Source organism: Jatropha curcas, chromosome 3 (genome assembly GCF_041381405.1).
Source record: "Jatropha curcas cultivar XTBG-Jc1 chromosome 3, XTBG_Jcur_1.0, whole genome shotgun sequence".
In the NCBI taxonomy this organism is placed as follows: domain Eukaryota; kingdom Viridiplantae; phylum Streptophyta; class Magnoliopsida; order Malpighiales; family Euphorbiaceae; genus Jatropha; species Jatropha curcas.
Window position 1 is genome coordinate 6513864 of NC_143153.1, and position 52465 is coordinate 6566328.

General features: G+C 31.2%; 7 protein-coding genes across 8 annotated transcripts; 3 read left to right on the forward strand and 4 right to left on the reverse strand.

Annotated features, from left to right (window-relative positions):
- Nucleotides 1-3890: 3890 nt before the first annotated feature.
- Nucleotides 3891-4963, reverse strand: LOC105640892 (uncharacterized). Its single transcript, XM_012225297.4, has 4 exons — nucleotides 4822-4963; nucleotides 4610-4726; nucleotides 4321-4437; nucleotides 3891-4248 (listed from the first exon to the last, which is right to left on the reverse strand). Exons 1-4 carry the CDS (start codon nucleotides 4925-4927, stop codon nucleotides 4133-4135), a joined length of 456 nt encoding a protein of 151 aa, XP_012080687.1. The 5' UTR covers nucleotides 4928-4963; the 3' UTR covers nucleotides 3891-4132.
- A 3607-nt stretch (nucleotides 4964-8570) lies between these two features.
- LOC105640891 (uncharacterized) lies at nucleotides 8571-9300 on the reverse strand. The gene has a single exon (XM_012225296.4). It carries the CDS (start codon nucleotides 9116-9118, stop codon nucleotides 8696-8698), a length of 423 nt encoding a protein of 140 aa, XP_012080686.1. The 5' UTR covers nucleotides 9119-9300; the 3' UTR covers nucleotides 8571-8695.
- Nucleotides 9301-11613: 2313 nt separating this feature from the next.
- Nucleotides 11614-12206, forward strand: LOC105640890 (uncharacterized). Its single transcript, XM_012225295.4, has one exon. It carries the CDS (start codon nucleotides 11697-11699, stop codon nucleotides 12111-12113), a length of 417 nt encoding a protein of 138 aa, XP_012080685.1. The 5' UTR covers nucleotides 11614-11696; the 3' UTR covers nucleotides 12114-12206.
- Nucleotides 12207-15300: 3094 nt separating this feature from the next.
- On the forward strand, nucleotides 15301-16030 carry LOC105640888 (uncharacterized). The gene has a single exon (XM_012225292.4). It carries the CDS (start codon nucleotides 15420-15422, stop codon nucleotides 15834-15836), a length of 417 nt encoding a protein of 138 aa, XP_012080682.1. The 5' UTR covers nucleotides 15301-15419; the 3' UTR covers nucleotides 15837-16030.
- TAFII59 (TATA BOX ASSOCIATED FACTOR II 59) lies at nucleotides 16008-23095 on the reverse strand. Its single transcript, XM_012225294.4, has 12 exons — nucleotides 22771-23095; nucleotides 22592-22678; nucleotides 21785-21886; nucleotides 21600-21708; nucleotides 20829-20929; nucleotides 20601-20738; nucleotides 20415-20510; nucleotides 19343-19467; nucleotides 18763-18895; nucleotides 17505-17630; nucleotides 17300-17405; nucleotides 16008-16495 (listed from the first exon to the last, which is right to left on the reverse strand). Exons 1-12 carry the CDS (start codon nucleotides 22894-22896, stop codon nucleotides 16122-16124), a joined length of 1623 nt encoding a protein of 540 aa, XP_012080684.1. The 5' UTR covers nucleotides 22897-23095; the 3' UTR covers nucleotides 16008-16121.
- A 24677-nt stretch (nucleotides 23096-47772) lies between these two features.
- IQD33 (IQ-domain 33) lies at nucleotides 47773-49921 on the forward strand. The gene is made up of 6 exons (XM_012225290.4): nucleotides 47773-48221; nucleotides 48317-48589; nucleotides 48730-48942; nucleotides 49034-49147; nucleotides 49236-49598; nucleotides 49701-49921. Exons 1-6 carry the CDS (start codon nucleotides 48132-48134, stop codon nucleotides 49713-49715), a joined length of 1068 nt encoding a protein of 355 aa, XP_012080680.1. The 5' UTR covers nucleotides 47773-48131; the 3' UTR covers nucleotides 49716-49921.
- A 678-nt stretch (nucleotides 49922-50599) lies between these two features.
- On the reverse strand, nucleotides 50600-52057 carry LOC105640885 (eukaryotic translation initiation factor 1A). 2 transcript variants are annotated; one of them, XM_012225288.4, is made up of 2 exons: nucleotides 51904-52057; nucleotides 50600-51239 (listed from the first exon to the last, which is right to left on the reverse strand). In XM_012225288.4, the coding sequence occupies exon 2, from the start codon at nucleotides 51226-51228 to the stop codon at nucleotides 50791-50793; it is 438 nt and encodes a 145-aa protein (XP_012080678.1). In that variant the 5' UTR covers nucleotides 51229-51239; nucleotides 51904-52057; the 3' UTR covers nucleotides 50600-50790. The 2 variants fall into 2 exon arrangements, with proteins under 2 accessions (XP_012080678.1, XP_089575495.1); XM_089719369.1 differs by lacking the exon at nucleotides 51904-52057 and adding an exon at nucleotides 51796-51818.
- Between the last annotated feature and the right edge of the window lie 408 nt (nucleotides 52058-52465).

The window sequence follows — 52465 nt, forward strand, 5'->3', positions numbered from 1 at the left end:
CCTCTAATAATTCTTTTAGTATCAAGGTAAAAATTTGCCTTCATATGTTTTGGTGTACAACAAGTATATAATCAATATCCCATATTATGTTTTGCCATTTCTAATGGTAAGATTTATTTAATTACTTGTGGTTACTACGATTATAAATATCAGTAATTCAATAATGATATTGTTAACATTCTCAATGACAAAATATTATTGTCATTATTTACATTTGCACCCAATATTATATGTGATTGAATTCACTCTGGGGAATGAAATAATTCCAAATGAATGGGTTTCATTTCATGACATCTTCTATATCATGATTATAAATAATTCTTTTTTTCTTTTTTTTTTTTTTTTTTGCCCAGTATTGTGACATACTATTTCATTCACTTCAGGGAATGAAAATCAATTTTATTATGTGAATTAAGAGCTTAATTTTTAATGACAAAATAATAATGGAAAGAAAATAAATTTATTTTTCGTTGTTTAGAAATGACAAAATTTTAGAGGAAAAATTGTTAATATTGATATCTTACAATTTTAACCTTACTTATTCATTTTGTGAAAAGCACAAAGTTAAATTTATGTATTGAACCGTCTAAAAAATATATAAAATTGGGCTTGAGATTTACGCAACTATTTTAGAGAGAGAGAGAGAGAGAGAGAGAGAGAGAGAGAAAAGAATGGAGAGCCGTCAACAAGGATGTGTTACTTTGGCCATGGCGTGCCGTTCTAGCCAGAGTCGTTTAGTGAGAGGTTGGAGGTGAGCATGTGTCGTTTGGTATGGCATGCCAATATGGTGTATCAAGCACGTCCTGTCGTTTGGTATGGCACGCCAATACGGTTTATCAAGCACGTCCTGCTAATCCGTCGATGTCATTCGGGCTCCGAACCGCAACGTAGCAAACTTGGTTTTTCAGCTTTTTCTACATTTTTCTTGCTCCAAATCATTTATAATTCATCCTAAACTTACTATTTTGCATTGACACGTGTTTTAATTAAATAAAAATTTAAAATTTTTATTTAAACAATTGAAAAATGGGAATTTTCAATTATTAGAGCTCTTTTAATTTTTATGACTTTAATTGAGATCTCTATTTATGGAATAAAATTATGAAGGCTTTCTTATGAACAGTTTATGGTATATATAAATTAATTTCCAATAGAATATCTAAATTCGTAGAAATTAGACTTTTTGGAGGAGGTTTTCTTCGGACCTTCAATTTTTAATACATTGGATTCATTATAAAGTCTAGTTTATTTTGGTAAAATGTAAGAAAATTATCACTTGTGGTTTAATTAAAGGATCAAAAACGGTAAAAAGGTCTAAACTTAGAGTGATCGTTTAAAAAAATAATTGAAACCAAATCAAACCAAACCTTTAACAGCGATTTGAAAGAGTACAAATAAGGCCACAGATGATTTTAAATAATTATTCAAAGTTTTTATATTCAATAAGACCTAATTCGTCAATTTATTGATATAGAATTTAAATATTGATATATTTCAATATTTATTATTAGAAAATACTATAATTTCATCTATGTATAATTTGAAATAATATATTTTTCATGAATATTTAATATTTAAACTTTGCATAGAATAATTATATAATTTATCTAACTAATATAAAATTATAGTATTATTACTACCTAATATAAACCAAACAATGCAAAGAATTTGCATTCAAAAATTGAAATGAATTATTTACTATTTAAAAGTTTAAACACACACAGATAAATGTGTCACTGTGTCAGTTCAATTTCATTCTTTTTTTTATTTTTTTTATTTTTTGCTTTCTGTTGTTTTATGGCTGAATTGTGAAAAATCCAATATACATTGATGTAATTCTATTTTTGTATGTTATATTGCGATACTGTATTTCGAAGTGATCTTTGCTAAATGGTGGGTTGTTAAGATTGATTTTGGTGTTTTGGGCACTACTTTGTAGTGCATTTCGTATTGCATTCTAAGTGTTTGATTAAACACCTCTTAAAATACTTACATGTATTTACTCAGCAATAGCTTCAAGCCCTTAGTTTTTCCTATTTCTTGACACCAGGAAAGATATATTTTCAGTTTTAATTTAAATTGTTATTGTTGGTGCTCCTAAAGAAACAGCCATGGAGGATTGATAAGACGAGAAGAGTGAAAGAGAAGTAGTGGTTGGGTTGGGGGGGAGGGGGGTTTGACACGTGTCTTTAAATTATTAAAAAAAAAAGGGAAGAAGATGGAGATTGGTAATTTGGTATTAATACGCAATATTTGTTTATAACCTGTATTATTTTTTTATTATATATAGATACAGTTATGTTTTCAAGGTGATTTGATTATAGCGTGCCGTATTAGATTTTGTAACAACTATTCATTAGTTTGACAACGAAAGGAGTTTTCTTTCTTTCTTTCTTCTTATGTTTTCTGTCAATCACTCTGTGAAATTTAAAATGGAAAATGTTATGTTAACCCATTCTCAACGTTTAACCAAAATCCAAGAGCTAATTTCCAGCGGTGGTTGGTCATTATAGATTAGTGTTAATTTGATGAATGATTAGTCTCCCACGATTAATAAATTAACTAATGTGTATTTATAAATTATTATTTTTCACCTTTGTAGTTGAATAACGAAGGAAAAATAATAAAAGAAAGAAAACAAAATTATTTTCCTGACTAAATTTTAGAGGAAAAATTTGTTAATATTGATATCTTATCATTTTAATTTTATTTATTTTTTTAGAAGACTTTGATAATCATATCATTTTAGTATTTTTCAATATTTACTTAAAAATAGTTTGAATATTGTTGTAATTACGTACAAATTAGAGAAATTTCAACATTACTTTGTTATTTTCTCTCTCAAACCAAAAGATGCTATCAAAAATAAATTAAATTCTCTTTCATTATTTTCCCTTCTTTTCTAAATAAAGTAAAATTACTTTACAAAACTATTTTGATTCTTTCAAAAAAAATACCTCCATTCAAACAGTGTGTTATTTTTAATTTTTTATTTGACCAAAAAAGTAATTTTTTAATTTTTTAAAACAATTTAAACATTAAGGACAAAAGGACAAACATAAACAAGTGAATTAATTGCATTTGACCGGCACTGGCCTGCAAGAACTAAGATGAACTGAGCCCTTTGTTCGATACTAATAGCCTAATAACAGACTGAATTAATTGTCGGAAAATTAATTATTTGGTCAGCGAAATTTGACAAAATTATTTAAATAGTCTTTGCATTTAAGACGAATATTTAGTTTCTGTGATTTGATTTCGCAATTCTAAATATTCAATTCGTCTAATTTTTATATTTTTTCCGTTAAACCAGTTTAAAAAATAAGAGAAATGTGAGAGGAGTTTTTTCAAATGACAGAAGTTACCCTTGGCAACTCTATTTCTCCTGCCTTCTTCTCTACCTCTTTCGTTTCTTTCTTTCTTCTTCCTTTAATTTTTTCTCTCTGTTTTCTTGTTTTAATACTCTATATTTTTCTTGCCTTCTCTTCTTCTTCCTTTCTTTCTTTCTTTTTTTTTTTTTTTTTTTTTTAATTTTCTATTTTTGATGATTGGGTACTCACAACCTAGAAAAAAAATTGGAAAGTAGTTACATATGGATCGACTATATCCTTACAGAATTCTCATCCCAATACTCAAATTATTCTTTTTACTACTAACATGTTTATGGCTTCTGACACAAAAAATAAATAATATTTTATCACAAATACTTACCCTTATAGAGATAAATAAATTTAAAATTCTGTAATATTGAACTAAATTACTATTTTGTTCTAATCGTTTGAAAAAATTACTGTGAAATTCCTGACTTTAATCGTTCCAATGAAGAGTACTATTTTGTTGTTAAATAAAATATTTGAATATTTGACAAATCAATCCCCAAAATGATAATATAATTATTAATTAATTAAACAGTATTATTCAATCAAACTTTACGAGTACATAAAGCTTGAAGGAGCAGTTAAGGTAAACTCTAGGGGATATAACCCTAGACCCTTTTACGTGCTCACAGTAGGACCAGACCAGACCCATGCATGCCTTTTATTCCTTACTTTTTACTAATACATGCTGGGATTATTTATTTATGCACTCCCTCTTTATTCTCTTAAGTCTGATCTCTTATATTGATATCAATTTATTTTTTGCCTCCATGGACACCATGTACACCTCCATGTCCATCTCCATGACCGCCATGTCCGACCCCATAGCCACCACGATTCTCCTCATTCACTGGGTTTGGATAATTTTCGTCTGCATAAGCAAATTGAGGAAAATAAAAATAAACATCAAATTCTAAGTTAGATTGTGTTGTCGGGTACTTACCATTTTCAGACGCGAAGCTAGCCTCTTCAGCACTTCTACAGCACCTTATGCAATGCCGCCCCCTCCATTGGCAGCAACCGTAGCGGCAACGCCGCCTTAATTCTTCTGCTTGATCCGCTGCAGATATAATTTATATATATATAACAAAACAAACGTGGGAATTGAAAATCAAAATTAATGAATATGGTAATGGCTGGAGTTCTAACACTCGTGCTTATCTTGATAAGCAAATTGAGGAAAATAAAATAAACAACAAATTCTAAGTTAGATTGTGTTGTCGGGTACTTACCATTTTCAGACGGGAAGCTAGCCTCTTCAGCACTTCTACAGCACCTTATGCAATGCCGCCCCCTCCATTTGCAGCAACCGTGGGGGCAACGCCGCCTTAATTCTTCTGCTTGATCCGCTGCAGATATAATTTATAAATATATATATAAAACAAAACAAACGTGGGAATTAAAAATCAAAATTATTGAATATGGTAATGGCTGGAGTACTAACACTCGTGCTTATCTTGGGAAGTCTCAACTTCTAAGGCGAAAGAGGAGAGAAAGAAGACTGCAAAGGAAAGAAATAGTAAGAGAACGAAAGTTTTCGACGACTTCATATTTTTTTTTAATGCCTAACAAAACTCACAATGTGTGAATCCATGTAGATAGTCTCAACCCATTTTATAGTGGTGGAAGCAAGCAGTAATTAGGTAACATCGTCTTTAATTGGTTCATGGAAATAACATTATGCTTAAAATTATTGCATTTATTTAAAATTATTTAAAGAAAGATTTTTTACCTTCCCAACAATGGTGTAATCTCTCTGAGAGCTACAGATTATAAATTTAGAAAAAAGGATGAAACAATAATAAAGTTTGAATTTCACTGAACACGTTACAAACATAAAAAATAATTACTAGAAAATGAAGAAAACTTAACCACATATATCGGTTTATAGACATTCTCATCTATCAAATCAATCAAAATTAATTATTTAATTAGTTGAAACTAAGATATTTATGACCATTTATTGAAAAAAAAATCAACAATTCGAAAAATTAGCTTCATTAATTGCTTTCGCATATGCTCATACACATGGGATGTAAGCAAACCTATCTCTAAGGAAAGGTCTTTTGAGAGTAATTATTTATAAATTAGCCTCCAGGTGAATATGAGATACATAAGAAAAAAAAGAAAAAAAAAAAAGAGAAATGCTAGAATTTGCAGTCTTTTCAAACTATTGATCTAATCCACAATTGTTCTATTATCACAATCAACCGTTACCATCTTTCAATCATTAGAGCCAATTTTAATCTATTACATTTATTACACTTACAGTGTAACAATTCTTATTGCGCTGTTTTTTTACAGTCCTAATTATGAATAACAGTGATTTTAATAAATTAACAAAATAATAGTTAATTAGTGTATAAATGCCTCTGTTCCAATTTCACAAGGTTTATGAACAGATTTTAATTAATCCAATTTCATTGAGATGTTGCCTGACATGAAAATTTGACTAAGAAAGTGTTGCTCTAAGCTTCCCTCTTGAGAGTCTTATATCGTCTCTCGAAGTGAAGCATAAAGCGAGACACATGGAGATTTGACTAAGCATACTTTTGCCCGGGGGTGGCCACGGTTTCAGTATCTCCGGTTTCAATTTTGGAACTGAACCGAAAATTGATGGTTCCGGTTACAGTTTGGAACTGAACGGTTACGATTTTGGTTCCGACTCTGGTTCCTTAACGGTTCCAAAATTAATGGTTCCGGCCGGTTCTCTGACCGATTTTCCAACGAATCACATAATTATAAAATAAAAAAGTAGAGAACATTTTTTCTTCAAAATTTAAAATTTAAAAATTTGTGAACTAATTTCTAAAAAAAATACCCTTGAAAAAATTATATTGATCGGGAATGAAATCGAAGATGTCGTTTGTAGGGATAGATGAATATGATGTTTCTCCATTCTTTCCCTTGCCCTTAGCGGAACTTGAGTTTCCTCTACTTGCTATTATAGGAAAATAATATGTAACTTGAAAATTGAATAAAAAAAATTAAAAGCTGCTGAAACCGGCTGGAACCACCGGTTCTAGCTGTTTAACATAAAATTCAAAATCTGCTTGAAACCATTGGTTCAAACAAAACCGTCAGTTCCGTATGATTTCGGCCGATTCTTGGAACCGCTGGTTCATGGTTCCAAAAATGGTAGAGCCAGAACTGAACTGTAGGCCACCAGTTCCAGTTCTAGTTCAGACTGATTTCGGTTCCCATCGGTTCGGAACCGACGGTTCCGATTCCAAAAACCGTAATATGGCCGGGTCTACTTGTGCCGAGTAAGTAGTAAATATCTTCTACTTAACCCTGTTGACTTTGTTATGTTATCAAATTATCCCCACTGTGTTTTTTAAGTCAATATCAGATTTAGCCGTTCACTTTATTATGTGTTTTTCAACTCAAACTCTAAAGCACTCTTCCACAACACCTTTCAAGCTAATTTTTAGTATTTTGACCAAACTCTATTTTTATTAATTATAGCGTTGAGGAAGCTTTTTATAAAATTTTAAAGATTCTAATGTTTAACTTTTAGCTTTTAATTATTATTTTTTTTAATAATCATATCGATTATATTTTTATCATTTTAAGTTAAACTGCTAATTAAGCTAATTAAACAAATTTTTTTTATCTAATACTTCTAATTTAAACCGTTATATAAATTACTATCAGTTAAAAACTATTATTGACGAACAGATTCTAAACATTAGTATAAGCATTATGTCATCAAATACTATAAATAATAGATATAGTTTTTTTTTTTTCTAGTACCGCTAACACCGAACAAGTCCTTACATTGAAATAGTATTCAAATAAAATTCTCTCAAAAATGGTAGCTCTGTGGCTTCGCCGGTCTATTGCTTCAACTAAATATTGATCTTTTAATAATTATTTTGTTAATAAAAACAAATTATATACATTGTTACCAAATTAAAATCTACTATGATAAAGTCAACAGTTTTTATCTTCTCTGCGACTTTTGCCAATTTTAATTTCAAACTTTGAAACTTTGAAGCAACCTCCATCTAAGCGCGGATGATTAATGTTCTCTTTACGTTTTAACATTTCCCCCTTTTTTTATTTTTGATTAAAAAATGTTGAAAATAAAGAAATGGAGTAAAAAAACAAAAGGAAATACTACATTTCTTTAATTTATTTTTTGTATGCTTTACATCTTTGATTATTAATTAATCATAAATCACTTTTTAATATTAGAATTGACGAATGTATTAATTACTTGTGAATCAACTACATATTTTACGCCTATTAGTAAGATTCTTTAATAATTTTTTCATTTTCATTTTCAACTTTCTTTCATTTCCCCAAAATTCAATTAGTAAGATTGTAACGTATATTAATTAATTTTGTTTTTCCATTTCGTACTACCTTGGTCTTTAGTGTTTTTTATTCTCGAGGGTGATTATGTCATTTTTCCATTTTTATTAAGCTTTAGACTTGTTCGATAAAATTAGCTGTTTTGGTAACTGTTAGTTGTTTGAGTAAAAGCTAAACGTTACAGGGTTTAACCTTTTATAAAATGTTACTTTAACCTCTAAAAGTTAGTTTAAATATTATATTATCAAACACTGTAGCGTTTAGTGTTTTGACTAAATACTACTTAAAAAGATGTTGCTGAATACAAATTTCATCTTAGAATTTATAAATAGAGTTTTCATATACAGTGAAAAAAATAAGTGAATATTATAATAGGTAGGTTTTACTCTAATTGAAACGAAAATCAAAAATTAAAATATCATTTTTTTTAAATCAAACTACAGTAACTAAGTTGAAATCGTCAAAACCATTCAATTTAGATTTCAATTGGAGTTTTAGGTAAAATTAATTTATTTTTTATAATGAGCCACGAGGATTCTCGAATTCTTTGAGTATGAGATTATTATCATTTTGACATTTGTGACTATATTTTTTTATAACTTTTATTTACAAATAAAAACTCTATCCTTATAAAGATCATCCATAGCTAATTAAAAATTTTTAGTGTTATATTTTGTAATTTTATAATTTTTAAACCAACATGTTCTTATTTATACTTGTAAAGTATATTATCTTCAAAATTTTATCGGACAGGATTTATGGTTTTTAAAAATTTATGTTTTATTTTTTATTAACCATATAATTTATTTTCATAGATGAAAATTTGTTCTTCTATCTAAAAAATAATTTAAAAAAAGTTCTATGAAATTTCAATTGTACCAAATAAATTCTAGATTTTTAAGGCAGTAATCAATCCAAAACTCTAAGGAAACAAGCAATTAGAAATAGAAACCTTAATCACACTAATTAAGCTTAATGATTCAAAACCAGCCAAAATTTTAATTAAGCAGCGAAAATAGAAGCAGACTCTCTCTCTCCACAGCTTTCTTCAAGAGACTATCTTCTTCGAGAACCATTTGAATAGGCAAAAAACCCATTCCATTAGCCATAGCCAACATAATCTCCTTTGTCTCTGCCTTAAACTCTTCCAAATCAACAGCTCCATTCAAATCATGATCGAACTGCAAAAACAGAGCATTATAAACGCGAGAAAGCTCTTCAGGCTCTGTTTTCACATCTATTCCAAAATGAGTCTCGAAAACCCTAAGACTCTGCAATTCCTTCAACATTTCTCCATAAGAAAGTAAACCGTCTTGGTCTTTGTCAAGATTAGCAAAACGGTCGCGTACTGAGACTGTGAAGGCTTCTTCGTCCTGGACGAAGTTGACAATGGTGGCGCTGTCTAGAACTTCAACGCTCATTTTCTCTGATAGCGAAAGGTTTAAAGAAGAAGTGATTTTGATTCTTGAAAGGTGAATGAGAAGTTGGGTTTTGTGTTTATATATATATATGTAGTAGAAAGCAGCTACTGGTTTGGATTTTGTTTTCGAAAGAGAAACTACAACTTGTTTCTCTACATTTCCTCCTGTAAAAGGAAAACCACCCAATGTGATGTTTCTTGGAAGTGAGATCCTCTACCCACTAATTAAAGTTTAATTAATTAATTGTACACCACAGAATTTCGAATTTTTGATTAATTGTCAACCAGAGATATAAAGTAATTTAGCTAAAGCTTTAATATGAATAATTGCTTTAGTTGACAAAATGGATTAGCTTTAGCTAACAATATAGATTCACTTATTAATGCAAAGATTGAAAAAGAAAAATATTAATAGTTTTATTTGAAACAAATGTTTTTATTTAAATTAGAATATTTCTTATCTTATACTAAAAAAATATATATATATATATATTAATTTACAAATTATTTATTTATTTATTTAGTCCCACACATTGGGTGTAGACAGACTAATTATACTCGTCAGTGCAGATCAACAACATTTTATGTTATGATTTAACCATTTATCCTCTTTAATTTTTCAATTATTCATTTAGCCCTTAATTTATATTTTTTATTTCCTTGAACCTTCTGAACAAGGAGGAAGGTATGTAGAAAAATATTTTTCATTTCATTCAAACCAAGCAGGAGCAAATACAATAGTAAAAATAAATAAGGATAATATTTTATTTTTCTCTATAAATTTACTTTTTCCACTATTGCAAACAATGTGATAGTGGGTAAAACAAAATAAGGAAGTTGAAAATTTGACCAGTTAATGGGTAGATCTGAGAAAATGGGACACTTTGTTCTTCAACTAAAGACGCTGTCGAAAACAATGAGAACCGAAAGTGCGGTAAAGAAAGTAGACAGTGTGGGTCTCATTGTTTTTGAATTGAAATTTAGTTGCTCTACACTGCAAGAGTCAACCTGTTTTGATTTTTAAATTTCAAGACACGCTGGGCTTTAGCCCATTGAAAGCTTAATTAGGGGATTCATAGGCCCGCTGAATTCACGCGCCCTTACAAGTTTACACCTGTTCAAGTGAAATTCAATGTAAACTATGTTTGACTTGAGTTTGAACATTCTCCCACTAAATAAACATTGATTATTTAGAGAAATTCAAAAAAAGCATTATTTATTTAGGGTTCATTTTATCTCATAGCTGTTACCACTTGCTCGTTGTGAATAAATAGTGGCCGGTAGCGATTAATTGATGCATATCGGTGTTTTGTAAAATTTGGTAGTAGATGATCGGTTACTCTTAAAATACAAAATGACTATTAAAGATAAAGTTGTTTTTATATATTATAATGTTTTAATATATATATATATATATATAATGAAATAATATTTAATAAAAGTTATTATTTTAAAATAATTATAAAAAGAGATCACAAAAATATTAATTTAAAAAATAATTTTATTAATAATTATTTTTTAAGAGGTTATTAAAATCCAAATCAAATATAAATACAGATCAGCAGCCAGTTGACACGAAAACATAGTTTGCTGAAATTAACAGGTAATTGAGACTGATAATTAAAAAATTTATCAAACACTTACAACCTAATTGTTCGATAAGAATCAAATATCCGTTATATGAATCAGTTAAAACCAAATGTCCTGATAATCAATTACTTTTTTCATTCCATAAAAATAAGCTCACTTTCTTTTCTTTTATAAATGTTCTTAATTTTAATCCTATTTTCTTTTTATACAAAAAAAAAAAAAAATCTTTATAAGTTTTTATTCTACCCATATTTGTTGTACATTTTTTTCAATAAATCTCCTTCCTCTATCCCCTAAACATAGGCTTTCTTAATTTTCATGTTAGGACTCAAATTTAAAAATATTTTACTCCTCGTATAAGCGAAAAGACAATCAGACGATGATCTTTAACTATATTTAATTTTATATACAATTAAATAAAAACTATTTTTACATAACAGAGTTACGGAGGGTATACAACTATTTGTTTTTCATAGAATTAAGATTGTTTAATGATTTTTTAATCCTTATAATTTAAAATTGTGCCACTTTTAAAGGGATGGAAGGAGTAAATAATTATACCACCTCACGTGTTAAAAGCTAAAAACGCTTTCTTCTAGAAATGTCACCCGCTGCTGGTGATGAGGCCAAGGATTTGACTGGTTTGTTTCAAATTGAATTAAATCAATACAAATTAAATGAATAGAATTTTTATAATTGAAAAAAAGCTAAATCTTGATAAAATTAAAATGATTTGATTTGATTATAATTGGTTCAATTTTAAAATTCAAAACCAAGTAATTTTAAAATCAAACTAAATTGATCAGTTTGGTTTTCGGTTTGAATCAAATTATATCCATCCCTACTAGCGATTCAACCCGTTTTTATGTCTCCGCTGGCAAGGGTGTGCACATATATATAAAGATATAACGCAGACCTAACTTGCAGTTCGCCACCAAAATCAAATCTTCAATTTTTCTTTTGAAATCGTTTCTATCAAAGTTCAGAAAATGAGCGTAGAAGTTTTAGACAGCGCCACCATTGTCAACTTCGTCGAGGACGAAGAAGCCTTCACACTCTCAATACGGAACCATTTTGCCAATCTCGACACAGACAAGGACGGATTACTTTCCTATGGAGAAATGTTGAAAGAATTGCAGAGTCTTAGGGTTTTCGAAACTCATTTTGGAATAGACATCAAAACAGAGCCTGAGGAGCTTTCTCGCGTCTACAATACTCTGTTTTTGCAATTCGACCATGATTTGAACGGAACAGTTGATTTGGAAGAGTTTAAGGCAGAGACTAAAGAGATGATGTTGGCTATGGCTAATGGAATGGGTGTTTTGCCTATTCAAATGGTTCTTGAAGAAGACAGTCTCTTGAAGAAAGCTGTGGAGAGAGAGTCTGCTGCTATTTTCTCTGCTTAAAATTTAAATCTATTATAATTATTTTCTCTGAGTTTGTAACTTCTTTTTATTTTTATTTTTATTTTAATAATAACATTTTGCATTTAAAGCAAACTTTTATGAGTGCATTCCTAATTAGTTCAATGATAACCTAAGTGCAGTCCACTCAACTGAGAAGAGAAATGTGAAAAAAAAAGTTTATTGTTAGAATTTTCTTGCAAGAGAGAGGAGAATGTTTGTTACAGAAAAAGAAAATAATGAAATGTGCAATCATTAGTAATCCACCGCTCAAGAGTTTGTTTTGTATTTCTATGGATTGAAAAAAATATATATTATTATGAAATTTAATTTTATTATTCAAAAATAAAAATAATTTAATTTTAATTTATCATATTAATTTTCTAATTAAATTTAAATTTTACTGGATAAAATAAAAAATTATGTTATATACTACATAATGTTTATATTAAATATGAAAGAATATAATATCTTAAAGAATTTTAATTTTTTTGATTGAAAAAATAAAAGATAATTTAATTTTAATTAGTTATACTGCACGTACTGTTGTAAGGTATATATTACATATAGTAAAAACATAATGTACTTAATTGTTGTTATTAATAAATAAGGTATATATGAAATAAGACAATTCATTAAATTTAAATTGTTATAAGAAAATTTAAATTGGTTGAAAAGTAATTTTATTTTTATGAAAATTTAGTTATCTATTTATAATAATATTTACTATAAATATATCATTTTCCTAACAACTTATTTAATTATTAAAATTTTATTTTATTATTTCATAAAATGATATTTTTTCTATTTTATAAATGCTCTTAGACTTTTAGTAAATATAAACTTTTAAAATTATAATTTATAATAAAAATATATATAAAAATTATATATAAATTAAATTACATTTACTTGTAATGAGTTAGATAAAATCAATAAGTACATAAAATCTAATTTATATTATATAAATAAGAAATTATATTGTATAATATATAAGGAATATATTAAATATAAGAATATAATATTTTTAAAGATTTTAATATTATTTATTAAAAAAATAAAAATAAATTAATTTTAATTAATTAAATTAATTTTTTATTTAAATCTAAATTAATTAAATTTAAATTATTAAAAAATAAATTGATTGATAAGTTATTTTATTTTCAAAAAATTTTATTTGACAAATTAAATAATATTTATGAAGATGTTCTTTCATTAACAAGTTATTTAATTATTAAATCTTTTATTTTATTATTTCATAAAATATTTTTTTTATTTTGTGAATGCTCTTTAGTTTTTTAATAATTTAAATTATTTGCAATATTATAATTTATAACGAAACTAAAAGTTGTTAAAACAGTTAGAGCTCCTTTTATTAATATATAGCTTGTTAATGATTTTATTATTTCATAAAAAAATAACTTATGAAATAAAAATAAAATAAATTATAGAAAATATTTATTTATTTTATTATTTCATAAAATTATTTAAGAACATGTTATATAATTTTTTTAAAACAATTATAGAAAAAATTTATCTTATTTTATATATTTTTATTTTGCAATTGTTCTTAGATTTTTAATAATATTAAATATTTTATAATATTAAAATTTATAATAAAAAAAATTATTATATAAATTAAATTATATTTACTTGCAAAGTGTCAAAATCAATGAATATAAGTAACGTGCCATGCACGATCAGGAAATTAGTATATAGTATAAAATTAAAAATGGGAGAGGAACATTGAGATTATCAAAAAGCATATTTACTTGGTTTATCTATTGATAAAAATATCAGTAAAAAATTTTAATTTAATTGATTGAAAATTTTAATTTAATTTAATTGATTGAAAATTTTAATTTAATTTAATTTTAATTGGTCATATTAATTTTTTATTTAAGTTTAAATTCTATTGGGTAAAACAAGAAATTATATTATATATTATATAAGGTATATATTAAATGTGATAAAAATATAATGTCCTTAAGTATTTTAATTTTATTAGTTGAGAAAATAAAGATAATTTAATTTATATTAATATATTATTATTTTATTTAAATCTAAATTTTATTAGATAAGAAATTATATTATATACTAAATAAGGAAAAAATATAATATTTTTAAGGATTTCAATTTTATTGGTAAAAAAATTAGAAAAAATTAATTTTGATCGTTAAATTATACTATATAAGATACATATATTAAAGATTATTATTATTCATAATAAATTTTTAATTTAGTTGGTTATAATTATTTGCCAAAAAGTAACTTATTCTACAAAAAAAGAAAAAGAAAAATAACCTATATATATATATATATATATATATATATATATATATATATTATAAAATTTATTATTTGATATAAAAATGAAAATAAAAATCACTAGAAATATATATAAAATTATGATAAAACATATTATATTAGCAAACCATACAATCACCCCATAATGAAATAAGGCTGTAACTACCACATTTCCAACGGAACAACTTCTGATAATTACAATCTAAACCCACAATCATGTTTTTTTTTTTTTTTTTTTTTTTTTAAGTTGAATCGGGAGTGGTCAAAATGAAAATTTTTTTGTCAAAATATTTTTACCCAAAGAGCAAAAAATAATAATAATAAAATTTAAGAAAAAAACTACAGCCTTTAATTAAGGTCGCTGCAAATTGATCTCACAAGGAACAAACAAACAAACGGTCAACGGCTGTCTCCGTCTCTGTGGGCCGGTCTCATTGTATTTGATTGAAAGAAATAGAAATATGCTTTTCGCAGATTTTGACCTCCAAGTCTACACTTTTACAGTTATAGGTCAACATCTTTTGATATTTGCATATTTAGCCCATCGAAAGTGTAAGAAACAAAGCAAGAAACAAAGGCCCACCCTCGCCGACTTTAAACCCTTAAGCTTAAACTTAATTATGCTAGCCATTAGATCACGACTGACAGTTCCATGGTTAATTGCAATAATAATAACTTCAATGGTGGTATTTCATTTATAGTATAAAATAGTGAAAAGATGGGCAGAATATACACCAACAACGAAAGCATTTTTTTTTTTTTTTTTTTAATTAGAACCCGTGTACATCACAATACACGTTCTGTAACGCTAATGCATCGTGATTCAACGCGTTCGTGTCCGCGCACCGCCCCCCACGCACATATCTATATATATATACACACACAATCCAACTTCTCATTCACCATTCAAAATCAAAATCAAATCTTCTTTAAACCTTTCATTTTCTTCTACATTTTCTAATAAATAGCTTCCTTAGTTAATTTATTCACCAACAGCATCGGAAAATGAGTGTAGAAGTTTTAGACAGCGCTACCATTGTCAACTTCGTCGAGGACGAAGAAGCCTTCACACTCTCAATACAGGACCGTTTTGCTAACCTTGATGCTGACCAAGATGGTTTACTTTCTTATGGAGAAATGTTGAAGGAATTGCAGAGTCTCAGGGTGTTCGAGACTCATTTTGGAATAGATGTGAAAACAGAGCCCGAAGAGCTTTCTCGTGTCTATAATGCTCTGTTTCTGCAATTCGATCATGATCTGAATGGAACAATTGATTTGGAAGAGTTTAAGGCAGAGACTAAGCGGATGATGTTGGCTATGGCTAATGGAATGGGTTTTCTGCCTATTCAAATGGTTCTTGAAGAAGATAGTCTCTTGAAGAAAGCTGTTGAGAAAGAGTCTGCTTCCATTTTTGCCGCTTAAGTCTCTTCTTCCCTATTCAAATGAATGAAAGTTTCTTTATTGTTGTCTATGTTCTTGTCCTTTCTTGGTTCTTCTAATTTTGCCATTGTCTGTTAAGTTCATATGTATTTTACCAAATTATCTAAGCTTCTAGATGTTGCTAAATCTAATCATAGTTCAATAAATAAAATCTCCTTCGGAACTGTTTTCTAGTATATTTCATTGAATTGATTTAGAATTGGTCTTCTTAATATACATGATTCCACCTAGATTTATATCTTCTGCATAACAATTTTTTACAATTAATCATATAAATAATGACATCTCAGGAGCTGGAATGAAGGACAGAATGCCTTCGCCAAACAGCTCAAACAGTGATGCCACTAATTGTCCAGATTTCAAGTCATCCTTCCATACCTGATTAAGGATGGCCAACATCTTTATAGCTCGATGATCTCCCTTGCCTCTTTCGATTTTACGGTCCAATTCATTGGAGTTCGGTATCTGTTCAGAACATGTTGATGGGCCCACAACAGAATCATTTGAAGGATCTGCTAGAGTGCTTGCTTCCCCTTGTGTGGGAGATAGTGGCAAGTCTGTTGGTCCATCAGTTGATATTTTCTTCGGTGGTGGCTGTTCCAAGTGCTCCATGCCTCCTTTGCGTTTATCTTGGTGATTTTCTAAAGTTAGAAAAAGGACATTAGGAAATAATTGTATTTGGTTTCCCAGGAAATACCAAGTCAAAGAGCAATTAGATTTCTCTTTACCACCTTAACTTCCTCAATTCAAAGTTCGTATAATAACCGACTAGAAAGGGAGTATCAGTAAGTTTGGCTTCTTGGGTAGAATGAGATCAAATTAGCTAACATAATCTATGTAGAGAAAACAATTCTATTTTTCAACATAGATCCTAGGAAGTGCTGGATAAATGAAAAAACAATAGTGCATTTTTGAAGAAAAAGTATTTGAGCCAAATACTCGAACAAAAAAAAGGCAATTCCCTAGTAACTAAATTCACAAAAAATGCCACTTCTCGATAATTAATTTCACTGTAAAATGTAAATAGTCATATGTGAACCAAACAAGATGTGATGTTTGCCCCAAGTAAAATTACAATTTGTGAACAAATGTTCCTGAAGGGTCCATATTAGAAATATCCACTACAAGGTAATGGAAATTATTCAAGGTATAATAACTCATATGGTGTCCATCTCCATTGTTGAATGGGCACCACCGATGCATTTTGGTCACTAGCAAGTAACAACATCATTTCACATAAGTGTATTGAGGATGCTCCTCCCACTAAAAGCTCAGACTACCAGGAAGGTCAATTCCTTGCTTTAAATCACTTTCATCACAAACATAAAATTGCAATTATAGGAATTCGAATTTCATTCAAAATGTTAAAAATATTAGTTTGAACCACTAAAATGTAGTATTCGAATGGCATAATTCAAGCAAAATGCAAAGATACTAAGACTTACTTGAATATGCAATTTTTCTATTGGTCTTCCACATGGCATGTGCTGGAGGTGATGGCAAAGGTGGGAAAATCTTGAGAGAATCATATATGCATTGACCCGCTGCATGCTAAAAATGAAAATGCTTGTTGGGTTACACCCTTTATAGGCCACCTTAATACTTCTTCCACTGGACAAGCATCATGTCCCCATATAAGAAACTACTTACCAACAATGCTCCATAAACACGCCAAGCTTCATGCCTCTTCATCTCATTCTTTTGCTTCTCCAGAAGCATCTCTGGTTCAAGAACCTGGAGATAGGGCTCGAGGTTTGGCAGTAAAAGAAGGCGAACCTGCTTGCAAAGTAATAATCATTAACAACAGTATTAATTATCTAGTTCAATTTGCGGTAATCCAGAAAGGAAAACAAATAGCAAGGGGTTCAAGAATGAAGAGATTCAATTTTCCAAATCATATCTGTTAAACAATTAAAAAAAAAAAAAACTGCATAGAAGTGAAAAATATTCACAAGAAAAGAAAATGCATCAAAGCACACTTCCTTGACCCAGAAAGCTATTTTGCAAAAGTAGTAGGGGTGTTCACCCCCCAACTTGTGTGGAGGAAAGCAATTGGAGTTTAGAAAACAGACCACATTAGGAGAAAAGACATTTATATGTTTATTACAAATAATTGCTTGAGGCCAGTCCATAAACCAAAATTTTCCTCAAGGTTGCACAGATGAAAACTGAAAGCTCTGATTCATTATTTTACACATGAAAAATTAGATGGCATATAATCTCTAACAAGATCTACCACAAAATATCAACTGCAAAGAAATTTTCGAAGGATAAACTGAATTCAAAATGTCAGTGCCCCACATAAATAAAACCTAAGAAAGCCACAAGTCTAATGGTGCTTTTTTAAGGTTAAACCTCAGGTATTTGTTTTGTTTTGGTTTTTTTTTTTTTTTTTTTTGGGGGGGGGGGGGGGGGGGGGGGGGGGGAGAGGGGGTCTTGCCCCAATTTTGTCTTCTCTGTACGGCCATTTATCTGTACATGCATTTGTTGGGGCTGTGATATCATAGTAAGTTGTATTCACATGGGTACTTAGGTTTGATTTGAACAGACTTACAAACAAGCTGCTAACATGCAAGTGGTATATGAATATTTCCAATACCAACTGTGCCTCTATTAAATATAATTTTTGCAGTCGTCCCATTAAAATCGACGATTATCATTGGAATGTATTCTTCACTTTTACCAAAAGCAACAGGAGGCTGACCACTCATCAACATTAATCAGGACTTTGATACCGAATTGGTATTGTCAATTCTTTCTTTATACATTATTTGTTCCATCACTTTACAATACGTATTTGTCAAACATTTAAGGTGTATATTGAAAAATCGATGGACATAAATTTACAAGTAGTACTTTACGGCACATAAACATTTTTAACTGATAGAAACATTAAAGTAGGAAATACCACATTGGGTCCTAGGGCTGCCAACCCTTGAATTGCACCATAGTGCTGAGTCAGTGAACGTTTCGGGTCCAAAAGCGCATTGAGCAAAGTTTTGGTCAAACGTGTCTGAAGACTGCTATAGACATGCCCAAACCTGCAACAGAATTTAAAACTTGAATTCCAAATGTGAGATAGAAAGCAGACTAGTTTAAGGAATTTTAAAAACCAGATTGCTAGGGAGGCAGAATAATTAAATTGGTGGACTAATCTAGATATCTTATTTTCCAAACACTATTTAGAAGATCAGACAGGAATTTTGATTCGGACATTGGATTTGATCCAGCAACTACCACTGTCAACAAATTTTTCTTATAGGATCACATTCCATCAATAGTGCTGGGCTACATTTGTTACTTTAAAAAAAAAAAAATGCTACAGATGACTTTATATGATGTCTAGGGGCTTCGCAGATAATAAGCTGGGAGCTTGATCCTCAGTTAGAAATTATGCAAGGATACATAAATGATGGATTGGCAATCGATAACACTACCAAATTTTTTTAGTTGCCTGCAAAACAGACAATGAAATCAATAATTCTTACCTTTTGCATATTGAGGCAACGAGGTTAGCAGTGAAGTCTCTAAGTTCCCAGTGGTTGTCAGCAAATCTATTCCCTAACCGTTTCGCGACAAGGCAAGTGACCACTGATGGCATCAATTGATGTAGCTGAGAAGAAATCCAACTCTCTCAATTTCAAGGACTGCACACTACTCTTGCAAACTACTGATTATATCTATTTGTTGAATAGTTACAAGAAAAAGGTGATCAAAGCTTGTGTTGAAATGGAAAAGATGTGCTTAAATGCCTCAGGCAGTGATGTTTAAAACAAAAATAGCAAAAGAGCAACAGAAAGTCCCAAAAAATGCAGGCATCACTGATGAGAAAAGCCACAATTACCTAGTGAATTAGTAATCAATAGAGGCCAACAGAAGATGGAGCTAAAGAGCCAAGAAAGGTATAGACAAGAGGGTAACAATTTCACTTCCACAAAGACCATTTTCTTATTGCAACATCAAAACTGCCTTTATTCACTGAGATTACATGCGCTGTTTGTGCAGAATGCAATTAATAAATCAATTGCAGATATAAAGGATAACCAGCTTTTAGAGTGGCAAAATGAGAACATAGATATGTAATAGTGGATACAAGTTAAAAATTAAGATGAATCCAACACAACAGCCCCTCCCCACCACCCCCCCACCCCCCGGCCCGTGGTGGAAACAAGAGAGAGAGAGAGAGAGAGAGAGATCCTTCAGTAAATAAATGTCTTCACATCCACATTTTCTCTTTTTAGACCAAGAAATCGTTCAGATAAATTTCCAAGCCATTTTTTACCACATCTCACAACAAAGAACATTTGGAAACAAAATCTGGCATACTGATCAGGATAAAGTGGGAAAGGCAGCTAGTGCCATCCCAAGCAAGGTGACGGAAATAAACGATCTCTTATGGAGGACAATTTACATGGTCAACCTCATTGATGTGTCAACATTGACATATTGTTAGAGAGACATAACTATTTAAGAAGCAAAATCAAACAGAAGGTTCAACTGTCAAGACCAAGCTAGAGATTATTTCACCTCAAAAAGGCTTATGTATGGTGCATAACTTACATAAGGTTCAATTTGTATGTGTGGATTCTGGAGAAGACTTCGGACAACACGCATCAAAGCAAAGAGAAGGGAATAATCATTTAAACCACGAGAAACCTGTACCATTAGAAAACAAAAATTAAGAATGAAGGTACCCAACTTTTTTCAAATCTGTTGATATGAGATGCACAATCGGGAAATTATTACCTCATCAGCTATGAAGCATGTGAAATAAGGAACCAACGGATGAAGTCCTGAGTCAGTGGCTAAACTCACCAAAGCTTCTTTAAAGAGGGATGAATCAGACTTGCTCAATGTAAGCTCTGTGATTTTATCAAAGTATAGCTGCAAAGGCCAGGAGAAAGATATTAGACAATAAAAAAGTAAACTGTCTCAAGGATAACAAATGAAAAATAGTGATAACACATCGTATACCTGCAGCTCCCTAGATAAAACATGCTTAACTGGCAGTTTAATATCAACTGGAAGTCTATCTTTTTGCTCATTGTTTTTGGAATCAGGAGGAGGTGCAATAACTATATATAAAGCAAGATGTATTAGCTCCAAAACTCTAGTCAACATTGAGGGGGGTAACTGAAAAATACATTCACAATCAGCTCCATATCATCATATTGAGAGTATTTTCTGGAAGGGATTCTAAGATTTTCAGAAGAGAAGCCTCAATCTATTATATGTGTGCATAAGTTTAACACAATGCAAAAGCAAATTTATAAGAACAATATACTTAAGGTCAAGTACATACTAAATTTGAATGATACTGTTTATCCCATTAACCCTTTGAAGACCACAGTATAATATAATACAATTTTAAAACTCAAAAGGTATTAAAGTACTCCCTAATACCCCACCCCTTTCGAGTAATACTATTGCCGTTCTCTAGTTAGTATGCTAGAGGGGATTCATTAGCACTGTTCAATTCCAGATTTGATAGTAGGGATCGATTGTCTTGTCTGAGGAATTACAAGTGGACGATTATAAACTTAGCACATTCTTGATGTCCACTATAGGCATATAAGCTAGCTTGAAAAATGTATTAAGAGTCCCAGAATATGTCCACTACACATGCATATTCTAGTTTGCTAAAGTATAAATGGTCATGGAGTGTGTTGACCACAAAATAGCAGGAGTTTATCAATAGGGATTATACAAACAGAAACTAAATGGTGTCTGCAGAAGAGATTTGACCTTCCAAAGGTGCATTTTCTGGGATAGCAGGTTGTACACCGTCAATAGCTAGCCAGTGACAAACAATTGAAGTATCAAGTGGTGCTTTTGGCAATGGAGCTTCAATCACCTAAAGATGATATCAAAATATCACATAAAAAATGTGATTGAATAATTTATAGTTGACATGATCAATAATCCCTTACATCTTTAAAATCCACATCCTTATCGTCAATGTAAAACAGATCCCTATGACCGATGGCTCTTTTGAACTGCAAAGGACCCCTGGATGCAAAACCGTACATCGGCTGATGCAAGAAAGTTAAACAGAGTGAGATTAATCAAGAGAAAACTGTTTCAAGCACTCGTCCTAATAAATTTGAAAATCAACACATATCAACATCCAATTCCTTCATAGGCATTGAGTTAAAGCAATTATTTACTGAAAACCACATTAAAAAACATATGATAAGCTATCCATATTCTCTTGTTTTAAACTATAAAGTTACACAAGAAATCACACAACCCCATTGGGAACTGTGATCTTTGAAACACGGTTATATTACCCAACATATCTCGGAGATCAGCTTTTGGTAGGTGGATTATAAGTGTTCTCTAGTTATAAATCTTTATGTTATAACAATTTTGCACCAGATAGTAACTATTGTTTAGTTCTATCCAAAAATGTTTCACTTTGCAATGTCATCTCAATAAGAGTTGAGTATCTCTTCCTCTTTTTTCCTTTTCTTTTTTTTTTTTTTTCTGATTTTCTGAAGAAATTGAAACTGCAACTTATTCATCAAACTTATCTCAACTTGTTTAGTTCTACAACTTATATAAAGCACCTAGCATCAACTCCATGCTCATTAAGCCACAAACAATGCAAAACCCTAAACTAATTTTACCAAAGGGATAAAACTTTTATATAATCAGAAGAGATTGCAAATCCCCACTAAGTCCTTAGAATTAATTTCACTCTACAGCCAATAAGCTAATTACAAATCCAAAATTACCTCTACATTTCTGAGATGAAGGGCACCGTCAACATCATCAGTAGTCAAGGTATTTCTCTTGGAATGACGCATACATTTGATTGCCTCCTGCAGAGACATCAGAGACATAAAACAAAGAAAAACAAAGGAAACGTTACTGTAATTGTTCAATAAAAAGGGAAGAAGAAAGAAAGAGCAACCTGCATGATCTCACGCATGCGATATTCGACATCAGGAGCAAGAGCAAGGGCAACATCGTCATTCAAATTGTTTATACCAATGCTTTGAGCTATCACTTGTATTGTCTCCTTCGGGACTATACTCATTATTTCACTTGGTTTTAAATTTTCAAGCCAAAGCAAAGCAAACTCATCTATTTGTGTAGCAGCAAATCTAAAAACGACGATTCCAAAAGCTTCAATTACTGATGGTTGCCATGGTCGAAGAAAATAGAAGAAGAGGAGGAACAAAGCGAAGCTGGAAACGGGGCAGTTTGTTGGACGACTCGGATACCGAATACATTAACTGGATCGAAGGATCAAATTATTATTTTTTTTTTAAAAATAAAGTGTTTATGTGTATACTAACAATAAAATTTGCCAACGAACGGGGGCAAATTTGGTTAACCAAATTAAATTGAATTAATAATTCAATTTCAGTCTATTTGAATATATTTTTATAGTAACCGAATTTAGAATTAAATAGTATAATAATCAATTCATACAGAATTAAATTAATTTAATTTCATCTCTCGATTATTTCAAATCAAATTAGTTATTTTAGCTTAAAATTAAATTCTCTTGAGTTATACACAGTAATTGAACTATAAACTAAAAATTAAACTATTTTATGTATCCAAACTAATTAATAACCGATTTTTAAAACCACTATCTGAATCCGATGAAATGGATCGGTTTAATTTATTTCTCTTTTAAAAACCAAGAATTGGCAACCTCTGTCCATCACGCTTTTAGCCCAATAAACTAAGGTGCTTGTAATTGAAAGGTCATGGATTCATATCCTTACTCTACTGCCATAATTTATAATTGTTAATTCTCTTGAAAGCAAATGTTAGTTTAAAATTGAAATATGAAATGAAAATATAAAATTATTTCTTTACCGATACAAAGTATGAAAAAATATCCTTAATTCAGAGTAGAATAAAATTAATTTTGTTTTTAAATAAAAAAAAGGAACTACTAGATATGTTAGTCACTGCCTCGTTGGCTTTGCCTACCAGTCAGGTGTTGACGTCCCGATTTAAGACATCCCATAGGATGCACTGAATTCGAGCATTGATGGGAAACCCTAGCCCTTCATATAAGATCATAGCGTTGCGGTCCTCAGCCTACGACAATAAAACCTGCCCTAAGACAGAAAAAATTAATTCTTATTCATGTATTAATTTCTCCCATATCAAATGAGCCATTTCAAATAAATTTATTCTTTGGGCTTAAGATACTATTAATCTCGCATGAGCTACATGAGCTCCTAATAATTTGATCAGATAGATTGATTTGATAGTCTTTGAATAGAAATATAGGAATTTATCATGAATATGTCAATCTAAACAAGAAACGGTATAATTTGAAGTTATTGATTATTTTTTTAATTTAAAGGATAATCATCTTAATTGAAAATATAAATAGGATCTTAAAAAGAAATCAAGTTCTATTTCAGTATAATTTTTGTTAAATACCATCTTAAAATGTATTTCTTTAAATTGGGAAACAAAATTTTTGTTTATTTCATATTCTTTTCTTTTCCCTTTGCGTTTGTCAGAGATAGAATCTAATACCCACTGCCCAGTCTCGAGAGACCCGACGACGGATGCCACATTCGGTGCCGGAGAAACTGTCCTAACTTAACATATAAATCATAAAATTAGATTATGAATTAGAAGTAATTGAGTATTCACAAGTTTAGCGAATAAATTTTTTTTTTTATAATCATAGATATCTCACATAAATCCATAAATCCTCCATGACTTGTAAATACTTCTATTACTTCTAATTCATAATCTAAATTTATGATTTATATGTTAAGTTAGGAAGGTGTCTCCGCACCGAATGTGGCATCCGTCGTCGGGTCTCTTGGGACTAGGCGGTGGGTGTTACATTTAGTGGTATCAGAGCATAGGTTTAAGCAGTTCTAGGTTTATATCCTAACTAAGAATTATATGTAATTAAGTGAAGGTATATGCCATATAGGTTTTATAAGGGATACGACTCTGAAATGAGATATACAACATTGATGGATATCTTGGATTATGATTTGGAAACAACCAGCCATTGGAGAATGGTGTCGTGGTAAACAGAGTATATGTTGAGGTTATTACTGATAGTGAATGGTTATATCCTTCTGGACCATTTGAATGAATTATTCTTAGAGGAAATTCTTAGAGAATAAGGGATAGGGATTTGATGTGGTGGTTATTGGAAATGAGATATTATTGAGGCGTTATGGATTTGTGTTCTTTTTCTTGAGTTGATATGATTTTTAAGTGTTATAAGTATATTTGAGATTTGACTTTTGAAAATATGAATTTTAATTTCGAAATTGATTTGAATCCATAATATTGATAGCATGATTGACTTGTAGAAAGGTTTATTTATTTTGAATCCATAAGAAGCATACTTTTTCTTTTAGGTTGCTTATGGATAAATGATTTTGCTATGAGGATTTTTCCTTCTTTTGAAAACTTTGGATATAAAAAATAAATAAATTAAGTTTTCAAATGTGGTTTTATAAAGTTTTGATAAACGAAAAGATTGTTTTATAAATGAAATGAATTCACTTGTATAGATTCATGAACTGTGAAGTATATTGGTTTACGAATTAAACATGAAAATGACATTTATATATAGTTTAAGTATGTAAGATGAAGTATGAACTTGTATGGTTGTGTGCGCAAGAAGATATATTAAGTTATGCATGATTAAGATTACAAATGTTAAGTTGAAGTTAAATGATGAAAGCATGCTATTTTTTATTTAATACTTATTGAATGCGAAATGCATACATAAAATGCATGAATGTGTGTATATGTGCCTATGGAAGGAGTATGTTGAGAATGAGTGGCTAGTATTGTCTAATAAGAAAACTAAATGATTCGGATTCAAGGACATTAGAACCTATTTAATTAGAGCATTGATTTTAGTATATGTATTTGATGAAGTTTACATGATTTTGGGTAATGGAATTTATTATGACTATTGAGATAAGCATTTTTCTGGATAGAATATATATATTAATTGGTGTATTTACATAAATGATATTTATAAGATTTAAATGATGTATGATTTGATGTGATTGGCTATAATAATGGGTGATGAGTATTTTTCATAAGAAATAATGTTGGTGAATGAAACATTATTTAAAACCATTATGAGAAGTGATTTTTTATTTATGAGAAATAATTACTATTTGGTGGAGTAAAGTATATTGTGGTATTCATCAGCTATTTTTCAAATGTATGAATATCGGGAATAATATGAATTACTATGGTTATAAGAAAAGTGGAATTGCTATGACTTAGTGAGTTCTATTTGGATGGAACTACCAAATCATTATGGATAAATGGTTAGGTTGAGATAGTCTATATGGCACATTGCATGATTTGCATAACTTTGTGATTGTGTATGACTATATGTACATATGCATGAAAGTGTTTGAGATTAAGAATCATGTTGGAATTAAGTTGTTAACACTCTTATGAGAATAAGCTATATGATTTCAGGATATGTTCATATAATCTTATCATGCTTTATGAGAATTTACTTCATGCAAATCTTTGAATGTGATATTTAAATTAAATTAATATCATCTTACTATATTTTATGTGTATAGACCTTTGTTATTGAATTTAAGTGTATGATACTCCATGAACTTGAACTTTATAAATTGTATATGCCTTGATATGTATCTTATATGATGATATGTTTGGTATGTGAGTCATATAGGTCTTTGGATTGAGTGCTAGATAGAATAAGAGACGTTTATGGATTTTTCTTGTAAGGGAATTAAAGAGGATATTAAGGATCTAATCGGTTTGTATCACAATAAGTTTATGTTATAATTATAAGATTAAAAATTCTTAATTATTGATTGGTTAAGTTTGCTATTATGAATGTTCATTTGGGAGAATCACGTATAGAATATAAGGATAGTAAGTGCTAGCCGATTAAGGAAGAATCAAATTGAGTCAGAAAATATTATGAGATTTGTAATTGTTTAATTCAGGTGAATTTCGAGGATGAAATTCTTTAAGGGGGGAGAACTGTAACGCCCTAATTTTTCTGTGTCTGAAATAGTAGTTTTATTGGTCTGTGAATAGTACCACCGGTCCAAAGGTTGGTATTATTTTGGTCCGAAAAAATTATGATATATGTTTTATATTTTCTTTAATATTTTTGAAGCATGTATGCATGCTTTTACGGGTAGAAAGTAAGTAATGAATATTTTTGGAGAATTTAGATAATTAGTGAATAATGAATTATAGTGTTATATTAATTAAGGAAATTTGAGAAATTATTTTACGGAGTAAATTTGAGAATTTTGTGGAGAAAAATAATATTTTGAAGGAATTTAATTGGAGAATATTCTTAGCCATTAGATGAGATTACTATTGACTTAATCTTAGCCACTCAATTTTGAAAAAAAAAAAGACCAAAACACCCTTAGTTGCTTTATAAAAGTCAACTCCATTATTTGAGCAACCACTTTCTCTTTTTCTTCTTCTCTTCAACACCAAATTCCTCTCCTTCTTCTCTTCAACACCAAATTCCTCTCCTTCTTGTCTTTGTTTTTCTTCAACTTCTACTTGCTAAATCCACCAAATTCACCCCATCCAATTTGATTTAAGTAATTAATATTAGAGAGCTAGAGAAGTGATTTTTGTTGACTAATTTCAAGAAATTTGGAGATTTTCCTACTTGGGTCAAAGGGTGAAGAACCTTTTACCAAAGAGAAGGGCAAAGCTAAGGCTTAAAGAGTTTTATTTAAGCTTGTTAGAGCTTGTGTTTAAGGTTAGTGTTTATAAACACACTTACCTTATTTCAATTTTTGATTTTGTCCATTTATGCTATTATGTGTATATTTGGGGATTTTGTATGAAATGATTGAATTGTTGAACTTTGGTTGTATAAACATGCTCTTGGGTGATGTTTGATGAGTATTTAGTATGTGGTAGAAATCTCTACCTTGTATCTTTGTCTTTCATGTTCTTTTTCATGATTAAAGTAAGCTGAAATTGGAAAAATGTGTTACTGGGTGTGATTAAGGACCATTTTTCGAGGCTTTTTAATTTTTCATCTGTGTCTGAGCCCTTCACAAAAATTATAGTTCTACTTCTTAGCTTTCCAACTCATCCTCTTGTGTCTAATTTGGATACATATAGCTCAATTTATGACTGAAACACCCAAACTGACTCTGTTATGCCAGGCCACATGCATCTCTGAATTGATTGCCCATTTTGACCACTATATGGCAAGATTATGTTCTGAGTTCTTCATGTTTACTATCTTACAGATTTAACTGGGCTATGGTTCCTTTATAACATTTGTAGCATTTCGTCTTAAATTTCTAATGAATTTAATTTCACTCAATTTTGAGACATATAATTCAAGTTATGTCTTAAAAACACAGCAAACGTCAATATTATTTTAATGCTGAAAATTTTCTATGCCTTGAATTATAGGTTTATTTGGATAAATGTATGTATGAATCATGTGTGATAAAGTTCTCTTGATTATTTGTATGTTTTAGGATTTATTTGACTAAAATAAGACATAAGTTTGAAAAGTGTTGTTATGGATATGTTTAAATGGATACTAAAGTTATATTATACATATGTTATGTTTACTAATTCTTCCCACGAATAAATTGTTGGAAATTTTGGGGAAAAGTGTGGAATTGGTTTAGATAATGCATGATGATGATTTAAATGGATACTTGGATGCATAAGAGTTATGTTAACATGCTTAATTGAAGGAGGAAATTCCTCCCCTTAGTTTTCATTAAGAGGCCGAACCACCCTAGGGTGGTAAGGCTTACTTAATTTCTTTTTATGATATACTATATATATGACATAAGTATGATTATTTTGACAACCTTCATATGTTTAGAGTTTATGAAAAATGGGTACTCAAAATGTATGTGCTTTGAATTTTAAATAAGAAAAATATGATTTTATATGGTAAGAAATTACTTATGATAAATTTCATTATGACTTTAAGAAAGCTTTAAAATAAAATAAATTTATGAGAAATTTCATATGATAAGTAATTTATGATAAATTACTTAATTCATAATGGCCATAGGTTGCCATCTTATTCATAATGGCCTTAGATCGCCATCTTATTCATAATAGCCTTAAGTCGCCATCATCTTACATAATAAATCAAATTATGCATCAAATTCACACCAAGTATATTAGAGCCCAAAATCCTTGTTTTAATTCTTAATTCATAACACTTCTCATAAAACTTGTCTTATTCCTTAGTCTTCTTGAAATCATAATGGAAGCTTACTTTAGAACTTAAGTAACTCCTGAAAAATTCATACTTAAATATAATTACTTAACATAGGAAATTTCTCATAAATTCATTTTCTATTAAAACTTTCTTAAAATCATAATGAAATTTATCATAAGTAATTTCTTATCATATAAAATCATACTTTCCTTATTTAAAATTCAAAGCACATACACTTTAAGTACCCATTTTTCATAAACTCTAAACATATGAAGGTTATCAAAATAATCATACTGATGTCATGTATATATAGCATATCATAAAAAGAAATTAAGTAAGCCTTACCACCCTAGGGTGGTTCGGCCTCTTAATGAAACCAAGGGGAGGAATTTCCTCCTTCAATCAAGCATGTTAACATAACTCTTATGCATTCAAGTATCCATTTAAACCATTATCATGCATTATCTAAACCAATTCCACATTTTTCCCCAAAATTTCCAACAATTTATTCATGGGAAGAATTAGTAAACACAACATATGTACAATATAATTTTAGTATCCATTTAAACATATCCATAACAATACTTTTCAAAATTATGTCTTATTTTAGTCAAATAAATGCTAAAATAATACAAATAATCAAGAGAACTTCATCACACATGATTCATACATACATTTATTCAAATAAACCTATGATTCAAGGCATAGAAAATTTCCAGCATTAAAATAACCTTGACCTTTGCTATGTTTTTAAGACATAACTTGAGTTATAGGTTTCCAAATTGAGTGAAATTAAATTCATTAGCAAGCTAAGACAAAATGATACAAATGTTATGAAGGGACCATAGATCAAATCAATCTGTAAGATAGTAAACAAAAGCTAGGAACACAGACCAACAATCTAGACCTGATTCTACAGAACCAAGTCCAATTTTTATCAAATTTCTACTTATCCAAACACTCAAAATAAACCAATCTAAACCAGAGAAGTCTTAAGATACATGGAAACAATTTTCATGAAGAACTTAGAACATAATCTTGCCATTATAGTGGTCAAAATGGGCGATCAATTCAGAGATGCATGTGGCCTGGCATAATAGAGTCAGTTTGGGTGTTTCAGCCATAAGTTGAGCTATATGTATCCAAATTGGACACAAGAGGATGGGTTGGAAAGCTAAGAAGTAGACTTACAACTTGTATGAAAGGCTCAGAAACAGATGGAAAATAAAAAGGATCAAAAAATAGTCCTTAATCACACCCAATAACACATTTTTCCAATTTCAGTTTACTTTAATCATGAAAAAGAACATGAAAGACAAAGATACAAGGTAGAGATTTCTACCACATACTAAATACTCATCAAACATCACCCAATAGCATATTTATACAACTAAAGTTCAACAATTCAATCATTTCATACAAAATCCCCAAATATACACATAATAGCATAAATGCACGAAATCAAAAATTGAAGTAAGGTAATTGTGTCTATGAACACTAACCTTAAACATAAGCCATAAAAAGCTTAAATAAAACTCTTTAAGCCTTAGCTTTGACCTTCTCTTTGGTAGAAGGTTCTCCACCCTTTGACCCAAATAGGAAAATCTCCAAATTTCTTGAAATTAGTCACCAAAAATCACTTCTCTAGCTTCACTCTCTAAGATTAATTACTTAAATCAAGTTGGATGGGGTGAATTTGGTGGATTTAGCAAGTAGAAGTTGAAGAAAAACAAAGAGAAGAAGAAGAGGAAGCTGGCGTTGAAGAGAAGAAGAAGAAGAGAAAGTGGTTGCTCAAAGCAACTAAGGGTGTTTTGGTATTTTCTCAAAATTGGGTGGCTAAGATTAAGTCAATAGTAATCTCATCTAATGGCTAAAAATATTCTCTAATTAAATTCCTTCAAAATATTATTTTTCTCCACAAAATTCTCAAATTTACTCCGTAAAATAATTCCTCAAATTTCCTTAATTAATATAACACAATAATTCACTATTCACTAATTATCTAAATACTCCAAAAATATTCATTACTTACTTTCTACCCATAAAAAACATGCATATATGCTCCAAAAATATTAAAGAAAATGTAAAACATGTATCGTAATTTTTCCAGATCAAAATAATACCGACTCCCGGACCAGTGGTACTATTCACAGACCGATAAAACTACTATTTTAGACCCAGAAAAATCAAGGCGTTACATAGAAAATCTGTTGGTTGCCATAATTTGAATGGAATGGCTGATGTGGAATGGTTTAAAAGAAATTACTGATGTGGTTTTAATTGATTGATGAGTTTATGGGTCATGTGGTAGACTAATGCTCCGTTCGGAATAAATCAATTCAAAATATGAAATTCATTTATAAATAAATTTTAGTAGAATTTCTTTGTGAATGAATTATTCATGTTTAGTATTATTAATTTAAAATATATAATTTAATTGAATTCCATGTAATTATATATGAACAAATGTATGATTTTCACATGTCAAAAAGTTTTACTTTTGCTAAATTTTCATGACTTTCACATGTTAAAAAATTTGTAAAAAGAAAAAAAAAACTAATTCTGAATTATCAAAATCACAAATTTTGTATTTCAATATTTTATTTCAATTATATAAATTAATATGCTATTTTATATAATATTTTGATGAACTAATTTTTTTAATTAAGTATTACATTCACTTGTAAATAGTTTTTAAAAAAATTTTTGAGATATTTGAGGGAAATTAAATCTATCTATATATATATAATTCTAAAAAAAAAATTTTTTAAAAAGCTGACCTGACTTTTTCTCTATTGAACATTCTATTTTTTTAATTTTTAAAAATTTTTGAGTTTATTTGCATTTCTTTTCATTTTTTATATATAATTCTAAAAAAAAAAACGTTTTTTAAAAAAAAGCTAACTTGGCTCTTTCTCTATTGAGCATTCTATTTTTCTAATTTTTAGAAATTTTTGAGTTCATTTGGTTTGTTTTTTTCATTTTTTAGAAATTTCTGAGTTTACTTATTATTTATTTATATTATGATTGTATCAGTTAAAAAATAACTTTTACTAATAACTTTTGAATTTCAAATCTCATATATACTAGCATTCAAGAATGTGCGTTGCACTTTATTACTCGTTGAATATACTCTTTAGAATGATTGCTTCTAATTATAATCTTTTATTATTTTTTCGGAAGACAATATAAAATTTCAGCATTTTTAGTCATATTATCACACATAAAAAAAATGGTGCAAACTGCCACTACCATACATATCCAATATTTGATAAAAAAATTTAATAATTCTTTTACAATAGATATTTATTTTACAAAATGGAATAATTGCAAAGTTTAAAATAAATAATCATAAACAGTTGATCCAATGTATATTAATAATATTAGAACTTTTTGTTAATAATTATTTTGATTAATTAATAAATATTAACTAATAAAACTTGTCTATTAATAATATATACTATAAGGTGTTATATTAGCTAGTATTTGAATAGATAGTAATATAATATTTTAGTTTTAGATGGTTATTATATAATATTAGCCGGTATTTGTTCTATCAATTAACATTGGTTAGCACGTTATAAATATTAATTACTGGACAATTAAGAATTAAATTAAACTTTCTAATATAATTTAGATTTGAATAGGAAATTAACATAACCAATCAAAATTAAACTATCTTTATTTTTCAACCAATAAAATTAAAGTCCTCAATAATATTTTTATTAATCCATAAACTTAGCAGAGACATTTTAGGAACCCAATGTTATTTATATTTTTATATATGTTATAGATTATAGATTATAGATATATGGTCTAACCTATAAAAATACCCCAAGCTTCGCGATTTTTTGATGACACTCTAAATTGACAATAAAATTAAAATTTTTAATAATATTTTTATCAATCTATAATATTTTTTAATATTTTGTATTTATATAATATTAAAGCATAAGTTTTTATTTAGATTAAAATAAATACAATTGGTTCATTTGTATTCCGCTTTTCTGTACAAGCTAATTATAATGCTATTTATTATGTACTTAATTTTATTTTCATATAATGAGGTGGTCTCAAAATAAAGTTTAACCCAATCCTAGATTTAATCTTTCACTCCCTAATTTATAAATGAAGATTCTTAAAATCCTAATAGATGCCCAAAAAAAAAAAAAAAGAAAGAAAAAATCAAGTCATCATTTAATTCATAACTCATTCCCTTAATCCCGAAATCAATATCTATATATAATGAAAAATAATAATAAATTATTTTTTACTGCTAGGTAAAAGGAAAAAGAAATGAGAAAATGATATGAATTGATAATGGTAATCACTTTGACTATAATGACAGTATTACTTGTACAGCACATTAGAGAAATGAATATCAAATACACACAAATTCTTGAAACCCAAAAAGTGATCTAAAACATTAATATATAGTTCTTGTTTTTTTCCAATTTCCTGAATTACTATTTTCTTTCAAGTCAAACAGATTCAAGATATAAGAGAAATAATATCAAGAAAATCAAAACCGCTTAATAATCAAGAGGCCATCTATTTACTATAAGGGGATATATTACTAAGCTAAAGTGATAATATTTATAAATTAATTAAATAATGAAAAAGAAAATAAAAAAATATTATTAATAATAAAACTCTTTGCATAACTCAACATATAATAAGAAACAAATTATATTAAATAACTACCAATTTGAATTTCAAAAATCAATCCATTTCTCAATTGGGAAAAGCCATAATTTAATGAAATTTGATGTTGATGGGCCAAAAAAAAAAAAAAAAGACTAAAGCCAAGTCAAAAAAGAAAATTACACGGCAAATCATGCTAGAATCTAATATTGGTCAATTAATGAATTTATTCAAATATCGAATTTCTCTATTGTTCTAAGTTGCAAATTTAAAATAAAAAAATAAGTTGATTAATTAATAAAAACATATCAGATAAAGAAACGTTATATCCTCTCCAAATACACCCTCAACACAACCATACAAAAAAAACTTCTACAATCATTCGATAGTCTTTTTTACTTATTATTTATACTCGTTTTTATTTTTTTATATTAATATTGATTATAATTTCTTTCTTATATTATTTACATTTTTATAATTTTAAAATAACATTTTATATGAGATTAATGTGAATATAACGGTTAGTGTGTACATACACATATACCTCACTTTAATTTATATCCCTATTTATCTAAAATTTATTATAGCTATATATGCACAATTCTACAATATCATCTGACCAAAAAAAGGTTTCAATGTAATAAATATATAGATATAACCATAAAATATTATATATATATTTTAAAATTTAATTTTCGACTGATTGTCATCTCATACATACATATGTTCATTTTATTTAAAAATAAATTTTAAAACGCTTAATTATATATATTCTATTTGAAAATTTATTTTTAAAAGGAATATATCGAATCAAATCATACAAAGAAAAATATTAATAAAAAGAATATATTTCTTTTCTTTTTTATCTCTCTATTTAATAAAATATTAGGGATATTCTATTTGAAATTTTTTTTTTGAAAATATATCCAATCAAATTATACAAACATAAAGAAAAAAGAATGTACTTTTTCTCTTTTTATGTGACATCCTACCGAGTCGAGTCTTAGCATAGAGTCGAGTAGTCGAGTTGAGTTGAGTTGAACCAAACCCGGTTGGGGTAGAATGGGATTATAAGTGAACTTACTTGAGTGAGAGAAAAAGATCAAAGCATATGGGTGAGGATTTATTTGCATTAAAAGATCAAGCTTGGGTCTTAAGTAGTAACCTGTTGACAATTGAGGTACCATTTAGTAAGTTTTACATAAAATTCATTGATATTTTGGGAACCTACCCGTGAGCTCCATGTCACTTTCCCATTTTCATCTTTATCTTCATTTTCTTCATTTTCTTCCTTTCCTCTTCCACCTTCCTTTCAATTTTAATGGTAGTTAAGCCTTAACTTCAACTTCTCTTCTATCCAAGTAAGTAAACCTTCTTGAAGTTCATAATTGAATCATTTGGTGCTATTTTTAGAATAGTCATAAGAATTCTTATTTATAGGTGAAGGGAGTTCAAAGAGTGTAGAAAAAGGAAGTTAAAGAAGAGCTCAAGCTTTTTGGAGTAAAGGTTTGATATCTCTTTTCATTTACCATTTTCTTTGCATGAGAATTTGTGTGGTGTGTTGCTAATGAGACAATATTGCTTCATGTTGAGTGGGAGGACTGGTAATGGTGAGAAAACAGGGGAGGAAGTGAATAAATGAAGTAAATATTGAGTTTATGTTGAAACAGGGCTTGCTGGAAATTTTACCAGTAACTTCATCTTGATTTTGACCCCATTTAATGATGGAATTAGGAAGTGTCATAGAAGAGTTATTTGTTCCTCTATGTGTTAGCTTTACATGAGTTTTTGAATCATCTAAATCGGAGTTGTATATTGAGAGATATGATCAAAAGAGTACAGACTGTGCAGACTGGAAAACGCGATGCGCGCGCGCGAATTGCATGACGAGCTCGCGTTGCCTTCTCGCGCTCGCGAATTTGCACTGCGCGCTCGCGACTTTCACCTGAAACTCTCTGACTCTCATTTGGCACTTCTCGCGCTCGCGACTTTGCACTGCGCGCTCGCGACTTGTGCCCGATAACTCACTGTCTCTCATTTTACACTCTACGCGCTCGCGACTTTCACCTGGAACTCACTGACTCTCATCTGGTGCTTTACGCGCTCGCGACTTGGCAAGGCGCGCTCGCGACTTGTGTTTTCCTGCACTTTTGGACTTCATTTTCAATGCAATTGTATTCCTTTGCTTCACTTATATGCCTCCAATCATTTTAACACCAAAATACAACATGAGAACATGTATCAAAACAACATTCAAGCATGCAAATGATGTGAAATCAAATAAACATTATGATTTATGAAGTTATGAACTATGAATATGATGTTGTGTTATATTATTGACATACCAACATTAGGCTCCATTGAGGTTAGGTAAAAACCACTTAGATAAGGCTATGTCGTGACATAGGATAGCAGATCTGCACCCCATACAGTTGATACTCCAGCTACGGGCCGTTGAGTGGATATGATTATATATGGGCCATAGCAGCCAAGCATACAGTATTCATCCAGTTTCATACAGTTTTTCTTATCACTTCGGTTTCACTATAACCTTATGGAGCCATACAGATATCTTGACATAACATTTCATGAATCATACAGTATTATAAACAGTACAAAAGATAATCAAGGTATAATGAAAGGATCATGTTATATGTGCTTATATGTTTAATTATCCATATGCATTTACATGCTTATTTCTATCTATGTATGTGCTTAATGGTTTCTTTATATGTTGAGATATCCACTGAGCTTTATTTGCTCAGCGAGTTACCTGTTTAACTCGCAGGTTTTGAGATTGGACCGTAGAGAGTCAGCTTACAACTGCTGCAGTTCATCTGTAGAAGACTCAGTCTTCAGGGTAGCTAATCATCTTAATGTGTATCTTTTGTCTAGCCTTTTCATGGCATGTACAGGGCACACCGTTGGGCCCATTTCATTTTGTAAACTAGTAACATGTCTTGTAAATATAAATTACATTATTATTGTAAACAACACCAGCATGCTATTATATTCAATATACATTATGATTTCAGCATGTCAGGCCATACAGTCAACCAGTTTGTAGCGTCTCGGTTCGGTTCATTCGGGTTTACGGGTGGACCGGGAAGGGATGTTACAAATTTTGGTATCAGAGTCCTAGGTTTAGTTTCCCCGGGCTTGCATTCATAAATCAGTATAGTGTACATGCCATGACTACCCTGATGAACTAAGCAGTTGTTGTTCTTTTAGGAGGATGTCACAGGAAGGTGAGAGCGAGTCACACGCCTCTAGAGCAGTGGAGGGTGAGGCTCCAGTAGCACCAGGTCAAGCCAGAGCAGTGGAGGTTGAGGCTCCAATAGCACCAGGTCAAGAGGTGTTGTTAAAGCAACTTGCAAATACTTTTCGACAGATTGCAGGGGTGATACCTCAAGCACCAATAGTAGTAGAAAGAGAAAGAAAGCCCCCACTAGAGAAGCTTCGGAAATATGGGGCGAAAGAATTCAGTGCTAACAAGGATGATAGTCCAAAAAGAGCTGAGTATTGGTTAGATGGGACATCGAGAGTTTTGGAACAATTACAATGTACACCAGAGGACAAGTTGGTTTGTGCCACATCATTGCTCATAGATGAGGCATATACATGGTGGACTACTGTTCAGCAGCGAGTATCAGCAGAGCAGCGTACATGGCAATTCTTCTTGGATGAATTTAAGAAAAAGTTCATCACAGAGGCTTACCTAGATGCGAGAAGGAAAGAATTCTTATACCTGAGGCAGAACAGAATGTCAATTGCAGAATACGAACGAGAATTCACCAGACTCAGCAGGTATGGTAAGGGGATAGTGGCTACAGAAGCCGAGAGGTGTAAAAAGTTTCAGGAAGGCCTGAATGATGAGATTCAGATGGGAGTGGTAGCTTCCAGATTCAGAGATTTCTCAGCTTTGGTAGAGGCAGCTCAGGAGATAGAGCGAATTCAGGCCAGTCAGCGTACCAGACGCCAGCGGTCTCAGCAGAGGAGAGACCAGACTCAGAGTGCACCCAGTACATATCAGTCAGAAAGCAAGAGATTCAGAGGTGCTAGTAGTTCAGCTAGTTCTAGACCTTCCTTGAGCCAAGGCACAGCTAGGGGTGCTAACATGCCAGCGGTATCAATTGTGGCTAGTTCTGCCGGTGGTAGTCGAGGTTCAGGCAGAGGAATTGGTAGAGGCACCGGTAGAGGTGCAGAGTCAGCCGGTTATACTTTTCCACCTTGTGAGCATTGTGGCAGACGGCATGGTGGAGATTGTTGGTTGGTGACTGGTAAATGTTGGATATGCGGAGCATCAGACCATCAGAAGAAGGATTGTCCGAAGAGGGCAAAAGTTCCTATACAGTTCATAGCAGGCAGAGGGAGAAGTGAGAGCTCCGGGGGGCAGAGACAGCAATCAGAGACTGTGGATAGACCCGATACTAGAGGTCCAGCCAGGGTTTATGCTATGCGAGCCAGAGAAGATGAGGAAGCTCCAGATGTAATAGTTGGTGAGTTTTCCTTATGTGATCATACAGTTTTTGCTTTAATTGATCCTGGCTCGTCTCATTCATACATTAGTGTACCTAAACCTTGGGTTAAAGAGTTAGAAGTTGCATATGTGAGTCAGGGTATGTTAGTTACTAATCCATTAGGAGATGTAGTACAAACTCATACAGTGGTCGAAGGATGTCCAATTGTTATTCATGGAAAAGAGTTTCCAGGAGATCTTATGGAGTTGCCATTTAGAGAATTTGATGTTATTCTGGGTATGGATTGGCTATCCAGACATCAGGCTATAGTTGATTGTGCAAAGAAAAGGGTGACATTATATACAACAGTAGGGGAAGAGATTACAGTAGTCGGGAAGCGGCGAGATTTTCTGGGTAATGTGATATCAGCCATGGCAGCAAAGAGATTAATTCAGAAGGGTTGTGAAGCATACTTGATATGTACATTACAAGCAGAGAAAGAACAGTCAGAAGTGCAAGATATACCAACAGTGTGTGATTATCCAGATGTATTTCCAGAACAGTTACCAGGGTTACCACCAAGGAGGGAAGTGGAGTTTACCATAGATGTCTCTCCCGGAGCAACACCAGTATCAATTGCACCATACAGAATGGCACCAGCAGAGCTAAAAGAGTTAAAGATTCAGCTACAGGAGTTATTGGATAAAGGCTTTATCAGACCCAGTGTATCACCTTGGGGAGCACCGGTGTTATTTGTAAAGAAGAAAGATGGATCATTCAGATTGTGCATTGACTACAGACAACTGAACAAACTGACAATCAAGAATAAGTATCCATTGCCTCGAATCGATGATTTGTTTGATCAGCTAAAAGGTGCAGGTATGTTTTCTAAGATCGACCTTAGGTCGGGATACCATCAGTTACGGATAAAGGAAGAAGATATCGCTAAGACTGCATTCAGGACCCGATATGGTCACTATGAATTTTTAGTCATGCCATTCGGTCTCACAAATGCACCAGCGGTTTTCATGGATCTCATGAACCGCGTGTTTCATTCATATCTGGATCAGTTTGTAGTGGTGTTTATAGATGACATTTTGGTCTACTCCAAAGATAAGGTCGAACATGATAAACATTTGCGGATTGTACTTCAGACACTGAGGGATAAACAGCTGTATGTTTTGGCTGGAAGAAGTTTTTTTCTTAAGACATGTGGTGTCATCGGAGGGTATCAGAGTGGATCCTCATAAGATTGAAGCTATTGTTGATTGGAGACCACCCAGAAATGTCACAGAAGTTCGAAGTTTTCTGGGTTTAGCCGGCTATTACAGAAGGTTCGTAAAGGGATTCTCCATCATTGCATCACCTTTAACAAGATTATTGAAGAAAGCAGTTGTATTCCAATGGGATGATAGATGTCAGCAGAGTTTTGACACTTTGAAGAAAAAGTTGACTGAAGCACCAGTGTTGACTCAGCCAGTGTCAGGTAAAGACTTTGAGATTTACAGTGATGCCTCTCATATTGGGTTAGGGTGTGTACTCATGCAAGACAGGAAAGTGGTAGCTTATGTTTCCAGACAATTGAAGCCACATGAATTGAATTATCCAACCCATGATTTAGAATTGGCAGCCATTGTTCTAGCATTCAAAGTATGGCAGCATTATCTGTACGGTGAAAAGTGTTACATTTACACAGATCATCAGAGTCTAAAGTATTTACCGACACAGAAAGATTTGAATTCAAGACAACGGAAGTGGATGCAGATTCTGGCTAATTATGATTATGTCATTAATTACCATCCGGGCAAAGCTAATGTGGTAGCTGATGCCCTTAGCCGGAAATCATTGTTTGCTTTGAGAGCAATGAGAATTAGCATGGAGTTGCAACAGCAGGGAATTATTCTAACACAGATGCAAGTACAACCATCTTTGGTTCAGGAAGTTACAGAGGCACAGTAGAAAGATGCACAAATAGCACTATGGGTGAAACAAGTACAGGAAGATCATGGTGGGAAATTCAGATTGGATAACAGTGGAGTCTTATTCTATGAAGACAGAGTTGTTGTACCACAGATACGGGAGCTTAGACAAAAGATTCTGCATGAAGCTCATAACAGTCCATATACAATGCATCTAGGTAGTACCAAGATGTATCAAGATTTGAAGAAAGGCTATTGGTGGTCGGGCATGAAGAAAGATATCGGAAATGTTGTAACAAGATGTTTAACATGTCAACAAGTAAAAGCAGAACATCAACTGCCAGCTAGGTTACTTCATCCAATAACAGTGCCAACATGGAAGTGGGATCAGATCACGATGGATTTTGTTACTGGATTACCTCAGACGCAGCGGAAGCATGATGCAGTATGGGTGATCGTGGACAGATTAACTAAGTCCGCACACTTTCTACCAGTTCGGATGGACTATTCTCTGGACAAGTTAGCAGACATTTATGTTAGTGAAATAGTTCGACTACATGGAGTTCCATCATCCATTATATCTGATCGTGATCCAAGGTTTACATCGAAATTTTGGGGTAAACTACAGGAAGCATTAGGAACGAAATTGCATTTCAGTACTGCATTTCATCCTCAGACAGATGGCCAATCAGAGAGGGTAATTCAGATCCTGGAAGACATGATGAGATCATGTGTTATAGAATTTGAAGGCAGTTGGGACAGATATGTACCTCTCATGGAATTTGCCTACAACAACAGCTACCAATCAAGCATTAAGATGGCACCATATGAAGCATTGTATGGTAGACCATGTAGGACACCTGTGTGTTGGACAGAACTGAGTGAGAAGAAGATTTTGGGTCCAGATTTGGTTAGAGAAACAGAAGAGAAAGTGGAAATCATCAGAAAATGACTGAAAGAAGCAAGTGATCGACAGAAGTCCTATGCCGATTTAAAGAGAAAGGATATTGAGTACTCGGTTGGTCATAAGGTATTTCTGAAAGTTTCACCATGGAAAAAGATCCTAAGGTTTGGACGAAAGGGTAAGCTTAAACCTAGGTTCATTGGTCCATACGAGATTGTTGAACGCGTAGGACCATTAGCCTATCGCCTAGCGTTACCTTCAACCTTAGATCGAATTCATAATGTCTTTCACGTATCAATGTTAAGGAGGTATCGATCAGACCCATCGCACGTGTTATCAGCAGAAGAGATTGAAATTCAGCCGGATCTCACCTATGAAGAAGAACCAGTTCAGATTTTAGCCAGAGAAATCAAAGAATTACGGAACAAGAAAATAGCATTGGTAAAAGTTCTTTGGAGGAATCATAAGACAGAAGAAGCAACTTGGGAATCTAAAGACACCATGCGACAACAGTATCCGCAATTGTTCACAACAGGTAAACTTCGGGACGAAGTTTTTATTTAGGAGGGGAGAATTGTGACATCCTACCGAGTCGAGTCTTAGCATAGAGTCGAGTAGTCGAGTTGAGTTGAGTTGAACCAAACACGGTTGGGGTAGAATGGGATTATAAGTGGACTTACTTGAGTGAGAGAAAAATATCAAAGCATATGGGTGAGGATTTATTTGCATTAAAAGATCAAGCTTGGGTCTTAAGTAGTAACCTGTTGACAATTGAGGTACCATTTAGTAAGTTTTACATAAAATTCATTGATATTTTGGGAACCTACCCGTGAGCTCCATGTCACTTTCCCATTTTCATCTTTATCTTCATTTTCTTCATTTTCTTCCTTTCCTCTTCCACCTTCCTTTCAATTTTAATGGTAGTTAAGCCTTAACTTCAACTTCTCTTCTATCCAAGTAAGTAAACCTTCTTGAAGTTCATAATTGAATCATTTGGTGCTATTTTTAGAATAGTCATAAGAATTCTTATTTATAGGTGAAGGGAGTTCAAAGAGTGTAGAAAAAGGAAGTTAAAGAAGAGCTCAAGCTTTTTGGAGTAAAGGTTTGATATCTCTTTTCATTTACCATTTTCTTTGCATGAGAATTTGTGTGGTGTGTTGCTAATGAGACAATATTGCTTCATGTTGAGTGGGAGGACTGGTAATGGTGAGAAAACAGGGGAGGAAGTGAATAAATGAAGTAAATATTGAGTTTATGTTGAAACAGGGCTTGCTGGAAATTTTACCAGTAACTTCATCTTGATTTTGACCCCATTTAATGATGGAATTAGGAAGTGTCATAGAAGAGTTATTTGTTCCTCTATGTGTTAGCTTTACATGAGTTTTTGAATCATCCAAATCCGAGTTGTATATTGAGAGATATGATCAAAAGAGTACAGACTGTGCAGACTGGAAAACGCGACGCGCGCGCGCGAATTGCATGACGAGCTCGCGTTGCCTTCTCGCGCTCGCGAATTTGCACTGCGCGCTCGCGACTTTCACCTGAAACTCTCTGACTCTCATTTGGCACTTCTCGCGCTCGCGACTTTGCACTGCGCGCTCGCGACTTGTGCCCGATAACTCACTGTCTCTCATTTTACACTCTACGCGCTCGCGACTTTCACCTGGAACTCACTGACTCTCATCTGGTGCTTTACGCGCTCGCGACTTGGCAAGGCGCGCTCGCGACTTGTGTTTTCCTGCACTTTTGGACTTCATTTTCAATGCAATTGTATTCCTTTGCTTCACTTATATGCCGCCAATCATTTTAACACCAAAATACAACATGAGAACATGTATCAAAACAACATTCAAGCATGCAAATGATGTGAAATCAAATAAACATTATGATTTATGAAGTTATGAACTATGAATATGATGTTGTGTTATATTATTGACATACCAACATTAGGCTCCATTGAGGTTAGGTAAAAACCACTTAGATAAGGCTATGTCGCGACATAGGATAGCAGATCTGCACCCCATACAGTTGATACTCCAGCTACGGGCCGTTGAGTGGATATGATTATATATGGGCCATAGCAGCCAAGCATACAGTATTCATCCAGTTTCATACAGTTTTTCTTATCACTTCGGTTTCACTATAACCTTATGGAGCCATACAGATATCTTGACATAACATTTCATGAATCATACAGTATTATAAACAGTACAAAAGATAATCAAGGTATAATGAAAGGATCATGTTATATGTGCTTATATGTTTAATTATCCATATGCATTTACATGCTTATTTCTATCTATGTATGTGCTTAATGGTTTCTTTATATGTTGAGATATCTACTGAGCTTTATTTGCTCAGCGAGTTACCTGTTTAACTCGCAGGTTTTGAGATTGGACCGTAGAGAGTCAGCTTACAACTGCTGCAGTTCATCTGTAGAAGACTCAGTCTTCAGGGTAGCTAATCATCTTAATGTGTATCTTTTGTCTAGCCTTTTCATGGCATGTACAGGGCACACCGTTGGGCCCATTTCATTTTGTAAACTAGTAACATGTCTTGTAAATATAAATTACATTATTATTGTAAACAACACCAGCATGCTATTATATTCAATATACATTATGATTTCAGCATGTCAGGCCATATAGTCAACCAGTTTGTAGCATCTCGGTTCGGTTCATTCGGGTTTACGGGTGGACCGGGAAGGGATGTTACATTTTATCTCTCTTTTTAATTTCTCTTTTGATCAATGTGTTTGTGTATGTATACAAATACATATACTTTATAATTTATAATTACCATTTATCTAAAATTCACTTTAGTTTACATACAAAGTTGTAATATCACATAATAAATACGTTTTAGTTAATATAAAAGTTATGTACATGTAAAAGTTTTAGTTAAATATTAAACATGTAATTAACAGTTAATAGTAAATTCACTTCCTATCTAAAAATACAATTTAAAAAAGTAAAAAAAATTATATACATAAATAATTATATATATATATTAAATTATAGATTTCAATCTTGACCAAAGGAAAAAAAATATAAAGAATATAGTATGAAAGGCACATTTTAATAGATTAACAATTATCTACAAATGTATATTAATTAATTAACTATAACATAACAGGTAAATGAATCTTTTAAGTGTGAAAGCTTTTGCATCTTCTTCTCCTTCTACTAAATTCTTTTAAAACTTCATTTTAGTTTATAACAATTTATTAATAACTCTCTCATTTCTCTATTTTCTCTCACTCTTTTAACCTTAATTTTAGTTTGAGGTTGTTGTTGTTTATCAGTGATAGTCTCTATCTTCTACTCTTTTTTTTTTGTTTCACGTTTTTTTGCTTTTAATCTTTTATTCACTTTAATAAACTCAGATATATTTTTTCCTATAATATATCTATCTTTTTTTTATTATTGTTGTTTTGTTTCCATAGTAATTTTTTTTTTAATCTCTTCTTTATGCATTCTTTGTGAGGATGGTCTCTTCTTTGCGAGAGTTTAATACTACATAAAAATATGAATTTTTTTTTAAGCAAACGTAAGGCTTGCATTATATGTCATGAAACAGTAACAAGCAATGTGGAATTCCACACTTAGAAATGAGCATGAAGATAGGAGATTCTAGCTAAAATATGAATTCTTATCTCTCCTAATCCACCGAATAGAAATATTAGGCCCAGCTACTAACATGTCCTTACAATCTTTGATAATCAAAATAAATTCAAAAAAATCATCTACTCTGGAGTTTAAAGCATAAATAACATGCTGGCAGTCCATAAAAATACATCCATAAAAAATTGGACTAAAAGAAAATTGTGAGCTACACGTAGCTCTTTTCTTCAAATAATATTCACTAAATTGTTGATAACTTTGTAATTGAGAGGATTCAGACCGAGTAAGCATGACTACGGTTTCAGAACCGTTGGTTTCGATTTCAAAACCACCGGTTTTGGTTATAAAAAAGGTAGAAGTGCAATCGAATAGCTTTTAGATGATTTTAGAATCGTCGGTTTCAGTTTTTTTCCAGTTTCGAACCTAAATTAAATAATATATTTTAAATTTTTTAAAATATTTTTTTAAAGATTTATAGCTTGAATAAATAAAATAATAAATATTACTGTTGAAAAAAATTAAATCAATTTAATTAAAATCTTAAAAATTACTTTAAAAAACTATAATAAAACAAAAAATAAGTTGAGAGTTCCTTTAAAAATATGTTTTTCACGATTTCAAATCGGAACTACCGGTATTAATTTCAGAAAATAAAGAATCGGAACCGAATCTTAAGTTCACTGTTTCGGTTACACTTTTAGAACCAAACCATTGACCACAGTTTAGTGCCAATTTTGATAAGTTCAATTTCGGTTCAATTTTGGTTTGAAACTGAACCGTGGTAATCCTTAGAACCGAGACCTCCACTTTTTCCACGTCTTTTAATCTTTACATAATAAGATCCGAATGCTAACAAGATTACATCTGATTGACACATGTGGATATCTTTTCCTGACTTAAGTATGGGTTAATGGATGCCTAATGAATTTTTCTTTTTCTATAAAAGTTGGTTTGAATCATTTATCATGGTTTTTCTTTTGCAAAATTTTCATGACTTTCGCATGTTAAAAAAAAAAAAGCAAGCAAATTCTAAATGATCAAAATCACAAATTTTGTATTTTATCATCTTATTTCAATTATATAAATTAGTCTATGTGTTATATAATATTTCAATGAATTAAGAATTTTTCGAATTAAGAATTTTTCAAATTAAGTATTGCATTGACCTTTTAGATAGTTAATTTAAAATTTGTTGAGATATTTGAGGAAAATTAAATTATTATAAGTATCAAATACAGTTGAACAAAGTCAACAAGTATATATTTTGTTAGAGTAGTTTTACATAGGCAGTTAGTTTTGATAACGTTGATGGTTTTTCCTTTCATTTTATTTTATGGATAAAATTTATTTATGCCTAGTATATGGAGCTAATTTAATCTTATTTTATAAGTTAATTATAATAATAAGCTAATTTAAGTGTCCCTAATATGTCAATGGGGTCACTCTCTTTGATAATAATCTACTTGAAGAAAGACTCCAAGCTGAAAGCCAATCCAAATAATCTCAAAGTCTATAATGCACAATCAGTGAAGAAGCATAGTGCCAAAGAGTTGAAAGAATTGATTCATACAATACTTATTAGACTTGAAAATAATTTTACTCCATCGAGGAGGAGCTAAATTTCTTGAAGAGAATGCATGTGCTCATGAAGGCATTGATAAGATCAATTAATTTTATGTTTTATATTTTTGTTTGGTTTAATTTGTCGCTCAATTTTTCTAAAAATACTATATAATTTTTTCTAATTGCATGGTGTATGTGATGTATATACTTGACGCACATAAACAGAATAATTCATTTGAATTGTCAATAATAAATTGTGATTTATTTGTCAATATATCTAAATTTATTATTTTATTTCATGAATTTTTTTTTTTATTTTATGGACACTCTTAGATTTTTAGTAATGTAAAATTTTTATGATATTATAATTTATAATAAAGAATTAATAAAATTTATATATAAAACAAATAAATATCAACGGTTACAAATAATATGCAATATACGTTAGAGAAAATTAGTATATATATATACACACATGGTGTTCTAGGGAAGAAAAATTAAAACCATGATTCACATTATCTCCCAAAGTTGATGGCTTTTGTTTTTGATTTCTCAGTACAAGTTTCTTGCTGTAATTAATTTTCAACTATTCTAGGAAAGCTGCAATTCTAGTTGCTAATTGAAAAGGTTTTTTTTTTTTTTTTTTTTAAAAAAAAAGAAAAGAGTAAAGTTTAAGAATTTAATTGACTAATCAAATGAAATTACCAATTAATTAGTCCAAATCTAGTTAAAAACATTGAGCATCTTTTGTGTCTTTTAAAAATGTTTTATAGAAAGAAAATAGATAGCTCAAGGTCACAAGTAGTTGTTTCTTCTAGTCATTGTCTATCAACTATTGAAGAAGCAAACAAACATAGCAAGTCATTATTAATCTTTTGATCTTTTCTTTTCCTCTTATCACAAGCAAATGTGAAATTTTCTTCTTTTTTTTTTTTTTTTAAAAAAAAAAAAAAAAAAAAACCCTTAAAAAGCTTTTGTTTCCACTTTAACCCAACAAAACATGAGAACCCATTTGGTGATTTCATTACATTACCAATCAAAATAATCAAACAATTTGGAACATATATAGTACAATGCAACCTCATAAGGCACTAACAAAATATAAAAAACAAAACAAACAATCAAACCAAACAGTCCCTAACTTACTTATCCAAATTAGCAGGGAATCCCATGATGTTTTTCTTAGGTCCAATTTCAAAGGAAAAAAAAAGAGAAAAGGTCCACTTGAAAAGCATAGAAGCTTAACCTATAAAAGAATGGAATAGACATAACCCCAACACCAAGCAAAACTTTCTCTTGGCCAATCTGCTACAACCCATGTGCATAAAGTGAAAATATAAAAGCTAATAAAAATTATGCAGCACTGGCACTAAAAAATCTATCATTCCTTTCTATCTAATCTTTACTTTTCAGTCTCTATTATTTTCTATGATTATTTGCTCAAATTCCAGCTCTAAAGTTGTTTTAATCACAGCTTACATGTGCTCTATTACAAAATTATCAATATCAATCTCAAGCCTATTTCAATTTGCAAGCATCATACTTCACTTTCTTATTGATTAGGTTTTCATCTTTAACATTTATACTTAAGATCAACTGTGCTCTTTTTTTTTTTTTTTTTTTTTATTTATGCACAAGAAAACTGACCCATTTTGGATAAATAGTCCAAATTGATCTTTTGGTCATAAATTTAATTCAATTTTGATTAATTTTATGTTCCGAACAAGTTCAGGTAACAAATTGAGCGACGCAATTTTCTATTTTATACAAAAATGTTATAAACATAATAAATATACTTGTTTTTTTTACTAGAGGAAACTGAGTGAAGCATGTAAGTTTCAGCCTGCAGGCCTCAGCTTTTCTTGAACATCAGTAATAATTAAAAAGGGAATCTCAATACCTTCTACGCGGTTTAGGTTTCAATATAAACAGGAAGAAAGACTATTTTCAGAATACCTTTTGGTTTCTCAACTAAATGGGTATCACTGGAGAATTAGTTAGAAGTGTCTTCTCAAGAAACCGCTCTGTTACAACAACAACTACTCATGAAAGCTATACTAACAATGTAAGTGTTGTTTCTCTTCAACTTTCAAATGCAAAAAATGGTGTCATTTTTCCAATTCTCTGGTTCTTTAATACTATCTAGATCAATTGATGCAGGCAAGAAGTTATGGAGGTGGTGATAAGAGAAGATGGATTTCTGTTAGATCATATCTCTGTGGAGATGAGTTTAATTCAGTTCTTGCAGAGGAAGATTCTGCTTCTGTAAAAAGCTCTGAGGCTACAGTTACACAGCCTTTAATGGAGGACTGGACAAGTCGAGTAGACAGTAGTAGAGAAGATGTTTCAGAAGAAAAATATAATTCAACTTCTAATTTGTTCAGACAAGAAGATGCAGCGATCATCATCCAAACAGCATTCAAGAAATTTCTGGTTTGTTTCAATCATAAATAGATTTTGCAGGAAAATGACTTTGTACATAGCTTCTGCTTGGTATTGATAAATTTTAAGTATGGAAGCTATTTATATTATATTGAATTCCATAAAACTGTATTTTTGTGATGGAATTTCAGGCAAGACGTCGAAATGAAGAAAACAAAGACATGGATAGTAAGGAGGAGGATGTTGTTAAAGCAATGGAAAGTAGTCCAAGTAGAGATTCTATAGGCACATCAATGGAAGTTCAAACTGGAAATTCTGTGGAAGTTTTGTCAGTTGGAGAGGAAAGTGTGAATGTCAACCATCGAATGCCAAAGAAAGCAACATCTCAGGTTCTGAAGATAAAGGTGAAGCCTGAAATTCAGTAAAGGTTGTGCCTTATTGCTATATAGATTACAGCAAATGCCATTTTTGTTTATAGTATTTAAATCATTACAGGAAGACTGGGATGATAGCACTGTGAGTAGCAATATAATAAAAATGAGGATTCAGAACAGACTGGAAGCAACAAATCGGCGAGAAAGGGCATTGGCATATGCTTTTGCACAACAGGTATGATTCAGTTAGTAACATCCTCCCTGTAATAAGAGCAGAAAGTTTCAGAATTCTGATGCTCCTACTTTATCCAATATGTGTATAGCTAAGAATCTGTTCAAAGAGGAAACAAAGCAGATCAGATAACATGGGTTGGAGCTGGCTAGAAAGATGGATGGCAACCAGAATTCCAGAATGTTCAGTTGAAAGTCGAACGAATAAGCAATTTAGTGCCATAAGCAGCAATCATAGAGTAATCACAGCTAAGAAGAGATTTTTTGACGTAGCAGAAGAAAAAGAGAGTTGTGGCTCAAATGATGTGTCTCTCCAATTTGATAGCATATCAGTGACTGCAACAAATAACAATGAGGGTTTGAAAACAAACACCAGAAATCGGATTAAGCCTGCAAGAACCATATCTCGGCGAAAAACAGCGCCAAGTAACCACTGCCCGAAAGAGCATAGTAAAGTAAGAACCAACTGATATGAATACCTGCATTTTGCAGCTAAGCTGCTTCTATTTATGTTCCTTTTTTTTTTTTTTTTTGATTCATTATGTATTGCGCAACAGGTAACCAAGAAATAGTAAAGCGAGCAATATAAAGAGCAAACAAGCATAAGAAAAGAAATCAGAATATCTTTGAAGCTACTGATAGGGTTTAGCTCATTGTGTGATTTCTGTAAGTTACTACATGGTTGTCCATTCATGAATAATGTAAGGTTTGAAAGTTTTACTTGTATATGTAAGTTTTCAAAGTCGTTTTGTGAAATAGACAAAGTCCTTTAGAATCATGAATTGGCAAGCAAATATGCAATTTACTTGAATGCCAAGGAAAATATACTAGCATTTTCCAGTGCCAGTAACAGATCAAAACATTAAAATCAACAAGAGTACAAGAATAAAAAAACAAATAACACAAACAGCAACCTCTCAAGCTCATGCTTATTGCATATATTATATCAGCTGTTAATTATATTTTTCCAACCATTATATCAAAAAGCACTTACTGGACACCCTAGATTCAGCAATTTCAGTGATTGGAATTTCAACCGACAAACACTAATCCAACCACTGAACCAAACGGAGCGTATTAAAACAAGCTGATCCCAGTACAAAGATACCGGTTAGAACCTTGTTTTCTGCTAACAATGTGTTATACCAATTACAAAAGAAAGAAGCTATGAGTCTCCATGGGACAAATCCATTAAAACCAACATATAAGACATTAGCCAAGCAAACCCACATCAAGCAATCTATATTATGCTGTTAGTGTAAACCATAGAAGTAGTAAAATTCACAAGAACAAGGACGTAGTTTTTTCACAGGGAGACCCATAATCCTTGTTTTGTATTTGGTGCTACACATCGTTAACTGAAAATAAGTTTCTAAACAGTAAAAGACATTGGGCAAGCAGCTCCACATCAGCACTCGGTAGTATGCTATTAGTGTCAACCATAGAAATAGTAGAATTCACAAGAACAAGGACATATAGAAAGATTAAAAGGGTAGCAAGTATTACATGAAATATGACCAGTTTATCTCTTAAATTCAATTTATAAAGCACAAACCCTTCTCAGGCTCTTATAATACCATTACCAACTCTAGAGAACTCTCTCTTCATGACTAAACATAAAGTAGAAAGAAAGACAGTTCTCAAACTCTAGATCTTATCAATATCTTCATCTTCAAACTCAACATAATCATCACCAGCACCATCATCTTCTTCATCAAGGCCTCCAGCAATACCCTCATTGAGACGTGTGTTCTCAGGAAGTTCACCATAGGCCTTTAGAAGCCTAGCTTCATCTGGCATGTACTTCAAGATAACATCAGCCTTGTCATCCTGATAGTCACGCAACCCAACCAGTATTATATCACCAGCCGCAATCCAGACCTTCTTGTGCATCTTCCCGCGAATATGGCATAAACGCTTGGTACCATCGATACACATGGCTTCACATCGGCCATTACCAAGCATACGAAGCACTTGGGCATACTCCTGTCCATCTTCTTTAAAGATGAGCTCACGCTTCTCGTCGTCTGCTTCGTTCTTTCCTCTCTTCCTATTCTTTCCTCCCTTTCCCTTATTCTTCGGCATGGTTTCTTATTCTGTCGCCATAGCATAATATCTAATCAGTTACATATTTTGACACACAACTGCAAATTGAAATCCCTGATTTCATTCAAGACAAGTAATTACTGCACATAGATATCCTCAAGAATCAAGTTTTCTTTGCAAAATTCAATTTCTACCTCCAACCCACAACCCAAAAAAACCAAAAAATAGGGAATAATCAAGTTAGCATAAATTTATAAACAGTTCAATAAAAAGAATCAGGTAAAATACAACAAGAAGAAGAATGATCATACTTTGTTCAAAGAATTAGGTTTATATAATATTATTTCAAAGAAAAAAAATAACTCCAAAAAATTTTCAAGAATTACCATTTATCGAACTAAATACAAAAATTAATTAGCGAAGAAAAACACCAATCAACGGTCGAAATTAGAACTATTTCCAGATCAAAAAACAAATAAATAAAAATCGAATCAAAAACTAAAACCTAACGATAAAGTCGCACAATCGTATTAATCAGGCAGATAAGATGACCAATCGATAAAGCAACCACAGAGACAAACAAAAACCAAAATATTGAATACAAACCTAAATTTGTGGCCCAAAATTAACTCCGATGATGAAAATTAAGCAGAGCAAAGAATCGAAAAATCAAAAAGTCAAAAAAGAAAGTGAAAAAAAAATAAAAGAAAATACCTTTGCGGTCTGTGGCGTAGAAGAAACGGAGCTGGTAGAAGATCAATCACTGATTATGCAAGTTCCAGCCCTAGCGTTTTTTTGTACACAACCAAAATGAAGATATTCGGGTCAAGTTGATGTAACTCACGTGCTAAGCGGCCCAACTTCTTACATATGGGCCCATTGATCCGATATCTTATCGGCTCAGTCAAAATTCAACAGTAATCTTCTTCTTTTTTTTTTCTGGAAAGGTAGATAGTAATATTTTTTTTAATAAATATTTTTTATATAGTGTAAATATCTTTTTTTTATAATTATATTATTCTGAAACAGATATAAGTCTATTTTTATTGAAAAGCAAGTATATATTTATCAGAAATTTTATGGCACACGAATATATTTTACGGTGCTATAATTTATAAAGTTCATTTGGGCAATTTCATAAAGAAAGGGTAATAATATTTATTTGTTATAATTATTGACGCAAAGCATCAAATCTGAGACATTTTTTTTATTTAATCATCCGGGGTTGAAAGTTCAATAGCGCAAAGGGCTCTCTCCCGAGTATTTGAAGGGATAA

Bases quoted from the DNA above. Each gene is read 5' to 3' on its own strand.
- LOC105640888 (XM_012225292.4), top strand. From the start codon at position 15,420: ATGAGTGTAGAAGTTTTAGACAGCGCTACCATTGTCAACTTCGTCGAG.
- LOC105640890 (XM_012225295.4), top strand. From the start codon at position 11,697: ATGAGCGTAGAAGTTTTAGACAGCGCCACCATTGTCAACTTCGTCGAG.
- TAFII59 (XM_012225294.4), bottom strand. From the start codon at position 22,896: ATGAGTATAGTCCCGAAGGAGACAATACAAGTGATAGCTCAAAGCATT. The intron at 21,709-21,784 runs GTAAGGGATTAT...TATCATCTTTAG, and splicing joins AGGATGTGGATTTTAAAGAT to GTGATTGAAGCTCCATTGCC. The intron at 20,739-20,828 runs GTATACGATGTG...TGGCCTTTGCAG, and splicing joins TTTTATCTAGGGAGCTGCAG to CTATACTTTGATAAAATCAC.
- IQD33 (XM_012225290.4), top strand. From the start codon at position 48,132: ATGGGTATCACTGGAGAATTAGTTAGAAGTGTCTTCTCAAGAAACCGC. The intron at 48,943-49,033 runs GTGAAGCCTGAA...AAATCATTACAG, and splicing joins CTCAGGTTCTGAAGATAAAG to GAAGACTGGGATGATAGCAC. The intron at 49,148-49,235 runs GTATGATTCAGT...ATATGTGTATAG, and splicing joins CATATGCTTTTGCACAACAG to CTAAGAATCTGTTCAAAGAG.
- LOC105640892 (XM_012225297.4), bottom strand. From the start codon at position 4,927: ATGAAGTCGTCGAAAACTTTCGTTCTCTTACTATTTCTTTCCTTTGCA. The intron at 4,727-4,821 runs GTTAGTACTCCA...TTATATCTGCAG, and splicing joins TTCCCAAGATAAGCACGAGT to CGGATCAAGCAGAAGAATTA. The intron at 4,438-4,609 runs GTAAGTACCCGA...TTATATCTGCAG, and splicing joins TAGCTTCCCGTCTGAAAATG to CGGATCAAGCAGAAGAATTA.
- LOC105640885 (XM_012225288.4), bottom strand. From the start codon at position 51,228: ATGCCGAAGAATAAGGGAAAGGGAGGAAAGAATAGGAAGAGAGGAAAG.
- LOC105640891 (XM_012225296.4), bottom strand. From the start codon at position 9,118: ATGAGCGTTGAAGTTCTAGACAGCGCCACCATTGTCAACTTCGTCCAG.